At 36.3% G+C, this 60948-nt stretch overlaps 1 protein-coding gene and 1 pseudogene across 1 annotated transcript in view; one reads left to right on the forward strand and one right to left on the reverse strand.

Moving 5' to 3' along the window:
- The window catches only part of utp23 (UTP23 small subunit processome component), a 1242-nt gene extending 390 nt beyond the window's left edge, over window positions 1–852 (reverse strand). The window contains exons 1-3 of the mRNA XM_026288590.1: window positions 485–852; window positions 228–402; window positions 1–151 (exon numbers count right to left, since the gene is read on the reverse strand). The exon at window positions 1–151 is cut by the window's left edge and continues 390 nt beyond it. Of these exons, the coding sequence (XP_026144375.1) occupies window positions 1–151; window positions 228–402; window positions 485–672 (514 nt within the window). The 5' untranslated portion in view covers window positions 673–852. The remainder of the gene's footprint in view (window positions 152–227; window positions 403–484) is intronic.
- A 12183-nt stretch (window positions 853–13035) lies between these two features.
- On the forward strand, window positions 13036–60249 carry LOC113120178 (eukaryotic translation initiation factor 3 subunit H-B-like; annotated as a pseudogene).
- Window positions 60250–60948: the final 699 nt, after the last annotated feature.

A 60948-nucleotide genomic window follows, 5' to 3' on the forward strand; every position in this document is an offset into this window, starting at 1 on the left:
GTTGTGATGGGCTCACCAACTCACCCAGCTGAACTGCTTGAACGTGCTTCAGCGAGCGCTCAGAGGGCTTGTCTAACACCATGGTGTTGAGGATAATGTAGAGCAGAGGAACCCCAGGGATCTTCTTCAGGGCCTTTGTCAACTCTTGATCCTGGTAATAAGGATCATTGTGTTACTTTTTATTTACTTGACCAAATTACATTTTTGGCTTGTTATAGAGTCCTTACCTGAGTTGCAATGAAGTAGTGGTGTGGATTTGTCTCCCCAAGCATCGACAACAAACACTCTGATGCAGGAACTGGATCTTTCACGTGTTTGCATTTCCTGATCTGAAATCTCTGTAAGATTAGTTTTGCTCCATAGAGGTCTTTTGCAAGGGTTTCGAGTTCCTTAAGTGCGCAGCTGCATAGAACAAAACAAATGTTATCACACAAGAAGTAATACACTGACATAAATAGTAGAAATAAGAATAGCATTAACTTACTTTGTGGTACAGAACTGCACTTCTCCCATGAGATACTTTGGCAGTTGCTCTTTGATTTGTATTTTATTCTTTAACGCTGCTTGACAAAACGTCCCATCAATTAATATCTGGAAAGGCTCCCTAAAGCAAAAGTTATACTTGTAAAAACTGATGGTTTTCTTCGCGTGCTTCTGACGTTTTATCTTCATGGTGATTTATTGATACATAAAGCTAAGACAAAATAAACGAATAGAGTATCTTGACTGGATAAGAGAAGGATATAAATAAATCCGAACACGCGCGGACTGATACTCTTGATTTATGTAAATATGTCTACAAAACAGTTCGACGAGGCTCAGGGCAGTCTCAAATATAAACGAGCATGGCACCAGAGTGGTTACAGTAAATGGGTGCCGGGTACAAAAACAACAAGCGGCTGTCAGTTAATCTCGTTAATTCTAATAAATAATAATAATATAAAATAAATGTATAATAACTAAAATTAATATATATGTTTAATTTATTATTATTAGATAAATAATTTCAGAATTGTATTAGTTAACTCACTCTAGGAACACTTCAAAGTACTCACTGTTTCCTCAGACTGCTTTTACAGCAGCACCTTCTAGTGAAGGGAAGTTTGAATCATTTTGCGAATCGATTCTTTTGAACAGTTCATTTCTTTGCAAGTTACTGGTTCAAAAACCAATAATGTTTGCGGATAAAGAAATCAGCTGTGAGATATTGCTCTTTATTGCTCTTGATGTATTTGTAATCGCTTTAGTTTTTGAACCGGTTCAACCCATGTATTGAAAAGATCCGATATCAATTAATGATTCATTCATCGTTATCAAGTTCACCGGAATGCACCGGTTTAATGGTTTTGTATCCCCGGTGCGCGTGAAGATGGCATCCCGTAAAGAAACCCAGGATACTCCTGTCAAACAAATCCAGATCGAAGGACTGGTAAGACCCCGTTTAAAAGAATCAGTGTAGATGAGTCCACAAAAAGGTAACTGGTGTGTTTAAACGTCTCTGTTGGTTAACGTTAGTTCACCTGCAGATCACTGTGTAGACTGATTTCAATATATGCCAAACCATAAAAAAAAAAAAAAATAATAATAATAATAATAATAACAATATTATTATTATTATTATTATTATTATTATTATTATTATTATTATTTATTAAATCTAGTTACCAGAGCAATTTGTGGAAAACTGATAAATGCAATGGTTTGTTTCTGGATGACTTTAGAAATTGTAATATTTTAAATACTTAAAATACTTCGCTTTATATTATTGCCCATTTAGGGGTTTATTTAAAGTTAATGTTACCCCTTTTATTTCCAAAGTTCACATTAGCAACATCTACTTCTGAGTTTATATTGTCTACAGAGACTCTTTTGATTTCATGTGATCATATTCATATGGCTGGTATGGTCACATGACTAGAACTGTTTAGTTCTAGTTTTCCCCTGACTGATGATAACTGTAAAACTTAATTTAAAAAAGCAAATTAACTTTTTTTTTTTTAAACAGGCATATTGCTATGCATGTGCAGGTTTAGCTGGAAAATATTGAGTTACTGCACATTAGCAACTAAAGTGGCAACAGATATTTTTGTAAAAATAGTCCCTGTAATTTATTTAAAATTTTTCCCTACAGAGAGACTGACCATTGTTATCAATGAACAAAGACATTGATATTCATCCATATTTATCATCAGCATATTTCATCAGTCATTGTTTATGTTGCACCTATCCAATCCCTCTGTGCTCCTGTATAAGTTATGTTTGCTTTAGTCCCGTTGTGAAGTTCAAAGGATATCTTTGTTAGATTCCAACTCTCTGTTTTAAATGAATGGATAAAAGCATTTTTCTCTTTAGTCAAAACAGTCCCTATTGCTGCACAATTCCTCCCTTGTTACTCAGTATGAAGAGATTTTGTACTTAATATTTCAATGAGCTTATCAGTGTGATGACATTTGTTTTGACTTCAGCAGAAGTTGAAAATGTGCTCATAAAGACATTGGTTAATTTATGATCACAGTCAACCTGAGTTTATCTAAGAGTCCCTGGTTTTTAGAATTATAAAGTAGTTAAGTAAACAGCAATGTCTTATTGTAAACCATCATTTGCCAAGCAGCTGTTTTCTTTTTATGCACAATTCATTTAATGGAATTACTTCCATCAGATTGTAGATCATTGCTTCAATTTTACAGGCCTGAGTACATTTACATTTACATTTACATTTATTAATTTAGCTGATGCGACTTGCAATTGCTATATATGTCAGAGGTCGCACGCCTCTGGAGCAACTAGAGGTTAAGTGTCTTGCTCAGGGACACATTGGTGTCTGACAGTGGATTCGAACCCAGGTCTCTCCGACCAATGGCATGGTCTTATCCACTGCGCCATCAATAAATTCAACCATATCCAACTCAATGATGCTTATGGAAGCTTTTTGCTTGTTTTACTTTCCTATCTCGCTCCCCACTGCTATGAATGAGTGTGAAATGTTGTGAATATACAGAAATTGTAGTTTTTGTTTTGTTTTGTTTTTTTGTTTCTTGCTCTATGTTCTACTTTTTTATTTTTAAAGAATCAACTTTTTTGTACAGCCCAAAAAAGGCTGTTTCCTGTCAAGGTGCTTCAAGTACAGCTGCAATCGTTGATTTCATTGATTTTCTATCCACTTGCCCCACAGCCTGTTTTCCCTGTTTGCTGTTTGTTGGAGCTGTTTGAATGATTTTTTGAAAACATTTTTGTGCTTTCCAGAATATTCTCTGCAGTGTCTCCGCTCAAAGATGCTGACGGTTCATTTATGTGCCTTCTTGCACATTCTGAGCTGGAACGATGCTTTTGAGGAAACATTTAGGGCTTCCTGAAGGTTTTTTTGTTTGTTTGTTTGTTGGGTTTTGTCTCTCCATGATTTTACTGACTAAGGTCTTTCTTTCAACCCGCATGGATCACTGGGAGTTTTGTTATTTTTGTTTTTTTGCTCAGTATTTGCAGACATCATCATTCATTGTCTTTCCAGCTCTGTGCTGCAGAAAATGTGTACAGACATGGATGATGGGTTCAGAATAATGTAGCACTTTCCCCTTATGCATGTTTACCCAGAAGATAAAAACAGTCAAAAGTTTTGTGACTTTTAGATCCTGTTTAAATGCAAGTGTATTCCAAAAAGTTGTCAAAATATTTAAATACATATTTAAAAATTGATCTTTATGAACTTCTTTCAAAAAAATTAAAACCTACTCCAAATGTCTGACCAGTAGTTTTTGTCTTTCTTCTGTAACAAACAACTATTTTTAAAACATTAATTTGCTATAGTATACACTACATAGTATGTTTGATGTTTAAAATTGTTATAAAATTTGATTCCAGTGTTTTTTGGCTGAAAAACTTTTGAAACCTGATTGATTATTGCTGTCACTTTCCCATACCCTTGTAATCAACCCCTTCCCCATGAAGCAAACAATTAGGAGGTTTTGTGCAGAATCATATAAACTTTAATCGATGCCATAATCAATCTTGGTTTGTCATTTGGTGACAAATTGTCTTTATGATGGGTACTAATGGCAATATCAGTTGACAGTGGCTCTCTGTCTTTTTAGAGCGCTCTAATGTCTGTCCATCTTCATTGTTTTTAATAATTAGAATCTAATTTTTTCCTTTTCTTTTGGGCTCTTAGTGAAGTCACCAGATCCAATGACATTTTATTCCACAAGGCAAAAGCATTTGCAGGTCACTGGAAACTCATCTGATATGGGTGTTATGCTCCCCTGTGAGCAAAACATTGAGTTAAGAAGGGATAGAGGCAGACCCTGATATTACCAAATGCATTTTGGTTCATCCACCTGAGCATCAGGCATTGTTGCTGCGCTCCGTTTTGTAGACCTGCTGTTCACGGAGTTTTTAGATGAATACAAATAAGCTAAATGTATAAAGCAGGTGGATTAGGGGCAACTGCTTCAGGGTGGGTAAGAAGCTTAAACGGAGAGCTCTACAAATCCCTTCCAGGGATATGTATCTTCTCAGCTTTCTCTCTTTCTCTCTCTCATTCTCTCTCTCTCTCCATCATATGGAACTCTTTATTTTTGACCTTTCAGGCAAAAGCTAAGCACTTTTTAAGCAGTGTGAAATAAGGTCTGCTTATGCATGAGAGTCATAGCAGGGCAATGTTTAAATCATTTCTGATTTATGATTCCCCTAGGAACTTCTCCTTTTTCTCCCAAGACACTTTGCTAGAACATTGCCCGTGATCCAGGTGAGAAGAAGATTGTCAACAGGGGGCAGCAGTGATCCACTAAAATCACTGAACTGTGTCCCTCTTCACTTCATGAGGCTTCAGCCCTACCTTACATCTTTTCAAACGGTGACGTTGGGTTGTCAGTTTCTTTTGAACACACTGAAGGGTGAGAGCAATAACTAAGCATCGATGGGTGCCACTGCCTACTAAGCAGACAGGGCTTTGGAATATTCTACTGTATATTTATCAACTAAATTGTGAGTTTATATATAAAGTCAATATTCTAGTAATATGCATGCTAATAAGCAGCTATAGTGAGAATTGGGTTAAAATAATTCTTACTATTAACAAGTTGCTTATTGACATGCATATTGAAGGTTTATTTGTACTTCTAATGCACATAGTAATGCCTTCTGTATGACCACATTTAAGACAGAACCCTTAAATTTACCCCATACCTAAACTTAACAACTACCTTACTCACTTTTGAAAAGCAACAAATTAAAAGTTTGATGAAAAAAATCTTAACTTATATTGATTGTGTTCCAGATTCAAAAGTCTTACCATAATAATTAAGCTTTCAAAGAAGTCTCTTATGCTTACAAAGCCAAGGCTGCATTTATTTGATGAAGTTTTATTACAGTTTAACATAACTGTGCTTTTTAATGTGCTGATGTTTTTAAGTTTCTTTAAAAGATGTAGACAAGGTAATTCAGTCTCTCAACAACCTTTTGGCGGATTCAGATGGTGACAGAAGGTGAGTGTGAGTGGAGCTTATGTATGGCCCTTGAGGGCCCTCTGCGAGGCGATAGCACAGTGACGGCGGGCTGTGAAGTGCAGATTAACAGGCTGAGAGAAGAACTTGATTCGCTGTAAACCTGGAGCACTTCAACAGCAAGCGTAAAAGATTGATGGCTGAGTTGGTGCAGAGGGCGCTTATAATAAGACTCTGGCAAGCAACAGGAAGTAAAGCGTCCTTCAGCATTCCTCACAATAGCCCGCTGTGCCATTTCCCAGCTAAGGTCAAAGTGCCAACAGGAGACCTTACCACCACTCCGACTGAAAGCTGTTTTTTAAGCTGACAAAGTAGATGTCCATCTGCCTGCGGTCATACATCCACCTCTTTCAGAGAAGCCAATTGGTGTGCACCTTGCCGAACTGTCGTGCTTCTCTTTCTCATGACTTTGCAGTGTCTGAGTTTCAATGTGCTTGACAGATGGACTACAGGGACTAGCACTCAATGCCTGCCTCATTCTCACTCTGGATCCCTGATGACTTTGGCTTGTGTTAGAAATCGCTCTCTTTTCGACCTGTGAATGCTACTTGCTCTGTAGCTCTCCCAGTCACCTTGTCCCACCAAGACAATGAGCAAAGGCTTTCTTCGAAACTTGACACATCCTGATGTACACATTGCTCTGTGAGCTTGTTTTCCATTTTGCTGTGTTCAGAATCTTTTAGGGTTGTAATGATAGACTGGTATGACCGTATTGGTGTGCAATATTGACAAAAAATTGTATTAGGGTGTTTTCTGGGATTTTATCAGTTATGATAATTAGGTGATATTTTGCTGAGTGTGTTATTGTGTTGGTATCTAAAGGACTGAATACTGAAAAAAACATTGAATGGTTATTTGAAATTATTTAAATAATAAAAAAAACTCCACCAAACTACTGTTATAAGCATGAGCCCCATCAGACTGGTCGTGGTGGAGGTGTTGCAACAATATGTAGTGATATTCTCAATGTTACCCAGAAAACGGAATACAGGTTTAACTCATTTGAAATACTTCTGCTTAATGTTACACTGTCAGATATGCAAAAGAAATCTAATGTATCTCTTGCTCTGGCTACTCTGTAGAGACCACCAGGGCCGTATACAGAATTCTTAAAAGAATTGGCAGATTTCCTCTCAGACCTTCTGGTTAAAGTTGATAAATTGCTAATCATGGGAGATTTTAATATTCATGTTAATAAAACAAATGATGCATTAGGACTTGAGTTAACTGACCTAATAAACTCTTTTAGAGTTAAACAAAATATCACCGGGCCCACTCATCGTTTTAATCATACACTAGATTTAATTATATCGCATGGAATCGATCTTACTGCTATAGATATCGTACCTCAAAGTGATGATGTTACGGACCATTTCCTTGTATCGTGCATGCTGCGTATAACTGATATTAACTATATGTCTCAGCTTTACTGTCTGGGCAGAACTATTGTTCCAGCCACCAAAGAAAGATTCGCAAATAACCTGCCTGATTTATCTCAACTGCTATTTGTACCCTACACATGAACTAGATGAAATGAGTGTCAAAGTGGGCACTATTTTCTCTAATACATTAGAAGCTGTTGCCCCCATCAAATTGAAAAAAGGTTAGAGAAAAACGTACTGTGCCATGGTATAACAGTAATACTAACTCTCTCAAAAAATACATTCGTAGTCTTGAATGAAAATGGAGAAAAACTAACTTGGAAGTTTTTAGAATTGCATGGAAAAACAGTATGTCCAGCTATATACAGGCTCTAAAAACTGCCAGGGCCGAACATATCCACAAACTCATAGAAAAAAACCAAAACAATCCAAGGTTTTTATTTAGCACAGTGGCTAAATTAACAAATAACCAGACGCCATCTAATTAAAATATTCCATCAATGTTTAATAGTAATGACTTTATGAATTTCTTCACTGATAAAATAGATAACTTCAGAAATACAATAGTGAATGTAGATTCTACAGTATCTAACACTTCAGTTTCATCCATCTCAACCAAAGATAAACTGCAGTGCTTCACAACTAGGACAGGAAGAGCTAAATAAACTTATCACTTCATCTAAACCAACAACATGTTTATTAGATCCTGTACCCACTAAATTACTGAAAGAGTTGTTACCTGTTGCCGAAGAACCGCTTCTCAATATTATTAACTTGTCGTTATCTTTAGGTCACATCTCTAAACAATTTAAGCTGGTGGTTATTAAGCCTCTTATTAAGAAACCAAAACTAGATCCTAGTGAACTGGCAAATTATAGGCCTATTTCAAATCTTCCATTTATGTCTAAAATCTTTTAAAAAGTTGTGTCTGCTCAATTGAGCTCCTTCCTGCAAAAAAAAAAATCTGTATGAAGAATTTCAGTCAGGTTTCAGGCCCCACCATAGCACAGTAATAATGACCTGCTTCTTGCTTCAGGTCAAGGCTGCATCTCATTTCTAGTCTTAGTGCTGTGTTCGATGCCATAGATCATGACATACTCATAGATCGATTACAAACCTATACAGGTATTCAAGGGCAAGCTCTAAGATGGTTTAGATCCTGCCTGTCTGATCGCTACCATTTTGTTTATTTAAATGGAGAGTCATCTCATTTATCACCAGTAAAATATGGAGTGCCACAAGGATCGGTCCTAAGTCCCCTTCTATTTTCAATATACATGTTGCCCCCTGTTATGCTGATGATATAACCAATAATTTTCTCCTATTAAATTCGGATAAGACAGAGATATTAATTATTAGACCAAAACAGCACACTGAATGTTGTAGATTACAATTTGTGACTAGACAGATATACTGTTACTTCCTCTACAGTCAAAAATCTGGGTGTTATATTAGATAGCAACTTATCTTTTGAAAATCATATTTCCCATGTTACAAAAACTGCATTCTTCCATCTTAGAAACATTGCCATGCTACGAAATATTTTACCTGTTTCTGATGCACTTCTAGGTGGTTGTCCTGCATCTTCAATAAACAAGCTACTGGTAGTCCAAAATGCAGCAGCTAGAGTCCTTACCAGGTCAAGAAAATATGATCATATTACCCCAATTTTACAGTCTCTGCACTGGCTACCTATTAAGTTCCGTATCAGTTATAAATTATCATTAATTACCTATGAGGCCATAATGGTTTAGCTCCTGCGTACCTAACCTCATACCACATTACAATCCATCACACTCCCAAGGTCTCAAAACGCTGGACTTTTGGTAGTTTGATAGCAAAGTCCACTAAAGGAGGTAGAGCTTTTTCACATTTGGCTCCCAAACTCTGGAATAGTCTTCCTGATAATGTTCAGGGTTCAGACACACTCTCTCTGTTTAAATCTAGATTAAAAACGCATCTCATTCGCCAAGCATTCGAATAATGCATCTCTTAAATTGTGACTGCAGTTGCATCTGATCAAATGCACATTTTTATTCTTTAGCTTGGGTTAAACTAATTAATTTTACTTTGTTGCAATAGCAGCTATGCTCATTAGGTCTCTATTTGTCTCTCTGTTTTGCAGGTAACTAGGATATACACAAGCTCCAGTGTGGATCCAGAACACCTTAGAAGAGATGATGTTAACCCCTCAGATGATGTTAACCCTGAATCAACAAACAGAACTAACAAATATCGCTACAAGTGTGATTGCATCATATAATAATTGCTGTTAATAGTGTACATCGTCTGGTTGACTACGTCTTGTATAAATTTTTCTGAAAAATCCTGTTATATGCACACAAACTGACAGTCACCACTTATAAGCTACTACTAAATATTGTAGAAATTTAATTTTCTGTAAAGTTGCTTTGTAATGATTTGTATAGTAAGAAGCGCTATACAAATAAACTTGAACTGAATTGAATTGAACTGAATTGAATGTGAAATTGAAACCAGCAGCTGGTGGAAGCAAGTCACTGTTAATAAGTGAGTCATTGTGATTGAATTGAGTCATTTAAACAGTTGATTCATTCAGGAACAAACACTGCAATGTTGCAGCATTGTGGCTGTGTTTGGAATGATTTTTGCGCAAAAATAATGACAAAAATAACTATTATATTTGTAATCATGGTAACTTTTGGAGGAAAAAAAAGTCACTCTTGGTATTAACTATTTGAAATTCTATAAATATATACATTTTCTGTTCCCATATCTTGAATTTTGTGGTCATTCTAAATGCATTTTTTTTTAGACTGAATCATACAGTGAAAGAATGCACTTTAAATGCACTCTCGCACTAATCTAAACTTCTCATAATGTATGGGTGCACTCTGTAAGGGTGTTTTGAATGGTTTTGAAATACTCAATAATGTCAAATCGCACATTGAAAGTGAAAGTGACGTGACATTCAGCCAAGTATGGTGACCCATACTCAGAATTTGTGCTCTGCATTTAACCCATCCGAAGTGCACACACACAGAGCAGTGAACACACACACACACACTGTGAGCACACACCTGGAGCAGTGGGCAGCCATTTATGCTGCGGTGCCCGGGGAGCAGTTGGGGGTTTGATGCCTTGCTCAAGGGCACCTCAGTTGTGGTATTGAAGGTGGAGAGAGAACTGTACATGCACTCCCCCCACCTGCAATTCCTGCCAGCCCGAAACTCAAACTCACAACCTTTCGATTGGGAGTCCAACCCTCTAACCATTAGGCCATGACTTTGCCAAAAATAAAAGTTGGAAAAGTTTCATTTGATAACTTTGAAATAATTTATTAAAATGTTATAGTGTGATATAGATATACATAAGGTATAATTCAAAGCAAAATTAAGTGAATATTTTTTTTTTCAAAAGGGAGACTTCAGTAATTGTTATTTAATATATACTGTGAAACCGTTATATTTTCTGAGACAATTTTCATACTATGAAAATCTCATACATTTACAACCATGCCATTTTCCAGTAACAGCTAGTATCTATGTAATTATTATCTCTGGAAATAATAGAAATAGTTCATGGATTTCCCCCATGCTTGATTCTGGTACCTTTTGATTTACCAGCAAAGAAATGTTGCACATCCATCCACGTGTTTGCACCTTTAAATTGACTGTATTGTCATTGTTAATTTTAACAGTTTTTTTGTCTTCTCAGTCATAGACTTTAGGTTTTAGTTGGATTATCTGAACCAGTCTTATAAATTTTTTTTTTTTTGCGATGTATCTGTCCTTTAAGATTTTTTTTTTCTTGTCATATTATCATAAACTGCAAAAGTTATCAACTAGTTGTGAATGTTATGTACCAGTTCTATGTCGAAAATGTTTAATAATAAAGTTTTTTTTTTGGACATAATAACATGCTGTGGTATTGTCTCACTTGTAGAGTAGAAATGGGTCCTGACTAGCACTGAAGGCATAGGAGGCCTGGCTTGATGTGCTGGCTACTACTGGCTCTTTGTCCTGCTGGAGTCTTGCCTAATGGCCTTAGTGTTCGCTTATTCAGAAGCTTTCAGTTTTATTGATAATCAGATGGCAAGCCACCAATACAGCCATCAACTGACAACCAGGAATTCTAGACCCCTGCCAGCTTACAATCATTCATACCTCTGCCTCTCGCTTAGGAAATTATGGGCATGACTATTTGCTGTCAGATTTTTAAGGTTCTAATAATTATGTACATTCTCTAAGTGTAATTGGAACTGTGAAGCTTGTCAATTTCACTAATAAAATTGTTTGGACAAATTTGTCAACTCTTGCAGCCTCTGTCAGCTTTTCTTTTAGACCCTGTGGAATAGAAAGTGATTAGAATTGGGTAATTTAAATGCTGAAGTAACTAAATAATAGGAAGAAATTCATATTAATTCCCCCTGTAAACCTTTAGAAGTTTCCTTATAGTATAGAAAGTTCTGGCTCCTGCTGTTTTTGCATCTTTATTATTTGTCTTGTCTCACACCATAATCGGGCCTTTTTTAAATTTAATTTAAATAAATTTTTACATTTTATTTTGGGGAAAGTGAATGTCTAAGGCATTTTGAAGGCAGGAGGTGTTTTGTATGTTCCTCTATGATAACTCTAGATTCTGAGTGTCTTTTAGCTCTTATAGAAATAGCTTCCAAGCACAAGCTCTGGATGAGGATCAGGCTTTGAAGATGAATGGATGGTGTGTTGTATTGATTTTTTTCCCCCACATTGGTTCCTTAATCCTGGTTAAGCATTGGGAGATTTAAGCAAGGACCTATGTCATAGGTTTCTGAGCCAAGATCTTGTTAACCATGTCTATTCTTTGTGCCCCAGTGACCTTTCAGTACTGGTTCATTGAATACAGTGCACAGGTTTAGCAGTGTATCTCTCACCTATTTTTATTTGAAACCTTTGAGGCTTTAACACAGGACTTTTTTGTTGTTGTTTAGGATTTAAATACGGTTGTGGCTGCTGTTGGTCACAATTGAAAATCTATTATTGTGTTAGATGCCTGGCCTCCTGGACCCAAGGATCGATACTGCTTTGTCGACAGATTCGAGCCCCTGCTCTGCTCTGCTGAAGATGAATTAGATTTTTATATAAAAACGCGGAGCTTGGCTCTGCCACTGAGCTTATCGCTGCCATGTGGGACGCTTTACTCTTCACCTGTGGTATTTCATCCACTGTTATTACCGCTGCCCTACTCCTGTGCCGTCTCGGATTTTCCCATTCTCTATCTGTCCTCATCTGTTATCTATATAGGGGACATTTCTAATTCCAAATGGTTATGATCTGTAATAAAGTTTACGGATTAAAGATTAAGCTCTATTTTGTCCCAGATCTACCTGCTACTGAATTCTTCTCAGTACCTTTCCAGGAATCCCTTCCACTGTCCTCCCTTTGTCATTTTCAGATGGACTATTCAACCTGTTCAGACTATATTTAGACACACAGTCAGTCAAATTCTTGGACATATTTTTGTTTTGTTTTTTGAAAGAAGTCTCTTATGTTCTGTAAGGTTAATTTAATTAATAAAAGCTATATATATATATATATATATATATATATATATATATATATATATATATATATAGTAAGCCATTACTCCAGTCTTCAGCATCACATGATCCTTCAGAAATCATTAAAATATGCTGTTCTGTGCTCAGTTGTTATCAGTTATTATTGGTGCTCATTGTTTAATAATGGTTCTTATTAACTGCCTAATGTTTTTGTGTGAACCATGATACCAGGATTCTTTGATAAATAAATTTTTACAGCAATTATTATAGTATATTATATTTTTTCTTTTTTTTATATATATATTTGTATATATATATATATATATGTATATAATGTAAATACATTTTTATTTGCAACAATACTTGACAATTATTGTTGTTTTACTGTATTTTTATCAAATAGATGTGACCTTGGTGAAAGTAAGAGGCTTCTTTTAAAAACAACAAAAGCATCTTAACTATTTCAAACTTTTGTTTCAGTAAATAATAATACATACATTTACTTATTAGTTACTTTTTATATTAGTTACAATTTATATTAGTATATTTTACACACTCAAGCCTAAGCCTTTTGATCAAAAGGTTTTGAAGATCATGGAAAAACAGAAATTCAGAGTGTTTGTGTGTTTCAGGTGGTGATGAAGATCAGGGCAGTGTGGTGGTGCTGGGGCTGGTGGTGGAGGACAGGCTAGAGATCACCAACGGCTTCCCTTTCCCTCAACACATTGAGGACGATGCTGACTTTGATGAAGGTAAGGGAATAAAGTTGTGCTCATTACCTTAATCATTTGTTAGCACTATTCAGACAGGATTAATTTCCTAAATGGCATTTGAGTTAGAGTTTGTAAAGTAGGTCATCTGCCATCATTATAGTTGCAACTGTTTTTTTATTTTTATTTTACCCACACATCGAATTTAGCTTCATTTTGCTTCCCATTGTATCAGTGTGCTAAGTAATACTCATCACAGATGCCAGTTGACTTTCTCAGAAATGAAACCTTTGCTGAATATATTTTGGGCTTCCTGAAGAAGAATTGAAATAAATAATTATTTTAAGCCGCTTTGCGGAGAAAGCGAATGATTTAGTGACATGGATGCTGAGATGTGCTACATTAAGTACTGATGGAGTGCAGATAGAGAATACATACAAAAACGTTTCCTGGGAACATTATAAATGTGTTCACTGCTAGATAGTGATCCTGCTATTCCAGATGTAGTTTAGATCGCTCTGCCTTAAATTGTGCTTAATACAAGTTTTTGATTTCATAAGCAGGCTTTTGATTAGAAGTACACCTTTATTATGCAGGGTTCTTTCCCTTGTTCTTTTTTTTCTATGTCTTTCTCAGCTTTTTCAGTATGCGTAAACACACAGAAAATAGGGAGGATATATTACCCATCATGAAAAGATTTGAACCACCAAACCTGGTGTTTGTAGCCTGTATTTTTAACTGCAAATCTGCCATTGCCCTACTCTCCAGTTAGCCAAAGTGGTTTGAATGTGGCTCATTTGTGCAAAGGGTTAAACCGAGAAGGAATTGTTGAATAAAGTTGTTATTTATTTTATTTTTTTTGCGCACAAAAATGATTCTCGTAGCCTCATTAAGTTAAGGTTGAACCACTGATGTCACATGGGCTATATTCATTTTTGGGTGAACTATCCCTTTAAGGGTCCCTCATATACATTCGTTTACAAATGTTGATGCTGTATTATTCAAATTCAAATATTTTTTTCAGTTATAAGATAATGCTTTTATTCAAATTGGTGTCTAACCAACTAAAAAATTCTGATATGTTGTTTTATTTACTGTTGTTTTATGCAGTTATGCACACACAATTTTAATTGAGCATCATTTATTTCAATTACACCAGGAAATGTGCACTTTTAATGCTCGTCCTTGCATTACATCACATTAAACTCCTCTACAAGTGTAAAGTTTTCTGTTTTATCACAGCGCTGTGTCTGGCCTGCCAGCCTCAGTTTAATACCTGCCAGCTCGCCTGTGATCACTAAGGTAGAGAAACGTCATCGTCGATAGTCGAGCTAGTAAACGGTGAAGTAAATTGCGGTGTAATTCAACAGAAACCTGTATCGGAGCAAAGGTTCGGGGCTCAGCTTTTATAGGGCTTCTCCAGAGAGCACTAGCCAGGATGCCTCATCAAGCTCGGTCTGGAGAGAAGTGAGAATGAGAATGGGCTGCTTTCAGTGCAGAGCGGAGGACTGTGAGTTGTTTATCCGCTTTTATGGCCGGTGAGATCACAGGTGTAGCTGGTGAGATGGCTGTGCATCAAGGGAGGGAGAATGAGGCAGGGCTGCATTATTAAAAGTGTAATGGGCTGTAGAGGCTCAGAAATGGAAGCGGCAAAGGAACAAAAAATGATCTAGGGTAGGGTGTTGTTTGGTGGGCCACCAAAATAGGGCTGAGGTGATATGACCGTATACACCACAATGATAGAAAATATTTTGTTATACTGTTTATACTGTGAGACGTCATGATATAAAAAAAATCTGTAAGAAAAAAAAAAGCAACAACTGTGGCCATTTATAATTTATGTCATCTGGGTAATCTTGCCTTTTGGTGTGCGTTAATGAAGTTTAAAATGAATTATTAGAGGATTTTCGTCACTAGAGTAAACATATGCATACTGCATGACTAATGCACTATTTGTAACAATGTAACATTAAACATATTATTTCTAAAAAAAACTACAGATTTTTCTATTCTAATAACAAAATTCATAATAATATTATAACATATTGGTATGTAATTATTCAATTAGTTTCTATAATTAAAAAAAACTATTTCATGATGTGAAATAGGCTATTATAAATATTAATTATGAAAATAATACAAAGAACAATATATAAGTAATATGATACAGAATAACAATAATTTATTATTATTATTATTATTTGTATGTTTTTTTTAAGTTGGTTAATGTTATTAATAGATTTTGACATGTATTCATTTGTCACTAGAATACGTCATGCAGTAATGTATTTTTTAATGCATAATATTCAGTAATAAAAATAATATATTAATGTTGTTGTATGATAAAATTATCTGTCCGCCTGTCAATATATTAATTATATATACTTTGTTTAATAATTAAATTGTGTAATTTATTTATTTATAACATACTTTTGTATATGTAAATATATAATAAAAGGTACACACTATTTACTCTTACTGTGATAAAATTATTCATGCCATTTTTTGGTCATACTGTCTACCCCTAACTCCTATGTGGCGCAGACTATATATATATATATATATATATGAGTCTGTTAACATGAGCACCTTTGAATCCACTACTGACTGTAATGACTTCCGATGCTTTTATCGAGAAGAGTTGAGTTAGTACTAATTCTAAATGAGAAGTATTCATCCTCAAGCGTAGTGCATGGCATCTCCAAGTATACATTAACTCTGACTCTGACAATGCCTGTGGTATCCTCGTGGTTCATTTATTCTCCTCCTCTGCTACAGGGGGTGTACATATGACAATGTGAGTTTGGGTGACCCTCTTCCACTCTTCCCATCACAGCATGTTTTTCTCCCTGTCTTTAGCCCGTAGGCCTGGGCCTGACGAATTATGGCGTCTAATGGATATTTAAACACCCTTCATATGCAAAGCAAGGATCCTTGAACTACACAGGCTGCAGAAAGGTGTAAATTCACTCTTTAATGAGCAGTCGCGACTCCTTTGCTTGTTTTTTTCCTGCGAGGCAATTGCTTTATTTATTACTAGAGTTTCAAAAGGTGAGGTCAATCAAGTCAGCCGCAGTTCTTTACCTCCTTGTGAGTGTTTTTTTTTCCCTTGGTCGTTTTCATTTTTGTCCATTATGAAAACCTGCCAGTGACCTGAGGTGACTTCCATCACTTCACTCTATTTTTACCTGGTGTTTGACTGCCTCAAACAGAGCAGAAGTCTTCCAGGAGGTTAGATTGAGTCTTATCTTATGGAGGAGTGCAGGTTTGCTCTGGAGAGACTGAAGCGGGAGGGTGGAACACCTAAAGAGCGTAATACAAACAGACAGTCCCAGTCCAGATAAGCTTTGTCTGTGACCTTCCGTTTCAGAGTCTCAAACAGACAAATAAAAAAGGACATTAGATTCAGCTCTGCATATTTATTAAATCCATGTCAATGAATGTTTTTGCTTTTTGTGCATCTTGTAAAGTGTGATTTAAGATTTGCCAAAGCACATTGTAACCAATGCAACATCTAAATACATCTCCAGATTCAACCTCAAGCTGAAGAATTTCTAAAGTAATGCTAAAAATGTAAATGCTTTTTCATATCACAGGTTATTTTATATATTCTGTTTGGTACTGACGTAAAAAAAAATTCCAGCATTTAAATGTACATTAAATAAACAGTAAATACTTTTGCTTACAAAATGTAGAGTGATATAATTATATTTATAATAGTTTTTTATATTTGCACTACTGTTTAAAAGTGGTTGTTTTCTTATAAATAATATTTTGATTTAGCAAGGATGCATTAAATTGATCAAAAGTGACAAATGCAGTAATGATGTTACAAAGCATTTGTGTCAAATAAATGCCATTATTCTGAACATTATATTCATCAAAGCTAAACTTTTATCACAATTTCCACAGAAATATAATAAACATTTCTTGAGCACCAGATTAGCATATTAGATTTCTGAAGGATCAAGTGACACTGAAGACTGGTGTAATGAAATTGAGTTTTGACATCACAGGAGTAAATTTGATTTTAAAATATATTACAGCAGATATTTTCAAATTCTAATAATATTTCACAATATTGGTGTTTTTACTGCATTGTATATCAAATCAATGCAGCCTTTTACTAAAGTGAAAAAACACTAGAGAAAAATATGAACAGAACTTACCACCCCCAAACGTTTAAACTGTTAATCAAAGATGCCTAAAAATGCTGTGGAATAAACATGATCCCTGACCAAAAAAACATTATTATGGAAATGTATAAAAATACCATGGTACCGTTTTAAAAAAAGTATTATGCAATATAATAGTTATGTAATGTTAGGCTAATATAAAAATAAAGTTTTATTGCGTAGTAGAATTACGTAAGTGGCACTAATGTTATGGTAATGTGCATGATATCACCTCAGGGTACTGTTTCTGTGTACATACTTTGACACCGCTATGATTTGATTTCACGGGCATGATTCTGTAGAAATCTGCGAACGTGAATGGAAAACTCAAATGTTGGCAGCATTCAAAATTGTCTACTGCTGTTTGTGTTGTTTTAGAGTTTGTTTCTATGGCTTCAGCCAGAGAGACTTCAGCCCCTGCTGCTATAGGCAGACACACTGTCATAAACTCCTCTCTTAAATGCTGTTTACTGCACTGAATCCAAACTAATCAGAACAGCAGCGTTCCTCGCAGTCTCAGCCTTTCAGTCCGTTTGTTACAAATGTTTTAGCTGTTGTTTTTTAATCTGCCTGTCTGTACTTAAGCACTGTTTCGCTGATTTTCACATGGTCACCAGTCTCATTTTTTTAGCATTTTGGCAAGATACAGTTTCTATTTAAAGGTTTTAAAAAGGTTTTTTTTTCTTATAATATTCTTCCAAGCAGTCATTGTATAGCCAATTATATTTGTTATATAAAAGTAAAAAACTCTTTTCCACTAAATGAGCACAAGCAAGCATGCTATTTTTTTTTTTGTAATTTGTATGCACCAGTGTAACAGTACATAGAAGGCAGAGGATTCTTTAACAGCTGGTATAATTAGTCTTTGTGTGTTTGTCAGGCTTAATTATATTTGCACATACATATTGAAATGTTTATTGCTTCGTAGAACTGTTGTTGTGCTTTTTTTTTCTGTAACAAAGCATCTTTTCATCATATTCCAGGTTGGCTCTGAAGCAGCCAATGAGATAACGGCAGCTGTTAACTCAACCCCTGTCCCACATGAATGCATCATGATACATTGTCATGCTGTGTTTTGTCTTTTCCCTTAGTGCTTTCAACCTCGCTGTGTATCCATTTTGCTGTTTCCTCTCCTGTTTTACCGCAAGAATGTATCAGTAGTATTAATAAACATTGCAGTCTGCTTGCAACATTTGGATTTTCCCTTCACATTTACAACATTTCTGCCCAGGCATGCCCGTGGATGGCACTTATTCAAGTCTCATTATCATTGGGCAGTACTTTCTGGACCTGGTGGCTCCTAATACTGCACATAATTCAGGTCACACAGCATCTGCTAATGGGTTAATCAGTAGAATTAGGTTTGTTTGAGAAGCCAGACATTAAAATGTGGAGAGTTGGGGGGCTGTTACTGAACACACAGCGTTCCTGTATGAAAGTACCTCGGCCGACAGACTTCCGAGGCACCATAAAGCCATGTTTAATGATCTAGAACAAATTCAACTGAGCTTTACACCGTGTCCTAACCAGGTGTGACACGATACATTTCCAATATCAAGTAATTTGTCAGTCTCCACACTGAAAGTGCTGTGTGACACACTACACAATTACAGCCCGTCAGAACACATTCGCTGGTTAGACCAGGTTATTTAGAACTTTTGCATTGCTTGTGTGCATATAAAAATAAATGATGATTATTATATATGCATTTTATAAATATACGCCAGCATAAATGTTGGCATCTGTATGATTTTGACAATGATTTTGAGAGAATTATCTTCTACTCATTGAGGCTGCATTAATTGTTTTAAAAATACAAATACATCTCTATCTATCTGTCTGTCTGTCTGTCTGTCTGTCTAAACTTTAGTGATTATTTAAGAATTATATTAATAATTTATATATAATGATTGGATGCAGCCTTTGCACCTTCACAAATTATCTGCAAAGGAAGCATTTTAGGTTTCCAGCTTTGTAGAGTAAGATTACATTTAGTTGACCAGTAGGTGGCAGTATGGGACTTATCAGAAATGCCTGTGTGTGTGTGTGTGAGCTCAGTGACTCCAGCTGGGTGGGGGATTTTATCTGATAAATGCATAAATAAAACTGTGTATGACTCAAAGATTGCAGCTCTGTGCTGTCGGAGGTAATCCACAGCCCATATTTCCTGGCAGAAAAATGTAGTATTCATTGTGGAAATGATCTTGTAGATTAACTCAGTTTCAGGCAGAGGTGCACTGAGAATGGATTATCCATTTAGGCTGTTTGTAAGTTTGTATTTTGCACATGAGCCGAGCATTACGGCTTCACCTCCGTGGCAGGAGTGATATATTTTTAAGTTGATTTCAGGTTTGTGACAGAGGAGGGGAGGAGAGGTGTGTGCTACAGTTAACAGCACGCGGACGAAGAAAAATGAATGCTTTCAGGGATGTCGTCAGTCAAGTGCCGTGGCCGGCATCCTAATGTGCTTGGGCTGTGATTTTATTTTTATTTTTTTATCTTCTTCATTTTCCTGAATTTGATGTTATATAACTGTGGACCATGCTGAAAACATCTTTAACCAGTCTAAGCTGGTTTACTCCTGCGTGATTGTTGGTTTAAAGAGGTTATGGGGCTTTTCAGCTAGTTTGAAGAGACCAGATTAAACCGGCTAAAACCAGCCTATCCAGGTTTAAGATTTTTCAGCCGAGTGTGCAAAAGGAAGAGAAAATTATGGTCTATTGATGGGGAGCTGTCATGAAGCCTCTCTTGTACTATTGATTATTCAAATGCAGCAATTTATTAATCGGGTTGGTCTAAACCTGTCTGGAACACAGATATAGTTTAACATAGGAAACAGACACTGGCACATGCCAGTACAGTCTAAATCTTAACAACCTGTATCATAAACAACCTGCCCAATCACATCGCCAAGCACATGAATTGCAGTCTTCATATTTCTTTTGTCCAAATACTATTGGCTGGATATCCAAAACTGTTAATCCTATTGTTGGACCACTTTTTTGGCAAGATGGCTTTGTCTCTTGTGACTGTTTAGCAAGCAGGAATATGGAGATCTACATGCTTTCAAAATCGACCAGTTGATTAATTGCTCTTAAGCGAGCACTGTTTAATGTCGGTTTTGGGTTCAGCTGATCCGGATCAGTCTGGCTTCTTAGGTGGCATTAATTGTGCTTATTAATCGTGCTTTTGCATTCAAAACCAGGTAGACAAAATACAGTGCTCTTGATGTATTTATGTGTGTGTATATATATATATATATATATATATATATATATATATATATATATATATATATATATATATATATATATATATATATATATATATATATATATATATATAAATTTCATTTTTATTTATTAATTTTTTTGATGCTTTGAATGAGATGAATTAATGAGACGAAAGTTAAAGATAAGTATGTTAATGAAAGCTCCGCTGTGGGTGGAAAAAAGTCTAGATGAACTAGTTAACTTCACTAATTGACCAGTCAGGTGTTGGATGACAAGTTGACTATTGGGACTTATTCATATTAGCAACTGATCTGCTGTCTGTCTCAAACTGGGTTCAAACTCAGGTCGTCCATGTGAGCTCAACCATACAATGTCTTCACACTTTTAATTGATGTAGTTTTAGTTCCTAATAATCTGCAAACAAATTTAGAAATACTTTTGCCATTATATATGCTACTATTCAAACGTTTGGGGTCAGTATTTTTTTTTTTAAACAAATAAATACTTTTTGACTAAGTAATACATTAAAAGTGCTGTTAAAAAGTGAAAGTAAAGACATTTACAATGTAACAAAATATTTGTACTTCCAAAATGCTGTTCCTTTGAACTCTCTATTCATCAGAGAATCCTGAAAAATCTATTATGGCTTCCATAAAAATATTAATGAGAAGAAGTTCTAATCTATTAGATCTATTCTAATTGTTCAATCAGCATATGATTTCTGAAGGATCATGTGACACTGGGGACTGCTGAAAAGTCAGCTTTGCATCTAAATTACACTTTGAAATATAATCAAATAGAAAACAGTTATTTTAAATTCTGATGAAATGTTTTAAAAGTCTTACCAACCCCAAACTTTAGAGCAGCAATGTACATCAAATTAATGCTTTTGTTTCCTTAATGGAATGATCCATGTTTACGTCATGTATCCTATTTTCACGTTTAACCAGCACTTCTTCTCTAAAGCAGTTTCATAACTAGCTGAATTCTGATAAAGAGACCATCTCTTACATATCTGTCTTCTAGTGTGCACAAACCCTGTTTTGGAGCCCTTCCTGTTGCGCTTACATCCCAAATGTGTAGTCCGCCTGAATACCCCATTGCATGCGCTCACTTGTTGTCTAAAGACACAAGAGGTTAAGTGTCGCTTGCAGGGATGGTAAGCAGTGTTGTGAAGTTTCCAGCACGGCCTGATGAGTTTTTGCTCATCAGAGCGAGATCATGCGGCGCTGTCATTTGCTCTGTCGAGGGTGGAGTGCGGCCCGTCACGTCTCCACCGCAGCCCGTGGCGAGGATTAGAGCCGCGGTTAATCTCCGGTTAGATCAGATCAGGCGAGTGCCGCTTCACTGCCCCCTGGGCACCGTTCACCACCCTCACTCTCCCAGCACGAGCCCAGAAATATTTGCTTTGAAATGCATTGCTCTTCACAAACCCTTATTTTTCATCTCCCCCCCTCCAGCAACTTTCCTCTACTCCCCCTCCTCCTTTTTTTCTCCCTCACTTCTCCCCATGTCTTCTCCGTCTGTCCTGGAGGATAGTTCTTGGACAGTAATGAGTGCCCAGAAGGCCCATCCTGTCTCGCAAGCCGGGCTGCATCTGACCCCGAGGCGAACCTAATTCAGGTCAGGGTCAGTGGAAAGCATGTGTGTTTGGGTATGTTTGTCCACTAATGGCATGAAAGACTGCGCTCCCATCCATTTCCATCTTTCCGTTTGTAAATTTCACCCCAAGACATATTTTGATACTCCCATTAGCATATTTCAGCCATCGTTATTGCGCATCATTCATTGACTAGTGTTTATTTCCTGAGATTTGTTTTCATTAGCGGTCAGCATCGGATCGGCAGAACTTATTAACTGCTGCGCCTGTGGCCCCCTCGCTTTGGACAACATATTAGTTGTTTTTCACAGTCGGGGGGCTGTTGTAGCATTCATTATGCATCTTTACAACTGTTCCAGATCTGTACCTGTTACCTGTGACCTGCTCTATCATTTTGAGTCATTTTGACATAAAGGCATGTCAAGTTTATTCTCTAAATGAAAGTCTAAGTTTTCTAATTATATTATTACTGTTTCTACTTATAATCTTGGTCAGCATATAATAATTGAAATAGTGGCTGTTACAATTTTTTTTTCGAGAAAATGCCCTCTTAAGATTCCAACCTTACAAACAATTTTTTAATTCAGTTACCACTAACAGATTATTAACAGACTTTTTGTCCTTGGCCTCCTCGTGTTGGATGACATGTTAGTTTGTTTTGCTCTTTGGGCAGGGGGTTGTGCATGGGGGGCATGTAGCGCTCACAGCGTGCCTCTGCAGCCGTTCCCGGTCCCCACACAAGTGTTATTCACATAGTGCCCAAATTGATGTCTCACCTTTTGCATTTGCATGGCCTCGGCGAGAGTAAGGAGACGTCTAGGCCAAGGTGTTTGGCAGGCTTGGGATTTGAGCGTTTCAATGGGTGCTCATGTCTGTGTCGGGAGATAAAGTTATCTGTGTCGGGCACACACTGGGTCGGCTCCATCCTTCACGCAGACTCCTGAGTGGAGAGCGACGCCGGGAACTCTGTTTGGTAAAATGGAGGTGGTGTGGTGTGGGATACTAAAAGGGTTTGTTTCACACAGCAGCGACAAAGTGGATGAAAACGCTAATGCTGCTAATGACTCGCATCTTACCCGACACCACCTTCTCATCCTCCTCCTCCGCGTCCCCCGCTCCGTGTAGCAGGAGGCACAGCAAACCGAGACAAAGGTGAGCGCCTGACGGAGAATTGAGGACAAGAAGTGACGGTGTGAGTTGGGGATAATTGGAGTGGTTTTAAAATTGCAGAAGTTGTCTTAAAATGTTATTATTATGTTTCTGCTTCAGACGTCCTCAAGATATAATCATTTAAATAGTGGCTGTAATAAAGGTTTGAGAAAATGTCCTTTTTTTTGGGACAAAATTATTTTATTGAATTATCAGGGCATATTTAATTCTGTAGATGATATTTTTAAAGGGATGGTTCACTCAAAAATGAAAATTCCGTCAATAATTACTCCAAACCCGAAAGACCTTCGTTTATCTTCAGAATACAAGTTCAAATATTTTTGATGACATCGGAGAACTTTCATTCTGACCCTGCACAGACAGCAACCTAACTGACACGTTCATGGCCCTGAAACAGCTAAATAGTCCATGGTTCAAACTTGTAACAAAGCTACAAAGAAAAGTGTCCAAAGTATTCTCATAACTTCACAACCACTGATGTCATTTAATGTTTAAATTGCATGATAAAATTGTCATCTTGAAAAGGTTGTGTGATTTTAAAAATACCAAACCCAAAAATAAGTTTTTCTTTGTCTTGCTTTCAGATGGCTTATTGCAATTTTATGCTGTGCTAGAGCGTGTCACATGTAACTAGAAATGTGCCACTTAAACAATAATTATAGATGTGGTGATTGAGGAAACCATACAAGGTGTTAATTACATTATTGACATTTTGCATGTGCATATGAGGTCATCATCATATTGAATATGGCAACATCATGATCAAACCATGTTTGTGACATACGGTGCAGCTGCTCTTTTAAAACAGCCTTATGCTTCTTGGTCGTTATATGATCATGATAAGCATCATTGGATGAAATGACTTCCATGTGACAGCTGGCCTTACAGTTAATGCCCATGCATTCACCACTTGACAACCGACGTTGATGGTTCAAGGGCTTTTTTCAAAGGTAAACCCGTTTGATTTTGAGAAATTGGGGTGAAAGAAAATACAACAAGCTGAAATGCTTTTCTCATCAGTTTAGAGAGCTCCTTACTGCAGGTTATGCCCAACCAAGGGTAAGGTTTCATTTGCTGGAAAATGAACAAGAAATTGCGATGCTTGAGTCAATACAGGTGTAAGATATAGAGTCCTGCCTTTCCGTTAAATGAGCCAATCATTTTTTCAAGTAATCAGGGTTTTTCAGCTATAATGTGCATGGACATAAGATGGAGGAAGCTGAAGCATTCATAAGTTTTAGCCTGATTTGTTCTAAAGAAACAATTTATACCCGTGTTGCCAAAAAAAGAAAACTATACTTTTGGCCCGGAATACCAATTGTTTTATATCGTTATGTGACCATAAAAATATCGAGACAGCTTTGCTATTGTGATATCACGATATTGATAATCCCTTTGTTTTTGGACCTACCACAGCCAGTACTGGTTATTGGAAACAAATAAATTATATTGTAGATGTGTTTCAGTTTCTGTAGTATAAATCTATGAAGTGTGCGTAGGTCATTAGTAGCTAGCTACGTTAACATTGAAACTTTTTGCTTCCATCGGAATGAATTCATTCTGATTGACGAATCCGAACGTAGTGTATACATGAACGGTAAATAAAGTGATCGGGTTGATGTGTGCGTTTACATGTCACAAGCTTCTGATCGGATTTACTCTTTTGACATGCATGCACTGCATGAATATAGAGAGTTTCCCGCTGCTGTTTTAAAAAGCACACTTTATATTTATCTACTTCGGGTCTTAATTAGGCAACGACAAGCACGTGGACTGTTGTGCTGCTTAATTTTACTTTAATTTCCCGGGCTCAAAACTAGTCATCTGTTGATGAGAGTCTTAAACGAGGACAGGTGGGACGTGGTCGTGTTCCACTTTATAATGACAGGACACTTATTTTTGACACTTTATTCATCAGGAAGAACACCTCGTTCCACGCGTCATACGTCATTACGCAATTTCTACATCACTGTGCATGCACAGTACTTTCCAGTTTCAGTTTTCAATCCGATCAAGTGTTTACATGTCCTCTCGCTCGCATTACAAAAGGGATAAACCACCCCTTACAATCTGATCGGAATTTTTGTCGCATCGAGCCAATTCAATCCGATTGACGTGTTCATGTGACATTTTTATTCTGATTGTGCTTCTAGTCCTATTACGATCAGATTAGAAGGGCCCATGTAAACACAGCTAGTGTTTCATGTGGCTTCGCTCCTGAATCTGAACACACTGTTGAAGGAGCTAATTAGCATTAGCAGAAATAGCTTGTAAATGCTAGCTCTTTGTTAAAATCTCATATTCTGACTTAAAAATGAGCTACTAACCAACACACTCATATCAGTAAAGAAAGATGAGAGCTCAAGATCCTAAAATTTCAAGAAATATACACAGTTTTAATAATGTATAAGCATTTGATCACAGTAACTCAAGCTGCTTTGGTAGTAGCAGTAGAAATGGGCCTTATGCTATTCTGCCAGGGGATCGTTTGCGGAAAACGGGAATTTACAGGACTGTGATTCTGTCAAGACATTGCAGAGTTGAGGCTGCCAGAGCAGATGCTTCAGCAGACGGAGTGTACAAACACGAGTCCATTTTTGGGTTGGTTTGTGGATCTAGGGCTTAATGTATTATGGTCTGTATGTGGAGAATTAGACATGGTGTGCAGTAACTTGCATTGTTGTCTAACTAGATGTTTCGAGACCAGAATCCTGATGAAAGTCAAAGTCTGAAAGACCAGATCCAGACCAAGACCGCAGACCTTTGAACTTTGCATGGTACTTTCAGATTGACTACTCCAGTCCCTCACAAAGTTTTTTTTATGAATCTTACATCAAATAAATCTTATCCACAACTAGTTTTGGGAATAGAGTTCTCTTTTTTTCTTCTTTTTTTTTTGTAGTTCATGGGTTGTCCAAGACTTTATTCAAGGCTTTAATAGCTTATTCCTTGTTCTGGGAACATTCTAGTGATTCCTGGCAATAACACGCCCTGTTTCTGGGGCACACTTGCGTCTACCCAACCCTAGTTTGTGTTCTCCAAGGGTGCTTACTGACTTTGTTGGTCTTGTCTCATTGGCTGTACTCAACGCGAGTTGGCTGACTTGAAGGGTGCAGAGTTCTCCAAAGAAACGGGCTTATCGCCACAGGGGCCCCTCCCTGCCTTCCTCACCACAGGCCGTTCACTAGCATCAGAACACTGTGTGCTGTGTGTGATTCATGGTTTTATTTTTGTGGGACCCCTTGTGTCATAAAATAGGGCGTCTTTCTCGGCGCCTGACAGTAAGCGGCAACTAAGTGATGGATATGAGCTTCTCGCTGAGGTTCGCTTTGGTCATGCTCGGCAAGACATCAGAACCAGGTTATCTCTTTAACATCAGGGAATCAGACATCCTTCATACATCTCCCTTAAAGCCTGGATCCCTCATGTTCCCATTTTAGTTGTTCTGTCTTTTTTTCCCCTGCTGGCATCTTCTTAGGAATATACTCTTTGCATTCGTATTGGTTTCGGAAAACTTTTATGAGATTTTCAAAACGGTTTAAATAGCTCCTTTTTTCAAGGTAAAAAAATATATAGATGTATATTTTTAACCAATGTCATGAATTCATTCATATGAGAAGACGCCACATGACATTTCACAGCCTGATCTAAACTTTTCTTTTCAAGAATAGGTAATTTAGTTTTTTTATATTTAGCAATTTAATGACCTTGATGCGGACATAAAGGTGTGAGCGGTGCTCTATGATATCACCTGCTGTTTTATTCATATTTTTTGTGCAAATTTCTTCATGTTGGTCATTTGCTCACCAGGAAAAAAAAAAAATCTAAATAAATAAAAATGAATACATGCTCTTTATTAGAAGAGATGTATTCATTCTTTCAAAGTCACAGTAAAAGCATTTATAATATTACAAAATATTTGTATTTCAGGAATAAATGTTTCTTTCATACTTTGTTCATCGAAAAATCTTGAAACAGCATTTTAAACAGCACAATTGTTTTTAACATTATGCAAATTAACACATTAGAATTACTGAAGGATTGTGTGACACTGAAATAATGGCTGCTAAAAAATTCTGCACTGTCAGCACAGAAATAATTACATTTTAAAATGTATTCAAACAGAAACTCTTTTTGATCATTTAAATTCATTCTTGTATATGAGCATATGAGACTTTCTTACAAAAATACTAAAATCATATGACTGCAAACTTTGGATCGGTAGCCTATGAATTGTAGTTTGATTAAACGAATGGATAAAATATAATGAACAATCTCATTGACCCAAGAAGCTTTGATATATGGTGACCTTCAACCTTCTAGCTTCTCTGGTTTTAAGCAATAGCTGTCACATGTATATCTGCAGCGTTTCTGCACATCTTGTTTGACTGATGCATCTCTTTGTTGTTCTTTCCATCACAGTGCTCACACCCTTTGATTTATGATTATGATCTTGAATCAAAATAATAAATATAACTAGATCAAAGAACAGCAGTAAAGGGGATGTACGAACACACAGACAGCAGACACGCACCTCTTCCATTCGAGCTTACAGAGCCCACCAGGGAGATGTCGATCTTCTTTAGCTCTCTTTCCTTCTCCATCTCTTCAGGGCAGAAGCAATGCCTTGCTGCTCAGCGGAAATATGATTGACAGATTGGTGTAGATGATTTCTCTGGTGTAATTAGGAGACAGGGACCATGGAGTAACGGAGAGAGAGCTTCCCGAGGGGCGTAGCGTGCACCGAGGCGGTCAGATAGCTGAAGGGGTTACAACAGCTTAGTTCAGCTTGCCTAGCAGAGAGAAAGGCCTCGGGATGTGATGTTATTAAGCGTTGGGATGTATTGACACTGTGTCTTTGTTGAGAGACATGTACGGGCCGTGTCAAGCTTAAGACCTTCGCCAAACAGCCAGGAATGTCTCCTGTTTGATTAAGATTCAATTGATGCCGTATTTTATGAATTATGGAAACCAGTAGCAGGCTTGTTTGTTTTATTTGCCCTGCTTATTACTTGCTTGTTTGTGTGTTTACATTTGTGTGTCGGTGATTGCCTGCACATCATACCTACAGATTTACAAGTAGAGGTTCTGGTTTATTTAGGACATGAACAGAAAAAGTGCTTACGCTAGATGGCGCTATAGCTCTTTAGCTAAACGCCAGCTTTCTATGACGCCGCTTGTGCTTGTTTTTTTTTTTTTTTTTGAAAAGCATGAACAGTGTCTTTAATGCTTCACATCCTTGTTTAGATCGGTACTAAGTGCAAGTATGACTTCAGCTTTGACAGGTCTGCTATTTCTGCTGCTGAGAGTTCTTATCAAAGGACAAACGTGGAAGAACAGAGTAGACCCTAAATGCATAACGGCTCGTGTGACGTTAGCTGTGGAATTGCAGGCTTAAGAGACAGGAGAAGTGCGTGAAGAAAACCAAAGGTCAAAGTTTTTTGAGCTCTGGGGATATATTTATTGCTGGAGAAGCCGTTTTGAAATCAATATAGGCTAAAGCTTGTAGTATAGAATCAGAAACCCATGCCTGTTAATTCTAATGAGTTTGTGACATCCTAACAGGAACTATGTATATGAACCTGATTTATGATGTTCATTTTTAAATAGCTCATATATATATATTCCTCTATGAAAAAAAAGTCAGCATTGGATACAGAAATAAGGATTTTTGGAGCTTGAAATATCCTTTTTTTTTTAAATCACAATTTTTTTGTGTGTTCTACAGAAAAAAGCAAGTTCTACAAGTTTTAAACGATAAGAGAGGATGTAAATGATGGCAGGATTTTCTACAGATGAACAATTTATTGACAACGTACTGGTTATTAAGATGTTTTTTAATTTATTGCTGTGTTTTTGCATTAAGCTTTGCTGTCTTCTAATGTTTAGTTATTTTTAAAAACTCTGCAAATTTAGTAACACTGTAAATGTAATCTTAAGCTTATCCCAAAATAATAATCAGTTTATTTGTTAAGAGAAATACTTAAAATATATATAATAAATACGTTACTTCACCAAGCAAGAAATAAATCGATTAATACATGACATTATAGTCTAAGTTTTATGTTAAAATTCATTGTAAAATAATTTCTTTTCTTTCGAACTTTCTATTAATCAAAGAATTACAAAAAATATATATGATGGTTTTTACATAAATCTTAAGCAGAAAAATGTTTTTAACACACACACACACACATTTACTGTATTTTTGATTAAATAAATGCAGCTTTTGTGAGACTAAAAACTAAATGTTTAAAGCATTACCAATCTCAAATTTTTGTAGTATTTTATATGTATTTTCATTTTTTATTTATTTAGACAAAGTATAGAATTTTACTGTGCATGGGCTATTTATTAGCTGCCGGTAATATGAAAATAATACTGGTATTTCTTGAATTTTCATTTTGGGTGACCTACTGCATTAAGTGTGCTGAGATCTTGAATTTGCATGCCTTTCGGGGAAGTAGATCTTCACACATTTTTCTGGGCTATCCTACCCTGTTGCAGAGACCTGACAAGCTGTCACTGTCTGAATTTATCTAACAAGTCTGTGAGACAGGAGCCATGTAAAAGAAATGAAGAAAAGGACCAAGAGATCGAGACGGGAGTGTAGAGGGAACAAGAGTGAGATGGCTCCTCTTATTAGTACTCCAGGTGCTGGGCTGTAGCATCTGTCCCAGGTTTCAGCGTGTGGAGAACTTGCCTGCAGATGACATGTGTCACCTGTGATCCTGTCCTCATTTATCCAGGACACGATAAAGCGACACATCTGTATAAAAAAGAAAAAAAAAACACTAGTTCTGCAGGTTCATTTTGCACATTTTATTCAGCCAATAAATGTTTAAATAATCATCATTGTTCATTTGTTGATAATCAGTGAATAATTATCACCAGTTATCTTTCAAAATGTTCTGTTTTATAGACGAAAAACCGGTTGTTTTGCATATTCTGAACATTTTATTCAGCCAGTAAATCTTTCAGTGAAAATTATTCATTTGTTGATAAGCTTTGAATATTTATCGCCAATTATCATTACAAATGTTCTATTTTATTAAGAAAAAGGGGTTATTTTGCATATTTTTAACACATCATCCATCCAGTAAATGTTATATCTATAATTACTATGCATTTGTTTACCACTGAATTTCTATCACTAATTATTATTTAAAATGTCCTATTTTATAAGAAAATGAATAGCTTCTCAGACATAATGATACTTTTCATCAGTATCTAAAATAAAATACATTCAAGCCTATCCCAGAATTATTGTGCTCCCTGTCCCAAATGCCGCACTTGATGTGGATTTGCGGCCATGGGGCGTCCCGTTTGACATTTTAAGGTGCTCACGAATGGCACAATGTGCCCTTTTGCATTGATGTGGTCTTCACAGCGGACTATTACCCAGTAGGCCATTTTACAAAGTGTAGACTCTGGTGCCATTTGGGATGGGGCCTATGTGAGCTGAACCTTTCCATAAACCAGTGGCCCCAGTGTCTCACTGAGCTGATTAGCACAACACAGGCCTGGTTTTAATATATATATATATATATATATATATATATATATATATATATATATATATATATATATATATATATATATATATATATACGCCTTTACGCCCGTCCTCTGCATGGCACTGAAGGATTGAGAGAAATTCACATGGTGAGCTGTCATGTTGAGTCATTAGTATTAGAATTAAATTAAGTTTGAGGTTGTGTTAAGGTTACTTTAAGATGACTATATGACTAAATGATATGAGACTGTTCCTGTAAAAGTAAGATTCTGGGATGGAAAGTACTTTTTGATTTCCTTTTAGCTAATTTGGATACAAAACACATAAACAAAAATACAACTTTTATGTATATAAGTGAATCACCACCATAATATGGTTAACAAGGCGTTTCTTTTGGATTACTAACATGTTTTGAGTGGCTTTTATCATGTTGCTAACATGTTGAGTGGTTGTTTGTGTTGTCATAATACAGTATGACAGGTTAAATAAAAATAACTGAACATTTAAATAAAATAAAGCAAAAAAGAAAAAAAATGATTGAATGAATTTTACAAAGATTAAAGTGCAAAGGAGTTATAAAGACCAATAGGTGTTACTTTACAATAAAGTCTCATGAGTTAACCTTAGTTATTGCATAAACATTAACAATGAGCCATAGATACATTTGCTACAGAAATTATTAGTCATTGTTAAAAAAAGATACAACTTCATTAAATAACACAGTTGCAAATTTAGATTTTAACATTGTGTTGTTAAATATTGGAATTACCTTTATATTAATGAATGTTTAGATTAAAATGTTTGGGAGTTTGTTTACTAATGAATTAACTAATGTAAACTAATGAAGCCGTAATGTGTGTGTGTGTGTGTATGTGTATGTGTATATATATATGTGACCAAACAATGAAGAATCAAACAATAATTAGGGCATGTTGTAGTCCAGATTAAAATGTAAACTTTTTTATATATATATATATATATATATATATATATATATATATATAATGAAAAGCCTATTAAATCTTTCCTCGCCAGCATTTTTGTAAAAAGTTGCCAACCACAGTCAGCGATTTTGATGATTTTCACTAAAAAGTTATGGCTTCCAGTATATTTTGCTGTATTAATATTTAAATGTTTAAAGTTTTACTTTTAAAAAAACCAACAAAAAAAAGTTTTATCGGTCAATGCTTATAGCATTCTTTTTTTTTACACTTAAATATAGGTAGGTTTCATAAAAAGTTATAGTTTTGAGCAAAAAGGTGAGAAAATTAATTTTTTATAAAAAAACTACATCTGTATAATATTCATTAGTATTATCCAAGCATTAATCCAGTAAATCACGTTTATCAATAACACCAAAGCTTGCACAAACATAACATTACCACTTCCTGGATCAACATTTTACTCCGTAACATCATGCGGTTTTCATTTATATGCTGTCTATTGCTGATGATTGCATAATTTTTAATATGCATCTGTTTACATAAGAGATTGCTCGTTTCTCCGTCCTGTTCATGTGTGTTTTGGTCCCACTTTATATTAGGTGGCCTTAACTACTATGTGCAATATGTACAATGTACTTATTGTGTTCATATTGTATTGTAAAACACTTTTGCTGCTATTGAGGTGGGATAGGGGTAAGGTTAGGGAGAGGGTTGGAGGTATGGGTAAGTTTAAGGGTGGGTTAAGGTGTAAAGTATGGTTCAATAGTGTAATTATAAATGTAATGTATTGTATGTATGTAATGTATTGTAATGTATGTAATTACATGTCGTTTTTTTTAATATAAGTACAATGTAAAAACATGTATGTACACAATAAGTACATTGTACTTATTACATTGTACTAAATTATTAATTAAAATGTAATTACATAGTAGTTAAGGCCACTTAATATAAAGTGGGTCCTGTGTTTTTGTTCAGGAGGTTTTGTAATTGTTCAGAAGATGTGTAATTAAAAACTTGTCTTTGGCGGGGAAACGTTGTCTTCTAAAAGACTAGATAACTCGTCAGTGGCGGGGAAGGAGTTAAGTCTAAATATTTAAGTAGCCTGTTTGGCGCTGTGATGAACACCATAGCGAATACACATATTAGAATGGCTTTTTAAAAACAATTTAAATATGTTTCAGAAACAAAGTAGCGTTTGTTTATGGGGTTTCCAGGGTAACAGCTGCATTTGTGCTGTTCAGCGCCATCTGCTGTCAGAGAGTGAAAGTGCACTTGTGCATTTAACCAGTTGATGTGAAATATAATATTAAAATGCACTCAAAATTCAGAATAATTTGTAATAATGTATTATTATTTGTATTTTGAAGTGCCCACGATGACAATATTGTGCATATTCATTATCGTGATATATCGCATTACCGAATACCGGCACTTGTCTAGAATATCATATTCATAGTTTTATGGTTTGCTAGGTGAAAATTGTTAGTCCAGTTTGCTTGGAATATAGCACATTTTTCTGTAACAAGCCGCATGATTCAAGTACAGACAAAAGCAGTGGCTATTATATTTACACAACCCAAAATACACTCTGCCTTACTACTTTGACCTTGAGGTGATAAAGAGTGATGATGCTGTTCCTTTTAATTTGACATCTTTGATCATTTCTTTTTTTGGTCCTACCTTAACATTAGCATTTTGAAATCGAGCCGCCAACATTGCTGTACAGTTCTGCCATTTTTAGGCCTCCTTTTTTTCTGTTTGTAACCCACAACATTTGAAGTGTCCACAGAAGAAGTCAAAAAGTTAATACGAGGTCTCGGATCGTGAAAAAAAAAAAAAAAAAATCTTCCATGCAAAAAATCTGTTGGGTTTGGCCTTGGCTTTTTTTTTTTAGGGTGGTGTTTTTTTTCTGTATGAAAATCCATCTAATTACAGGATCCCATCAGCAAGACTCTCATTATCTTGTTTTTTGTTTTGTTGTTTCATGTGTTTTAGGGGGTTTGGGTTTGTTCGTTTTGTCTCTCTTTTTCTTTTTACATCTTTTCTGTTTTTTTTTTTCTTCTTCTTTATTCTCATGCAACTCATTTGTCCTTGCAAATTCTGGTTTGTGGTTTTAAAACTGTCCCGTGTACTGGAATGCACACAATTTTCACTGCTTTTGAAGTCCGTTTTGCATCCACTCTAAAAGACTCATTTGTTTTCGTCCCCTCCAACCCTCTTTTCACACACATTTCCTTTTAGAGAGCCCCCCCCCCCCCAAAGGATCAACCATTTGATTAGTTTTAATTTTTTGAGTTACTGTTGCCTTCCATCCTACGGCTAGTCTTCATATCGCAGATGTTTTCTCATGAGAGCGGACCACTTCTTATTTAATGTACCTTATGAGACACACTGGCTGTTTTAATAAAATGAAGACCCTTGTTATGTTCATCCTCGACGTCTTTCCTCTGTTAATAATCCTGCTATCTCCCTTTTGCATTCGGGATAAAACTGAATGGCCTTTGAATTGTCAGAGGAGGTATTTTCGGGACATCAGGATTCTGGCTTGGCACACGAGAGTGGAAATTGTTGTCCAGCTAAGCCGAGGAGTTAATGTGTCTGTGTTCGTACATTTATCGCTGTCTGTAGTACCAAATCTGGCCGTGTTTGGGTCGAAGTTTCCAGGGTTGACAGGAAGCCCAGTGCTCCGTAAGTGCATGTCTGTCCTGAAAGTTTGTGTACTTGCACAGATATTTCTGTGATCTTACTGTACACTAGGGATGGACAAATATGAGTTTTCTTAGCCCTCTACAATATGCCCTTTGCAAGAGAATTTTAAGACTCTTGGGCTCGGCCAATTTATTGTCAGCTTGTCAAAATATTCTTTTTAGTAACATTGACCTATTGTGTATCTTCTTTACGTTTTTTTACACTCACTTTGTTGATCATTCGGTCACATACAAGCTGTTGAGTTTAATTACAGAGCATAACTCTTTCTTCCAGACAGAAATGTAATGTTTAATATCAATTCACTATGCTACAGTATTAAACAGTGCATCACTGGCTATACTTACAGTGAGACTGGACTGCTAACAGAGTTCTTGAATGTCCAAGACTTCGAATCCATTTCATTTAAGCATTAAAACCCGCATCGAGGTTGTCTGAGTTCTGTCAGAGAGGGTCTTTGCTCAAAAGCTCATGGTGCATATGCTAGAAAAGAAAAGGATGTGTTTTTACATGACACCGAAGCACAGACGATTTATACACTGAGCATGAACAGACTGCTATTTAATCATTTGTGGATTCAAATAAGATTACCTTGATATTCCTTTGGTTTTCTTCAGTTATCGTAACTTTATCCTAAAATCCTTCTGAATATTAAGGCATCCAGATGCTATTGTGCTAAATTGTGAATATAGGTTTTAAAGTTTTGTTTAACAGGATATTGATGCTGTCTTTTCATATTGCTGAAGTGTTCAGTGACCACAGGATGTAAATCAAGATGAAATAAACCTAATGTTAAAAATACTTAACTTAATTTTCTGAAATGATTTTCTAAAATAATAATGATAGAATATATATATATATATTTGTTGAATATTGGTCCCCAGGTTCCAGGGCAGGCGAATTATTACCCTTAACAGCTTTTTAACTGACAATTAAACAAAGCGGGCATGATTTTATCTGTATAATATTTTCCCTCTCAATGCACTTTGCATGTCCTTGTTGTTTGTTGTGACTGTGACCTATTATTGTTCAGGTGAAGAGCTGCTCAGAGCAACACATAATGAGAGAGACAATAATCGTCAAGCAAAATGTGCAAATGTGCAAATGTGAGAAATAACATCATGCCTTCTCCCTCATCCTGATGCCATTTCTCTCTCTTTTCTCTTGTAGTTCAGTATCAGATGGAGATGATGAGAAGTTTGTGCCATGTAAACATTGATCATCTTCATGTGGGTTGGTGTCGGTCAACTTTCTATGGTTCTTTTGTCAGCCGGGCCCTTCTGGTCTCTCAGTTCAGCTACACGCCATCGAAGAGTCAGTTTTGCTTATATATGGTAGGTTACGCTCAAACTTTGTCTCTGTAAGGCAGAATGTGCATATTAAATGTTTGTCCATATCCTTTTTGGAAATAATTTTTAATTTTAAATTTAATTTTTGACGATTTATTTCCGCTATTTAAAAAGCTCCTAGAACAGAACAATTTCATTACTTTTTTCCCAATGAAATTGTTTTATTATCCACAGCAAACACATTTTCGTTTTCCCGGTTTGTCAACTAAAAATGCATAAATGTGTATAGAAATTTATTATTTCAATATCAGCAGATTTTTTTTTTTTTTTTTCAAATAAATGCTGTTCTTTTAAACTTTTTATTGACGAAACAATCTTGAAAATGTATCACAATTTCCACAAAAATACTAAGCAGCTCAACTGTTTTCAACTTTTGCAATAACAAGACATGTTTATTGATTGAGACTCACTTTGTTTTCTACTAACGTTTGTGATCCTGGACCACAAAACCTGTATTAAGTAGCACTGGTATATTTGTAGCAAAAGACAAAACTTTTAGCGTTTTTTCTTTTATCCCACAGATCATTAGGATATTAAATAAAGTATTTATTTTTTACATTTCCTATCGTAAATATATAAAAACTTTATATATAATATATAAAATATATATAATATATAAAAATATATAAAAACTAAATATATAAAAACATTGTCCTATCCCAACAAACCATACATCAATTGAATGCTTAATATTCAGCTTTCAGATGATGAATGTGTAAATCTCAATAAATTTTGTGGTCCAGGGTCACATTTTACAGACATTCAAAAAATATCATGGTCTACATTTCTAAGAAGACAATGACCAACATTTTGCAATTCATCACATGCTTTCGTGTTAAGGTGGACATGAATAAACTTATATTCACTGTCCAATTTCCGAAATGACTAAAAAGGTTAAGAACTTTACCAGTATTTCCAGTAAATCTTTTGGTTTATTCGAATAATGGGAAAAGGATGTGCATATACAGTATAAACATTGTGTCTCAGGTATGTAGCTGTCCTTTCTGGTATCACCTTGCTCTTTGCTTTTTTTTTCCTCTGGACTTCCCTATCTCTATTTCTTTTGTACATGCTTGCGCGCACACACACACACACACACACACACACACACCCCTCACCCACTGCTTTGCTCTACCACTTTCCCTTCTCTCTCTCTCCGCCTCTCTCTTCCCCATCGTTTCTTGGCTGTGGACAGCATTCCCCCCTTGTGTAAACAGGAGGCTGGTGTGCGTAGCGGGCCCGGCAGCAGCCTCGTCTAGACAGGGTTTCCTCCCCTCTGTTTATTTAGCCTGCTATCGCAGAGCTGATGTGTACCTTCAGGAGTGGATTCAGGACCCGGACACCCCCTTATCCACCGGCGCAGACACCACCCATCCCAGATGTTGATGGGCCGATGGCAGCACGAGGGCGGAGGAATTGTCAGACAAGCTGCATTAACAGCAGCCAGATCTGTTTCCCTGAACACACACAAACAAAGGTTGTACTCCTCCACTCGCCCACCTAACTGGGACAGCAGCGGCGTAAACACACTCTGATTCCAGTGCGGATTTGGATGAAAACGTAAACATAAAACTTTGACTGTTCCTCGCTCCCCTCCTTCATTCACGCCCCCTGTCCGTTTCTCAGTCCCGTGGTCCACGCTGTCTGTAACTTTCCTCAGACGTCCCCCTCAGGCCAGATGTGGATCCCTATCAGAGTGTTTGTTCAGTCTCCTCCTTGTGGTGGCAAGCAGGCGCTCCTCACTAAAAATATATCAGACACCTAGCAGCTGCCAGAAACCCCACCCTGCACCAAGCACACTCTCCACATGAACAATGAAAGCATTCAGAGGGCCAATGGGTCCACAAACTGTGAGACTTGATAGAAATGGTCCCATATGTACTTCTGGCTCTCAGGTACTAGTTGTTATATATATATATATATATATATATATATATATATATATATATATATATATATATATATATATATATATATATTAGGGGTGTAACGATACGCGTATTCGTATTGAACCGTTCGGTACGACGCTTTCGGTTCGGTACGCGGTACGCATTATGTATACCGAACGGTTCGTTGGAGTATTTAATTATATTTGAAAAAAAAAAAAAAAGAGAGAGAGAGAAATATAATGATATGCGTTCAACAAGGTAGCCCAATAACCCAAACAACGTAACAGGCAACGCCCCTGACACTCCCGAAGAAGAAAAAAACACCATCTTATATGTTTATGTTAGGCTACTCAGCAGGCGCTCGCTCACTCAGTACGCGCTGAAGGCTCGTTGCAAAATAGCCAATGCGTTTAACAGACTAGAAATGAGAAGATCCTCCAATAACCAACAGGTCTGGTGTTTGGATGCACTTTGGATTCCCTTTAAGCTATAATGGTGATGGCAAGAGAGTGGTTTCCTTTCCAAAGCGCTCGGGCAGAAGCGCTCATGAGGCGTCTGTCTTTGCTAAGCAACAATGACGTGCTCTCTCCATGAGACGCGGAAATTTCAGCGAAGGATAAATGGATTTGCAGCTCTAAAAATCGCTTGCAGTAGCTCTGCTACTAAATTTATTTCAAAATTGCAATCCATATACAACTATGATCAGCTGATCCTTCATCTTGGCTGAGCTCTCAACGTTGTTACGGGAAAGGATGAAGCTGATTGGTTGGTTCTTGTCACATGACCCGCGGTGCGCTTGCGGCATTCTGAAAAGTTGAGATGTTTTTACATTTTGCTGTATCTAAAACGTATCGAACCGAACCGAACCGTGACATCAGTGTATCGTATCGAACCGAACCGTGAATTTTGTGAACCGTTACACCCCTAATATATATATATATATATATATATATATATATATATATATATATATATATATATATATATATATATATATATATATATATATAAGGACATATAGTGGAGTTGAGGCCACTAGTGAATTTTTTTTCTGCCGCATCATGTCATCTTTCTAGTATTTGTAGTATATTTCTATACAAAGTTGTGTCCGAAATTTTATATCAATCCAAATAATTCTTTACGGATTATATTACAGTGCTATATTCTCATTATCATTCTATAATACATTACACAAGTCAGAGATTTTGGTGTGTGGTGGCACCCTAGAAACCACTTAGCAATACACTAAAAACCACTCAAAATTTTAGAAACCACAATGCAACACTTAAAAACCTCTTTGAGCATCACAGTGACCAGCACCAGTCACAATCTGTGCAGATCTATTTTCCTTATGCACTTTTGTTTATTTCTGTATTTGTGTTTTGTTTTTGTCATTTCAAGTGGTGTACACTGTTGTTCCAAAAGGCATTCAGAAGTGGTGCTTAAATACATTATTGATTCAGTCCACTCCATTTCAACAGGGACTTGGAGAAGACTAACTGAATCTTACCTGTGTCTAAGCAGATCTTGAGATCTCCTTGAGTTGTTTTAGATTGCCATTTTTATGTCATTTGGGGAGTTTCAAGATCATCTTTCCACGGTGTCTAAATGCATTTAATATCAGAACAGAACCGTGCTATAAATCCTGTCTTTGGATAATGGATAACGGACAGCTGACTGGCAAGTTTTGCCCATCTTCGACAGAACATTAATGATTTTATTTTATTTTTTTCACTCAAAATGTCAGCCTTCTGTCAGTGAGATTAATCCACTTTGACTGGCTGACAGTTCTGTTCCCTTGGTAGATTAACGTAAACTGTATCTTTTCAAACTTCATATCTTCAATTTGACCTTTCATACGGTTGTCAAAACAGCCTTTACTGCCTTTTGTATTTTGGTCTTGCTACAGTGTTTATTGTTTTTGAAGCTTATAGATAGTACCCTGTGTTGAGCAAGTCAGAACACTTTGGTTGGTTTGCTATCTTCAGAAAGACTATCTATGTTTTGTCTTTGGTTCTGTTTCTCTGTAGATCCCATCAAGACAGCCCGGGGTTCTGTGTGCTTGAAAGCCTACAGGTTGTCCCCAAAACTCATGGAGATCTGTAAAGAGAATGACTTCTCAGCAGATGGGTAAGCCTCTAAATCAATGAATTTAATTCAGATGGAGTAATGTGTGGGTGTGTATGTGTGTGAGTGACTTAGTGTATATATATATATATATATATATATAGATAGATAGATAGATAGATAGATAGACAGATAGATAGATAGATAGATAGATAGATAGATAGATAGATAGATAGATAGATAGATAGATAGATAGATCATAATTATTGTTCATATGTGTTCATAATTATTATGTACGTAAGCTGATATTCTGGTTATTTTTTTTCCCCAAGCACATTTTACCAGTTACCAACCACATTAATCTTAATAACTACCAGTCATTTTGTATGTAATAATTTATAAGTGATATATAATTGTTAACAAAGACTGGATGTAAAAAATGCCTTATACCATGGTATGTATAATTATTAAGCAGGTTAAAAATGACTAAATACAAAAGTAGTAATTGTCCGATTCATGTAATTGGAAATTGTAAATGTGCTTAGAAAAAACAAAATGACCAGAATATCAAGTGTGTGTGTGTGTGTGTGTGTGTGTGTGTGTGTATATATATAATTCATATATATGTATATATGTATATTATTCCTAAATGTATTTCTAAAAATCGTTTGTATAACCGTTTTCTAATACTTTTTATTTAACTGTTAAGTTATTATATATTGTTGAAGACAACATCTAGCAGTTTTGTATTGGTGAATGATGGATTGGCTGAGATTCTGGATAAATGGTCCAATCCCTTGTTTACTTCAGTCTCCCTTGTAGTTTGGCCTGAGATATTCTCTTATAATTCTGATCTGGAAAACAAAAACTAAAAACATCTAACAGAAACTGCCTTTTTGAAATCAGTTGACTAATCAGCCTAGAGTGCTTGTCTAATGGATCGATTAGTAATGGAGAAGAGTTGAATTCATCCAATCATTTCATTAGAGTGATTTGTTTACACATTGCCTTCCACTCCCACACTGCAGGAGACACGACAACAAGCAGATCCTAATGAGGGCGTTAAAGTCTGAAACTGATTGGGAGGAAGTAGAAAGGCTGTTCAAAAGAAAGGTAGTGAAAGTAAGCAAACTAGTGATGTTTTTTCTTTATACATAATGAGCAAGCACCTTTTGTCTGTTGATTGGTGTCTGTTGATTTCAGTGTCATGCTGGGTGGCCCGGCCAACTGTGAAATCTGATTGGGCCAATGCTCCTCCAAAATTGGCCATGATTATGTCAAATCGCACAGCTGTTTCACTTTTAATATGGCCTGTAAAAATTGCTTGAAACTTGACATATTGTGCCTAGTTAGGCCACAGTGGTAGCTTGCTGTTATCAAAAATGTGATGTCAATTCTTTGACAGGGGTCACTTCCAGATTCTGAAAATGGATCAATGGATCAGTGACAATGAAAATCTCTTTTCTGTGTGCTCAGGCTGAAGAAGGCTAGCGTGGGTTATGAGAACATGTTCGAGGAGGTGCCCATTGTCATTAAGAAACTCTCATCTCATCAACGTTCTGCTGTGGGAGCTGGAGGACAGATCCACTACTGCAGACAAACACAAGCGCTTGAACCTTTCCAGCAGATTTGACCATACACACATGCATTTCTATAAAAGTGCAGTATTTCCTAATGCGAATGAGGACATGTGTTAATTTAAACTAGTGCTGAGATATTTCATATTATGCTTTCTCACATTAGCAGTAACTTATCTCTGATGAGGACTAATGAAGAGGTCATTGCCGCCCAGGTGATTTGCTCCTAAAGGACATCTGCTTTTAATGGCTTTCATGCCAGACTATCTAAATAAAAGGATTTTGCTAACAGTGAAACTGTTCATTAGATAGTCCTCAGACTTTTAGCTCTTGAACTTGAAGTGAACATTCAAATATGACAGTTCACAAGCAGCTTTACTCCTCATTCTGACAGAAGCTAGACATCTCCTACCTTGATCTGACAGAACAAATGTGGGGATGAATTTAAAGACCCAATTTCTAGGAAGGGTTTTTATTATGTACTAAAACACTATCTGTTTCTAAATTCATCCCTTGTAAGCACCACTGTCACCAAAATGTCAATTCTGCAGGTCATTCTGTCTTCAACAATAACATCCGAAAACATTTGCAGACAGCTATTAAATCATGTTTTGCAGTACTACATTGGTTTCAGTTTGTCTTTGTGAGGACAGCGTTTCAGTAAGATTTAATTTAATGGGGTCATGAACTGCCTTTGTTTTTTATTTTATATTGTTGTCTGAGGTCCACATATAAAGTTTCAGGATCGTCTTTTAGTCTCAATCTTTTTGAAAATCCTGCATCAAATTGTGCCTTGTTCATTAAAGGGGGGGTGAAATGCTCGTTTTCACTCAATATCCTGTTAATCTTGAGTACCTATAGAGTAGTACTGCATCCTTCATAACTCCAAAAAGTCTTTAGTTTTATTATATTCATAAGAGAAAGATAGTCTGTACCGATTTTTCCCGGAAAAACACGACCGGCTGGAGGCGTGACGTGTGGGTGGAGCTAAAGAATCACGAGCGGCAGTAGGCTTTTGGAGGCCGACGCACTAACAAGGAGGCAGAGATATTTTAAGTAGTTTTACTCACCGCCTGCGGTTCCAACACACGAATCGTGACCCTTTGTCGTTGGGATTGCATCATCCTTAAGAAATAAACGATACGCAAATCCGTCGTCAAACTGGGCCTTGACAAGCATCTTCGAAATGCAGGGAACAAACAAAAACACTTGCACAACTCCGTTGATGCTCTGTAAATATAAACTCCATCCACTTGTCCCTTAATGCTGTTTTTTTTTTTGGTAATCTGTGCAGGGTTGTCTTGCCCTGGCAACCAAAAACACACTTCTTTTGTGACTTTTCGCGACCCTCTCGCTCTGATCAGTGAATCGCTCTGATCAGTGAAATGTCTGTGCTCAGCCTCGCTATACGGGAGCGCGCGCTTTTCCGGCAGAAGTGCCCTTAGGACCCATATAAGGAAATTCCGCTCCATCTAACGTCACACAGAGCCATACTCGAAAACAACTTTCCGAAACTTGTGACAAACCGGAAGGAGTAAAAAATACTCCTTCAAACGTACAACTTAATTTTTGAAACTTTGTCCATGTTTAGCATGGGAATCCAACTCTTTAACAGTGTAAAAAACTCAGTATGCATGAAATAGCATTCCACCCCCCCCCCCCCCTTTAAGAAATCCACAGTAAAATGAAGAGAACAAAGGCCGAGTTCTTAATGACGCGGTCTGGAACTTTTGGTTTCTGCGTAGACCTGCCTTTGCCACTCTTGACATTTACGCTACTGCAGTATATTTGTGAATCAGCGGGTTTGGCTAAACTGGCAGTGATGTAGAATCTGTAGGCGGGGCTAAACAGGCAGTGATGTAGAATCTGTAGACGGGGAAAAGCAGGCAGTAATGTAGGATTAGTAGGCAGGGCTAAACTAGCAGTGATGTAGAATCTGTAAGCGGGGTTAAACTGGCACTGATGTAGAATCTGTAGGCGGGGCTAAACTGGCAGTGATGTAGAATCTGTAGGCGGGGCTAAACAGGCAGTGATGTAGGATTAGTAGGCAGAGCTAAACTGGCAGTGATGTAGAATCTGTAGGCGGGGCTAAACAGGCAGTAATGTAGAATCTGTAGGCGGGGCTAAACTGGCAGTGATGTAGAATCTGTAGACGGGGCTAAACAGGCAGTGATGTAGAATCTGTAGGCGGAGAAAAGCAGGCAGTAATGTAGGATTAGTAGGCGGGGCTAAACTAGCAGTGATGTAGAATCTGTAAGTGAGGCTAAACTGGCAGTGATGTAGAATCCGTAGGCAGGGTTAAACTGGCACTGATGTAGAATCTGTAGGCTGGGCTAAACTGGCAGTGATGTAGAATCTGTGGCAATGGCTTACCTGTTATAAAAATATGAAACAATATTTAGCACGGTATTTTTATAACATAAATGTAGCCTTGCTGAGCATATGATAGAACATCAAAATTCCTACAGACCCCAGACTACACTATGGCCCAGTTGTGGCAAAGATTCCTCTGACCCTCTGATCAAAGAGATGGTTATCGTGAAGAACCTGTCTAGGTAACCTTACTATATGTAATTGTAGACCCTGCACTTTTCTGTGACTGTTGACATTGAGGGTTTAATGATGCTCGGTTTGAGTATTCTTGTGTAAACAGATAAGGTCTGTTTTGCATAGGTCATAACAAAGGGCACACTCGCAGCACTTGTTGAATCAGTGCGCATAAGGTCAGGTGGCTAAAACAAGCACTCGATTTGGGGATAATAATTGACACTTTAAATATAGTCTAAATTAGCTTCAACGATAAAATGACAATCCACTCACAGTTTTTGGGAAAGATACAGTACAGGAGATTCAAGCAATTTTGCATGGCTGCCTTTATCTTATTTCGATTTGAGTGTTTTTTAGTAAGGATTGTTTCATTCGGTTTTGCTCCATATAAACAGCTCTTTGGAAGAGAGTGAAATACAACATTGAGAAATAGATGTTAATATGGGCGCTTTGAAGAGGAGCCGGCTCGCTTTATGAATGATCGTTTCCTATAGATCATTGTGCTGGTCAATTTTCTTCTTCAATTCCCCTGTTTGTCATGGTCGGCCCTCAGTGATCTCGCAGATGAGACAATACATCAGACGCTATCAATATTTCACACACTTTTATTATTTCATTTCTTTTCCACTCTCATTTTTTCTTAATTTAAATTCGTCCACCGTTTACAGCTTGCAAGGATCTGCGGGGAAGGGAGGGTGGTTTGAGTTTCCAATTATCATTTTAATCTATTAATTATTTTTGGAGCAGCTATGGTTGAGATGATGCTTTTTGGGACATAAACATTCATTTTTGCCGCTGCTTTCTGAATTGTCAAAGGTCCAAGAGGGGTTTGAAGGTCTCTCTCTGCTGACTAGAAAGGGAATTTTATCTTTTTAATTTGTCTCTCATAATTCGGCCTACCAGATTTGGCTTTTCCAGATGAAAGGAGGAACCTTCGTTGCACTGCTGAGGACTTGAAAGAATACATTCATAATTACCTCCCTCTCTGAAACTGGATGTTCACATGCACTTACACACAGATGCATAAACACCCATGCATCCCGTGTGTAGATTAACCAGTGTTATACATTTTTTAAGTATTAATGTATGTGAATTAAGAAAAAGGATGCATTTTAGATGCTACACAGTATTTTAAACCAAATATGACCTTTTCTTATTCCAGTAGTCCTGTGATGTTATAATTTGATTGGCACAAATAGCATTATAGTGCAAAAGTAGTGTTGGGCAAGTTACTAAAAGTAATCACTAGTTACTTCTCACAAATAGTAAGTGAGTTACATCATTATAAAAGTAGCCAATTACCAGTGAAAGTAACGATTGTGTTACTTTAAAAAAAAAGATGGTCAACTTTGATATAAGATATAACTTTGACATATTTGAGATGCCTCCCGTATTAAATGTGAAATGAATTAAATTGACACTACATAGAATAAATTATTAATTTTAAACATTGTACACTAATACAAAACAACAATTTAAAAATACTAATTTAACACTGAACACTTTTTAACATTTTAGTAGACATTATACCAACTAAGCACAATTTAACTTAAAATTAATAAGTTAGTAAAATAATATTTTGTGGCTGTTTTTGAGACCTCCGTCTTGAATCAGGCATTTAAATAAATGCAGCCTTGCTGAGCAGAAGCAAATTCTTTTAAAAACATTAGAAAATATCACAGATCCCAATTTGAACACTATGTGTGAATGTTATAATAAATGTATTAATAGAGCTGTTTTAATTATTATCATCATTATTGTCTTTTTAATTTTATTTAACAGAACAAAAGTAAAATACTAACTTTTGTGAATGTTGATGGAGCTTTTATTCTGAAGGAAACCCACAGGAAGCCTTCAGTGCTTCTTTTTGTTGACAGCAGCATATTTATAAATTATTCTCATTACTAATTTGGAAAGATGCACGCATCACATTGTCACATACCTTATAAAAATTCATAAAAATATTAGTGTGCAACAGACAAGTAATGCAGTTTCAGTGTAGATTTCCTTCACGGTTTGTACTTTGAACCCTGGCTAACGAGCTCATGCAGCACTGTTTGAACATGCAATTCTTGCGTGATTTACAAAACATAATGCTCTGCAGTGTATTTAATCGTTTAAGGCCATTTCACAATTTGAATCATCATATAGTAACCAGCAACAACCACCCCTTCCTCTTTACATCAAAGACTTGTGAAACAGTACTAAATGGTCTCCCGCTGTTGGTGCTTGTACTGATTTTTGCGTCTTTCTCTGAAAGTTTTAAATGCTTCCACAATACCGTCATGTTTGCTGCGTTTGTGCGTGCCACTATTTGAAAGCATCATGTCATTGTTCGGTACAATTTATGTCTTTTTGATATTTTTGGCCAAATGATTTAGACTGCCGAACATTTGGTGGATCCCTAGTAACTATGTCATCGCGTCGCTATTTCATTGATTTCGCTATATGACACTTTTTTTTATCATGTAAAAATGTATATCAGAGTTATTTAATAAATATTTGGAATATCACATTCTTGTTATTAAATACTTTTTGTTTACAATCTTCAAAGGTTTGCTATTATGCTTTTTTTTATTTTATATATAACCAATCACAACACAGACTGGCGCAGGTAACCAATCGCAGTGCATTTCATATTTCAGAAGACGGGCCTTCATTTGATGCAGGAACTATTCAGGGGAGAGAGCTGTTGTAACAATGTCAAATAAGTTGGAAAAAAAAGTGTTTTTCGAACAACCTATTATGAGAGCCTGTTCTATTACACCTCCAAAACAAAATCAAGAACTTTATAAAAGAGCATAATAGGAAAAATTTTTAAGGAAATCATCAATGTGTATTAAAGTTATGCTGCAAATGACATATATAAAAAAACTAGACAGTTTTGCATATAATTTTTTTATTAATTGTTGCAAAATTTCATAATTCTGACAGCCCTAATTGTATACTTGAATAGTTGAGAATAATTTGAATTTGTTTTTTTTTGTTATTAATGTTTTTATCTCTGTGACGGTGTCAACAAACTGCATACCTGCCATCCATGTTTATAAACACGTTTCTCTCTCTTTTTTTAAAAAAATCAGTAAATCACATGAATTTCATATATTTTTGCTCCAGTTTTTTCCCCTTTGTCTTTTCTTTTAATGACTCTAGCTTCTCTCTCTCTCTTTGGACATGATTTGCTCTTTCTTTAAGCACCAAAATACCAGAAACACTCACAGACAAGGCGGATTTATCTGTGGCTTTTCTGTTTCGTTATTTTTCCTGATTTCTTTTTTTGTCTCTCCCTCCCACCCTCCCTCCCTCCGTCGGGTTCTCCACATCTGTTTAAGTTATCTCTTTGCAGTCTGGTGTTACCCTAGAAACCAAAGCAAACACTGAACCACTGCAGCCTTACTAACACAATACCTCCCTGTCTTTCTCTCTCTCTCCTTCTCTTACTCTCTCCCATCCTTCCCAGCAGGCTCACCCCTCATCTGGGGGCGAAATTGAATTGATTTTTTTTCTTTAGCTAAATGAAAAAAGAATTATGAGTTTTACAGTATTTTGGCGTGAGGATGTGATTTGGGTGGGTGTGTGAGAATCTGTAAGTCTGGGGCGGCAACAGACCCAATTTAAAATGAGCTCAACCCTCTGGTGGGTCCAGTGCTAACCCTTCTCTATTCCTTTTATTATTTTCCTCTCTTTTCCTCTACCTTTTCTCATGTTCTTGGCACCCTGGTTCTCTGGCTCCCTTAAATAGTGTGTTTGTGTGTGTTGCAGTCCAGATCCACATCCATGTCTTTAGTTACCACAGTGATTTAGACTCATATACAGTGTGTGTGTGTGTGTATATATCACCTCCCAGATATATATATTTAGATATATATATCTCTTTGTTTCACAAAGCTTGGATACTCAAGCTGGGCAGGAGCTACTTAATCTGAAAACAAAATCAGCCCCCTTGGGTTGAGGCGAATCCATCATGGCTGTCAATAGAGTGGTGTTAGACTTCCATCTGGCCTGAATGTGGCTCCCCAAACCACTAAACTCCATGATCCACTGTCCCAGAGCACTCTGGTGGACTTCATTGACTCAATGATCTGGACACATCATTGGAATCTGTTTGGCCTCAAGTCTCTCTTTAATTGGCCAGGAAAGAGAGTGGGCGCCTCTGATCATTTCCTCTATATAAATCTAACCAATCGTCACTCTGGTTGATTCCAGTAATGCAAGATCGCTGTTGCTTTTGTAGAATAAGAGGGGTATCTGTGAGCTCAGTGTTTTTGAGCTTATCCTTACCAGACATGACGCCATAATGCAGTGAGTGATAAAAGCTATCTCTTTTGTTTTTATCTGTGGTGTTGTCTTACCGTATTCTCCTTTTGTTAGTCACTTTTTTTTTTTTACCGGCAAGACTTATTTTCTTTTGTGAATCACACAATGAGAAATATGGAAGAATACACTGGTTGCTTTTTTTCTCTCTCTATGCAATTACAATGAAACAGGAATGGTTCAATCTTCAAAAAGGACACCAAATCCCTTGAGATTTGTATTTTATTATTTTGTATAAATTTAGTTGTGTTTTTTTATTTAGTTTATTTTATGTTCATGTCACCTAACATTTAGTCTTAAAAATGTATAGAATAGTCAAAATCATTCCTTTTTTTTTTTTTAAAACACCCCAAAATATAAGTTGTTATTTGATCTTCTCCTCCAATGAGCTGTTAACTGATGCAGCTAGATCACAGAGTGAGCTGAACTCAAAAACCGGATCGGTCCAAATCTTAAATCATTAATTTTGTGAACCGAATCAACCAATTCATTGAGATCTGACTAAAATAAAATACAACAAAGTTCCTAAATCAGGCATGCTAGTTATGTTGGAAGTCAAGATTAAATAAAATGCATGTTTTATAGATTCAAAATACTTTTTTTATTATTATACTGGCGAGAAGTAACTAATATTATTTTAAATTAAAAATGCTTTTTGTTCCATAAATGAAATTTAGTGATCCAGTTTGAAACAACATTAGGGTGAGTAAATATGAGTTTTCTTTTTTGGGATGAACCATGCCTTAATATATTGTTTCTTTTTAGTGTAGACAGACTAATTATGTGACGCTCGTCTTGTCTTGTCAGAATAAATTGTCTGTTTCGGTGCGGACTGACAAATTGCTTGTCATGTCACGTCTGGATACTGTGTCAACCCTGTCTCTCTAAAATCTGTTGCTTTGTTGTAAAAGTTTTCATGGTTAATCAGGACGTCTCATCGTCTGTGACACATTAGTGTCATGTGTTAAGATAAGTTCTTTAGACTGACTTATGCTGGTTTCTTGTTTTTTTTGGCCAGCTTGTGCTGTGTTATGCTGTGGTGGTTTACGATGACTCCAGATGACCCGAACCTTCCGTCAATAGTGCTCCGAAATAGGATGGTGTGATTTTAATGAGTCACCTTTCTCCTGCGGTTCAGCTTTTACTGGGACACCACGTTCCCCAGTCTGACGCTCACCTCATGCGACTGCTTCACTGACAGGGTCCACTTACCGTCATGGATGGTGTTTTCTTTCCTAATCAAATAATAGATAAACAACTTCCAACTGTCTTTTTAGGGGGATGTTAATATTCACTGAGTCATTTGAGACTGCAGTCACTGGCGGTTTATTCATGAAGCCCATTTTAGATCAACAGAGTTTTGTTTTGATTTGTTTGTGTGAGTTTCAGACAGAGCCAGAAACAGAAATGGTGAAGTGTTAATAAATATGTTAATGAAAGCCAGGAGATGCAGATGGGGGGTGTAAGTCTATCTGTGTTACTGAGCTTTTGCTGGGTTTGTGGCTTTACTCAGCTTCAATTTAGGGACAAAGCTGTTCCCAGAACATAGCTAAATCTTGACGTTTTTTTTTTCATGATTAGTTTTATAGAAACTACGCTTCCAGACAAAGGTTTTTCAGTAAGATTTTTTTATGTTTCTTTAGAAACATTTATTATTATTATTATTATTATTATTATTATTATTATTATTATTATTATTATTATTATCAATATTTAAAACCATTGAGTAATTTTTTTCTGGATTCTTTGATGCATAGAAAGTTCCAAAGATCAGCATTTATCTGAAATAAAAAGAAAAAATTATAGAAATTGATACATTTAGCAAGGATGCTTTAAATTGATCAAAAGTGATGCTAAAGACATGTAGAATGCTACAAGGGATTTCTATTTCAGATAAATACTGTTCTTCTGCACATTCTATTCATCAAAGAAACCTGAAAAAATGAAACTAAACTGTTTTCAACATAATAATAATAATAATAATAATAATAATAATAATAAATGTTTTTAGAGCAGCATATCAGAATATTAGAATGATCTCTGAAGGAACCTGTGACTGGAGCAATGATGCTTACAATTCAGCTTTGAAATCACAGGTTATATAGAAAAAAAGTTATTTTAAATAGTAAAAATAATTCAAAAATGTACTGTTTTGCTGCTTTTTGAATCAAATAAATGCAGGCCTGGTGAGCAGAAGAGACTTGTGTGTTTTTGAACGCATGTTGCAGGTGTGTGTCTTGTATGTATGTATATATATACAGTAAGAGTGTGTGTGTGTGTGTGAGAGATTCAGATAGCGGGACAGGGAAAGATCCATAGAGCTCATTGGACTCTGAATAATGAGGTGCATGGTAAAAGATGGAGGTCATACAGGGATGCTTGCCCTCATTCATCAGAGCTGGCGCGCCTCCACAGAAAGACTCTTCAGAAACATTAAAAACTGCTTCCAGGGCCACACACACACATTCCCTCTTTCTCTTTTCTGTCTTTTAGACTCCACAAGCTTGCTTTGTTGCCAAACTTGCAGAGCCAGCAAACTATATAACTTGCCCTGTAGGGGCAGTAAAAAAAAAAAAAAAATCTGTGTATGTGTTTTTTTTTTTTTTTTTTTTTTGCTGTTCGGAGTCTAGTTAAGCTGTGGTTTACGGTACAATCTTCTCGTTAAATATACAGTGAGCAGATTCCCTAAAGTTGTGTCGTCTTTTTTGCTCACTGCCGTTTTTACGGTCATCAGTCCTAATCTGGATTTGTGTTCCTTTGAAATCCACAGTCTTCTGGGTCTTGTTCTCTGTGTTTTGGAAATGTAGCGGAGGGTGCGTCTACGGTTTGCCGCTGCACTTCTGGAGTGTCACAACATCGTATATCAACTGTAAATCAACATTTGGCTAAGGAGTTGAGTTTAGGTTTTGTAAAACATTTTATTTTAGTACGCAGTAAGTTTGCTTCCTGTCATGTCACCTATTAACAGACCCATTTTGCCATTCATTTGTTGAACCGATACTAAAGCCACACAGTCCATTATAATATATTGGTCGATATTAAGGATGTTTTTAATTTAATTAATGTTGGCTGATATTGGATATTTAAGTATTAACTTAAATATTGCTAAACTATTAGTTAATCATTTCATAAGAATTTTAAATGTAATCTTTAGAAAATCTGATGAATTTATAACCATTAATATGAATTATTATCCAATTATACCCTAATATACATTTTTCAGAGTGTACTTTATAATGTTTAAACTTTATTTTCCACAAAGTAATATTAAGTAATAAAGTTTATTAAGCTGTTCCAGGCTTGTTGACCAGGTCATACAGTAAAGCTGGTTTGTTGGTCCAAGATCTTCTAGCTTGAACTGAGTAATCACCGATTTGGAGAAGTTGCAGACCTTGTTCCAAAAGACTAATCTGGTTTTATCTGGATTTTTCCAGCAGCTAATGAGAGATTTCTTTCTAGTGCACATAGACCTTACAAGATGACTTGTTGTTAAGATAAATCTCTGTGTGGATGTGCACCAAGGGTATACATGTTCATGCATGATAGAGAGCTGCTCCTGATTTGTCCGGACCCCCGGGATCTCACTTCTCCCACATACGTCCTGCATTTTTCTTCAAGATTAATGGAACATGCTGGCGAGGCTAATTTGTTGTTAATAGGGTTCACCACGAACAGATAAACTGCTTTTGAAAGACATTTTCCCAAGCCTCGGTCCTACGGGCTGCTGTCCTGTTATAAAATATGGATATCATTCTACTAGTTACAGTGGGGACCCGTTTTGCATATCGCATGATACATGCAAATGATCTTGATGTATGCGGAGCGGGATGAATTATTAATGAGCAGTCCGTGTTATCTGCTTTTTTTCAATTCTGTGTTACTCTGTTGATGGCTAGGATGTGCTTTGATCATTTGACTTTCCCATAAGATTTCGATCTCTTGGCCAAGATACTGGCAGAGTTTTACATTTCTAATCCAAGCATTCTGAAATTTGGTGCGAGCAAAAAAATATTTTTATTCGCTAGCAGTGAAAAAACTCATCATGTTTGAAGGCTGTTTAGATTTACTGCTGCTCAGACATTTGCGTTCCTTAAGATTTTTCAAATATATCAAAATAGAAAACATTTATTTTTCATCTGGTATTTTAATACATATTTAGTGAGTATAAGAGTCTTCATTCAATTTTTAAATGGTAATATGTTTGTAATTAAGACAAGTATTAATATATATATAATTTATTTTTTAATGTGACCTTGCTAAAAAATGACATCTATATAAAAGTAAGAATTAGTCAGCTTCTCTTCTGGTTTACCTGAGTTTCTCCATGTTATTCATAAAATGCATTTATTTTTGCGTACTGTAAGACACTATGAAGAAGCATTCACTAATTAACAAGCAATCAAATGCACATTCATTATTTCCATTATTCAAAGGTCTTAACCTCGTCATTTCTCTGCAGCACTCATCTGAAGAAGAGCCTGCAGATGCTGATGGACCGCGTGGACGACATGAGTCAGGACACTGTCAAGAACAACAGCTACAGCCGCAGTCTCAGCGAGCGGCAGCAACAGAAACATCAGGTAATCCATCAAACGGCTACACCTGTCTTCTCCTCTAGAGATTTCCCCACACGCTTTCTGAATAATACCTCAAATCATCCAGCTTGTTGAGAGAAGGTGTGCTCTTTCTTTCAAGTGATCAGATTTTCACTTAGCAGATGGTAGAAGGAACAAGAGCAATATCTTGGGGCCAGAATATTGCAGGGACGTGGGCTGTGGACCATTGTGACATTGGGAGATGCTTTGATGTGCTTGTGGGATGAGAGCTATCATAAGCATGTAAATGCTAGTTACTGTTAATGGTAGCTTTGCTCATGGGGAAAACAGGTTGTCACCGCAAAGATCACAATAAGGGGCTTGCGCTGAATGAGCGTCTGACGCGGCTTGATGTTTCACTCTTGACGTTCTGCTCTGTAAGATATAATTATAATACAGTTGTAATTGATGAAACGGTGTAAGTCAAAACCCAGGAATTAGCTCTGAGGCGGTAATCAAAGCTTTGTTTCAAAAACACAGGGTGCACTTTGGAGGGTTGGTATGGTTTTTTAGCAATGAAAGATCTTACTCTTAAATAAGTGTTTATTTGTTCATTCATGGTGTAGACTGTAGAAAGTGTGATTCCCAGAAAAAAAGACAAAAGATTGTTAATTTTTGCATTAAGAGATCAAATAGTATTTAAAGGTTGTTTTTACACATCTCTCCTGTAATTTCTACATTTAAAAAATAATTGTTCTTTTTATAATCAACCTTAATGATAATAATTATAATGTTTCTTAAACACCAAATCAGCATATAATTCAGATTTCTTAAGGGGTCATGTGAGATTGAAGACTGGAGTAACGGATGCTAAAAATGTGTCAGTTGCTATAGCAGGAATAAGGTACATTAGAAAATAGATAAAAAAAAAACGGATATAAAAAATAATATTTTTTATATTTTTTAAAGATTTTACAGTATTTTTGTTCAAATACAGCCTTAGTGAGCATAACTGTAAGTGTCATAATAATTAGACATTATAATTTCTAATTATAAGTTTAAATTTGAATTGAATTAAAAACCACTCATTTATGAATGGTTTTGTGTATATAGTCAGAATCTGGCACACGTAAGGACATCATGTACTGAAAATAAGATGATTTTTACTAACAAAAACATAGTGGTCCAACAAATAGTTTTTATTCTCTCAATGCAGAGTTTTAGGGTGAAGTATGGCCTTGATGTTTCTTCATAAGGTTCATCCAAGTTCAAGAGTTTTCGTTCATTTTCATTTTCAAATATTAGGCTGCAAATCTTCCTATTCATGCGAGAGTGTCTGGGATTTTTGTGCCACGCAGCCAGCCAAGGCACTGACTCTATAAAGTCAGTGAAGTTAAAAGAGATTTATTGAGTGGCTGTGTATCAAGGTCTGTATGAGACGGGAGAGGCGAGGTGGTAATGGCCTTCTTCAGTGCTGGACTCTGTTGCCATGAGCTTTGTGATTGATTGAAGTACATGTGACCTCCCAAATTCCCCTGATACTGTAATGACATAGTGATTCTCTCATTATTTACTCATTTCTTTAAATCTAACACCTGATGCAGAAAATGTGATTGATTACAAGAAGGCACAAAGGACACAATGCACTTGCATTATCAGTGATTAGTTGAATAATTACTCAGATTTTTTTTACTTTTTCATTCTTCATCCTTTTTAGACAGCTCCTTCACAACACAGTCATCAGTGTCTTTTGTTCCAGCTGTCATCTTCCACTTCTTTTAAATACTCTGCCACCTCTCCTGGCCTGACATTGCCGTCTTAATCAAGATTTCAAGTTCAGAATAACTGTTTGTTCTTCATCCCTCTACAGTACATTCAGAGACGTGCGGAGACAGAGTCGAGGAGAGCCTCTGCTTCCTGAGGAAGACCTGAGAAAGATGTTCAAGCCTCCTCAGCCGCCTCCACGAATGGACACCCTGCTCATTGCTAGTATGTCATCTTTCCTGCAAGCATTTGATATTATAAATAATTAGGGCTGGTAATTTAATTAGATTGATTAATTATAGAGAAAAATAACGTGTTATAATTATTAATGCATTTAATGCACTTGTCCCGCGCCAGACCTATATGGATCATCTGCCATTTCATACAGCCGATTGATGACTAATATGAGGCAGGGCAACAACTCAGTGCATGATGGAGCCTAGAAAATATACCTAAAATTCAAGATATGGGGCAAAATTCCCCTGTTTGAAATTTTGTCTCATATTTCTATCACATAGATAAGAAATATCACACGAGCTGTAGGCTAAGTGCAAAATCACACGAGTGCAACTGTGATACTCATCTTAAACAACAGTACATTAAGAAGTTAATATTGTGTTATTTTACACAATGTTGTCCGTTTTGCTCAATTTGCCAACCAAAATATAAAGACAAATCAGAACTGTTCATCCCCGAGCAACCCACAGCAGCATTTAATTTCTTAATCCAGGTTTTGAACGAATTAGTCACGTTGGCTTTGAAGTGGTGCTGTTCGGTGTTTGACATCAAAGTACCGTGAGAGTGATTCAAAAGCACAAGGAGTCGTCTGCTCTCTAAAGCTCTTGTGGTTCTTTGATGTCACGCACCGATCTGTCTGATGGTGACTGATTCAAGTCGAACAAGCCTAATGATTCAATGAACCATTTATAAAGAACCATTTACTTCACTCCTTAATGAATCAGCCATTTAAACGAATCAAATGAATGAATAAATGACTCGATGACTTAATCATTAAGACATTTACCACAATTTACTGGCAGTTTTAATTTATTATTTGGAGTAACATTTCATTAAAGAAAGGATTTCATATTTTCATAGTAATAATAATAAAACTAAGAAAATAAATTAAAGTTATATTTCACCGAAACAAAAATAATTCTGTCATCATTTTCTAACATTGTCCAAAAGAGTAGGCTATATGCACAAATTTTTATCAAACAAATTATTTCTTGCCGAACCTACTTTTTGTAATCTCTGTTTGATCCTTTGCACAATGACTTTAAATTATAATTTCAGAGTAATTTCCCGAATTTGATGTGCGATTAATTAGATTAATTAATCCCCACATCATGTAATTAATTAGATTAAAAATTTGAATCACTTTCCAGCCCTATAAATGATATATCATATATTTTATCATATGCATCATTACACACACACACACACACACACACACACACACACACACACACACACACATAATATTATTATTGTTATTAAACACACACACACACACACACACACACAAATATGATATAAACATCAGCGAGAACACCTAATTGCATAATTTTGCTCAATTTTCCTATCAAGTATGAGTCTCTTCGTTATTGTACTATATGAGCCATAAAAACCTTAAATATGACGCTTAACAAAAAACACATGCAAACTTTTTTAATCTAAAAGTTCAAGATGGTTCAATTAAAAATCGAACCGTTATTTCATATCAGTTTGTCAGGCTTTCCAGTGTAAGTAGAAATATGTAATGTTTACACATTATAAGTTGTGTTTACAAGCTTTAAGTGGATGATTAGTGTCTGCTCAGTAATGGAAGCCAAATCTCTGCTCTTGAGCGATGTAAGACATCCCAACACAGCGCTAGCCGTCTCCTCCTCATTTCATCTCATTTGGATCTGAAAAGATTTGGACTTGTCCCTTTTTCTGTCCTGTGGAGTTGAGATGGAAGGGAGGAGAGGTAATTTATGAGGAACATTACAGAGGCCTTGCCGGGGATTGATTTAAAGCAATTGTTTCTAACTTGTTATGGAGGTAGTATATTATAGATCAGCCGCTGTCTGAGAGAAAATAGCTGGAGGAGGGTGATATGTCTGTCATGTCATCTTGTACCCTGAACTGCTGGACTCTTTGTTATGTAACTCTAGAGTCATGCTGTTTACTCAGCAACACATGGTTTCAGATTTTGAATGTTCAGCCTTTGAAAAGGATTATATTTTGGGGCATTTTTGAAATCAAACAAAATATAATTTTTTGATAATAAATAATTGACAATGAGTAGTTTACTTTTTTAAGTTTATTTGTCAAATATTTGGATTTTGAAGTGCACAATAGTTGACATGACATGAAACACATATTGCAACTAATTTTTGAAGTGAAGTATGATTTATATAATATGAATAATTGCAATTGTGCAATTTAAAATGTAAAATATTGTATTTACTTTTTATATATTTACTACCATTTTATTGTCTAAGTATGTATAAAAATAGTACACCAATAATTTACTTATTTACTTAATTTACTTAATATATATATATATTAGGGCTGGGCAAGTTAACGTGTTATTATCGTGTTAACACTTAAATCGGTTAATGCCGATAATTATTTTATTGTGCAATAACACCGTTTTTTTTATTGTTATTATGAAAGTCCATTGCTCACTGGCTCTGAAATACACATACAAACAAATCATGGGTCACAGGACAGGATGCTCCCGATCAAATTATTTAGGCTAAGCATCAACATTCACAAACCACTGTCCACTGTTATTTTTCACAGAAAAGAATGCAACGAACTCGTAATCATGGCTTCATAAATGGGAAATAGGAAGTTTCCGATAACACGTGAAGACAGCAGAGAAGCGCTTGCTCGGCACAGGGGAGTGCATTGTTTTGTTAACTTTGTGGTTTATTATTTTGAGTCGTAAGTGACGTGGTAACACACGGCCCTCTCACAATATATAGCTTTATACATTTATTGCTTTTGCTGCTCAGAAATATTCACGCAATCTCGCAGCACATTGATGGATTGAAGATCTGCGGTCCGGTGCGGTTAGCGCTCACAATCACTGATCTATATATAACTGAACCACACTCTTGCCCACCTCTTTCAACCAGGGACTGCTAAATAAAGCGATCACACTAGTCAAACGAACCAGGCTTTGAGAGTTAAGATTGCCTAGTGTGAGCACACCTTAATTATTCTCCCGTATCTCTACCCGCCCATCAAGAGTTGTCCTGCGACACACTCTGCTGCGTTGGGTCCCGCGATCGTGCAGGTCTTTACTCGGAAGATGCCTGTTATAATGTTATGATCGAGGCTCTGGACTCTGAGCATAACTTGTTTTTCTATAACAAACTATAAAATGTTAATGTCCTGGCAGTGACAAATAGCTTGCTTTATATTTCATTTAATTACATTATTGTTATAAGTTAAGATTTACAATAAATATTTTAACTGCTACTATGTAAAAGGAATACTGCTGTAAAAAAGTCCCTTATTTGTTAAGTGTTTACAAACCAAATGTTATTGCACTTTTGTTCATATAGCAGTACTTTTAAATGAAAAAAGTGCACAATACAATACTTTTGAACGCATTATTAGTTTTGTACATAACAATTAACACTAGGCGTGATTTAAAAAAATTGAATCATTGCCCAGCACTAATATATATGTATATGTATATATTCTGATTATGGATCGCCATACTTGGCTGTATGTCACTTTATATGTATATGTATATGTATATGTATATGCATATGTATAATTTACACTGCTGTAGGTCAGACTCAGGCCTAAAACCAAACTTAACAGAAGTCAGCTGTAACATTTAACATCAAGATCAGAAGAGATGCAGATAAAATGGCATCAAGTAAGAGTATTTGTTTCCATGAGCAGCTCTTTGTAGTGCTGTGGAGTCAGGGCTTGATCTAGGGCTGAATTAGAAGCTTACAGGTGCCGTGGAAGGGAGCACCTCATCTCACACCATTTCTTAAGGTCTTTTAAACTCCAAACTCCTCGGTGGCATGAGCAGCAGCGCTGCCAAGCGGAAAGACAATCACCTAAGAGCTCGATGGCCAGCCTTCAGTACATAATGGAGTACATTAACTGAGCCAGTTCAGCAGGCAGCCTGCCTCTGTTTCTGTTTCTCTCGCTATGTCTGTATTCTGCACCTTCTTCAACTCCCTCGAGATTTCTTTCTTTCTCACTGTCTCATGCCATAAACTACAATGTTTTTGCCCTGAATTTTATAGTTCTATTTTTTTTCTTTAGGTCTACTCAACACATACTGCCAAGCCAACAAGGAGTTCACATCTCTAAACCTCGGCAAGCTTTTCATGGCCGAAGCTCTTCAAAGAACAAGCAGTTAGACTTAAGCCACCTAAATTGTCCTATGATTGGACAAGAGTCACCAGTTCTGTTTTTATTATTATTATTTTTTTTATTTATGGTTTTTTGTGCAATGTTTTAATACAACGTTCCATTGGTTTTATATTTTTGATTTAACATTACTAGGCCAAAACATATACTTATAAGTATTTCAATTCCTATCAGACAGGTCATTTTATTTAAGCATGTACAATATAAATGCATATTATGCATATCAGCATGATTATTTGATAATAAATTGGATTGTGTTCACTTTCCAAATGCTCATTTAAGAGAGCCATATGCCATTCTTCTTGCTTGATTGATTTTTTTTTTATTTTTTATTTTTTTATGTTTGTGTTTCATATTTGTACAGGAACAAGTTATATCAGCAGGGGAGTCTTGAAGTCTTTTTGCCAGCCTGTGACAGATTTTTCTTTCCTAAAATTATTTGGTCAGAAATCTCAGTCTAATTATGTTATATTGGAAAGGAGCAATTTAGAGATCAAAACAGTCAATTTGTACAAGCCATTGTGTTCCTTTAGCCAAATATGGATGAGAACAGTTGTAATTAGAGTACAGCACTGTAACTCTGCCCCCTTCCCTGTCAGTTTACACCAGGAGTCTGCTGCTGGACATTAATTTCAGCCCACTGTTCCCTGTAGTCGAGTGACACTGGGGTCTGCATGACGTTTGCCGCCCACCACCTCTCCATAGTCCACCCACAAGCTTCCAGCTACAGTCATTAGCCTTTGCAGAATGTATTTTTAAATGTATTCCCACTTCACTTCAGGTGATTAAAGCAGATAAACCATGACAATAAAACTCTTGAACTTCAGCCGCCCTGATGGATGATTGCAAAGAGTTTGAGTCGTAATTGCAGCGATGAGCTTTTGACATAACACGACGTGCCCAGCCTTTCAAAGAGGAGTGCGCCATTAAAATCCAGCTGCTTGAAAAGAAAAATAAAATGCAAAAAAGTTCTAGTTTTGAATGTCCTTTTCTACTTATAGATACATTCCTATCACTATTCGCAGGTGAATTAAAGTAATTACTGTACAGACCTTATGCCCTTGTAATTAAATACTATATCCTGTCATGATGGAAATTATTTCATTTTACCGAATCAGGAAGGATTTTGCTTATTGAAGTAAAAGAGAGTTGAAAATGACATAAATACCAGCAGTGTTCATCTTTAATAGAAAAAGATAAGTCAGAGGTCTCATAACTGATGTCTTTTCAGGCACCTAAAGTACTAAAGTATATTTTAAAAGTCTGACTTATTTCAGGGACATTACATTTAAAGGAAAAATATTCAATGTTATATAATGTAATGATATTTTATAATATAATATTGATGTATTCAACCTTAAAGGGGTCATATGTAGTTGCTAAAACAAACATTATTTTGTGTATTTGGTGTAATGAAATGTGTTTATGCGATTTAAGGTTCAAAACACATTTTCCACATACTGTACATTATTGTTTTCTCCTCTATGCCCCGCCTTTCTGAAACAGTGAGGTGTTTGCTGATTGGCCAGCTATCCAGTGCATTGTGATTGGCCAAATGCCTCAAGTGTGTGACGGAAATGTTATGCCCTCTTAACATATTGTGACTGTGATACCGTCTCTTAGCAGGGTGAGACAAAAACAATAAAACCCATTATAAACGATGAATTTGTCGCATCCAGTGGGGAAAGAATTACTGAATATAATGACTTATACTGTCTTTTTACGCGTTGCATTGTGTATTGTGCTGTGTAAACATAAAACATGTCTGAATTTGTGATCGGAGAAACCAAGCGCTGCTTAAATCACGCTTGAATCATCAGTGGCAAATCCTTTAAATATGTAAACATACTTACAGAATATACGTCAGAAGCGCTAGACTGTCTAGACATAACGTAGTGGATATCGTCCTCTTTTGGAAGGCCAACCTAAGAAGTTTTGCTTTCACAATAAAAAACACAACACCTCCTCGACATGGCGGCAGTGGCAACAACAATACTACAGCGAGAAAAAAAGTTATAACTTCTTTCTTTGCGTGAACATTTGGGTGGTGTTATGC

This window comes from Carassius auratus, chromosome 19, assembly GCF_003368295.1.
Source record: "Carassius auratus strain Wakin chromosome 19, ASM336829v1, whole genome shotgun sequence".
NCBI lineage: Eukaryota > Metazoa > Chordata > Actinopteri > Cypriniformes > Cyprinidae > Carassius > Carassius auratus.